Below are 60,948 nucleotides of genomic sequence, written 5' to 3' on the forward strand. Positions count from 1 at the left end.
AGTTTTTTGGCATAGACTCTTTGAGCATCTTCATCGGCTTTTGCCATGGTAAGTTCATCAGTCATTGTAAACTTAAACATTAATAGATTTCTACGTGAACATATGTCTTAAATATCTTGAATGACGTCACCGTCAAAGCAAAAATGACGACAACTAATTTCATGACGTCAGCCGACACAGAAACATGACGTCACCTGATCCACAGACAGACAGACAACTTATTTTTATATATATAGAAGATAGATAGATAAGATATAATCTGGCGTAACAGACATAGTGTAACAGACATAAAAGACAGACAACTTATTTATATATATATAGATTTTTATGTATATGGATACAGTTTCTTCTTTAGTTTTTTTTCCTTTTTAGTTTTTCTTTTTTTTTAGTTTCTTCTTTTTATTGATTTGTTTTCTTCAATTTGTCAATGTTCATTCTAACATTGACACTTGGAAAAATCTTTACGTGCCAAGTATGCTAAAGCTCCAACAATTTATATTAATTTCAAAATTGGGGTATCTGTTTTAAGGTTTTCGAATTACTTTAATCTATTGTAAAAATATATTGAAATATTTGTGGAATTCCCAGTTTTTTTTAGTTTTTTCTTTTTTTTAGTTTTTTAGCTTTTTTTAGTTTTTTTTTAGTTTTATATCTTTTTATTTATTTACATTTTTTCTTTTTAGGTTTTGACTTTTTTAATTTTTTTAATTTTTAATTTATTTTTAGTTTTTTTTTTATTTTTTTTTAGTTTTTTACCATTTTTCTTTTTTCGAATTACTTTAATCTATTGTCAAAATATTTCGAAATATTTATGCAATTTCCAGTTTTTACATTCTAGTTTGTTTTCTTTTATATATATAGAAGATATAATCTGGCGTAACGGACAGACAACTTATTTTTATATATATAGATATATATATATATATATATATATATATATATATATATATATATATATACATATATATATATATATATATATATATATATATATATATATATATATATATATATATATATATATATATATATATATATATATATATATATACTAGCTGTTGGGGTGGCGCTTCGCGCCACCCCGACACCTAGTTGGTGGGGCGCTTCGCGCCCCCCCAAGCCCCCCCGCGCGCGTAATTCGTTACGCGCCATATTAGTTATGCGCCATTGTGATTTTGTCCCTGTGTCCCACCTGTGAATATAGATAGATTTATATATGTGTTTCAAACTACGTAAAAATTGCGAATAAACAACATTCTTGGCTTTCCCATTGTCTGTGCATATACAAAGCCGTATGTACTAATAATGACGTCATATGCAAACGCTCTTTTTACAAACAAACAAACATGCATCCACACAACTCGTTTTTATATAGATAGATAGATAGGTAGATACAATACAAATTAACTGCGTAAAACTTGCGAATATACAACATTCTTCGCTGTCCAATTGTCGCTGCATATAAATACATTGTCAGGTTTACCGACCCTCGAACATGCAACGTACAATTGTCCATGGGAAAAACAATCAGTATTAAGATCTATACCACATTTTTCTAATGATTGACCTTGAGCTTTGTTAATGGTGATTGCAAATACTAATCGAATTGGGAATTGCAATCTTTTAAATTGAAAAAGCAGATCCGTTGGAATCATAGGAATGCGAGGAATAAGAACAGCCTCACCCTCATAAGGCCCTGTCAAGATTGTGGCCTCTATTAGGTTTTCCATTGTTTTTTTTACGGCAAGTCGCGTGCCATTGCAAAGCTTTGGTGGGTTGATATTTCTTAAAAGTATTATTGGTACGCCTATTTTTCGTTGTAGCACGTGTGGTGGAAACCCTGAAGGATCTATGGAATTTAAAAATTCAGATGGATAATTAACAGCTTCATTTGGTTCCAAAACTGTGTCGACTGACTTGTAAAGGACTGCCTGGTCTCGAATCTTGGTCAAAACAATATTGTTGATTTCGTGGACGTCTATATTTTTGGGTGCGAGAATCGCTCTTTCACTTAGCCATTTATTATTTTTATAATTTTTTAGAATATTCGGAAATACTTTTTCAATCAATTCATTTTTGGACGTCACTAAATTACAGAAATCAGCAGGTAGTTGTATACGTCCTGAAATTGAGTCTACTGTTTGACCAGAGTCATCGTTTTGCAATCGGACACGCATATTTTTAGTTAATTTTAATATTTTTACGTGTGCCCATAAATTAGAATTTTTTAGGCAAGCATTCATTTCGTCTGCAGGAGTTAAACTACGTAAAAATTGCGAATATACAACATTCTTATTTTTCCCATTGTCTCTGCATATACAAAGCCGTATTTACTAATAATGACATCATATGCAAACGCTCTTTTTACAAACAAACAAACATGCATACACACAACTCGTTTTTATATAGATAGATAGATAGATAGATACAATACAAATTAACTGCGTAAAACTTGCGAATATACAACATTCTTCGCTGTCCAATTGTCGCTGCATATAAATAGATTGTCAGGTTTACCGACCCTCGAACATGCAACGTACAATTGTCCATGGGAAAAACAATCAGTATTAAGATCTATACCACATTTTTCTAATGATTGACCTTGAGCTTTGTTAATGGTGATTGCAAATGCTAATCGAATTGGGAATTGCAATCTTTTAAATTGAAAAGGCAGATCCGTTGGAATCATGGGAATGCGAGGAATAAGAACAGCCTCACCCTCAAAAGGCCCTGTCAAGATTGTGGCCTCTATTAGGTTTTCCATTGTTTTTTTTTACGGCAAGTCGAGTGCCAGTGCAAAGCTTTGGTGGGTTTATATTTCTTAAAAGTATTACCACATTTTTCTTATGATTGACCTTGAGCTTTGTTAATGGTGATTGCAAATGCTAATCGAATTGGGAATTGCAATCTTTTAAATTGAAAAGGCAGATCCGTTGGAATCATGGGAATGCGAGGAATAAGAACAGCCTCACCCTCAAAAGGCCCTGTCAAGATTGTGGCCTCTATTAGGTTTTCCATTGTTTTTTTTTACGGCAAGTCGAGTGCCAGTGCAAAACTTTGGTGGGTTTATATTTCTTAAAAGTATTATTGGTACGCCTATTTTTAGTTGTAGCACGTGTGGTGGAAACCCTGAAAGATCTATGGAATTTAAAAATTCAGATGGATAATTAACCGCTTCATTTGGTTCCAAAACTGTGTCGACTGACTTGTAAAGGACTGCCTGGTCTCGAATCTTGGTCAAAACAATATTGTTGATTTCGTGGACGTCTATATTTTTGGGTGCGAGAATCGCTCTTTCACTTAGCCATTTATTATTTTTATATTTTTTTAGAATATTCGGAAATACTTTTTCAATCAATTCATTTTTGGACGTCACTAAATTACAGAAATCAGCAGGTAGTTGTATACGTCCTGAAATTGAGTCTACTGGGAGCTTTCCATTTCCAATTGTCAGCAATTGATCTGAAAATGTTTGACCAGAGTCATCGTTTTGCAATCGGACACGCATATTTGTAGTTAATTTTAATATTTTTACGTGTGCCCATAAATTAGAATTTTTCAGGCAAGCATTCATTTCGTCTGCAGGAGTTGATCTAGGTATTATAGGTAATGTTTGCCTGAAATCTCCCGCAAGCAATATTAATGTGCTGCCAAAGGTTTTCGACTTCCCTCTCAAATCTTTCAAGCATTGATCCAGAGCCTCGAGCGATTTTTTGTGTGCCATTGTGCACTCATCCCAAATAATAAGTTTGCATTGCTGCAATAGTTTACCCATCCCAGATGATTTGGAAATATTGCACGTGGGAGTTTCTGTAGAATGCAAATTCAGAGGCAATTTCAAAGCGGAATGAGCAGTTCTTCCACCAGGCAGCAATGTTGCGCCTATTCCGGACGACGCAATTGCCAACGCTATATCATTTTTTGATCGAATTGATGCCAGAATCAGTTTTATCACAAATGTTTTACCAGTACCTCCTGGCGCATCCAAAAAGAAAATTTCTCCAACGTTGTTATCGACACAATGCATTATCGTATCATAAATGTCTTTTTGTTCCGACGTTAACTTGGAAATGTTATTTTGTACATACGACAATAGATCACTCGTACTGTAACTTTGTTCACGATCCAATTCTACACATGTCGAAACAGCAGCGATACGGTTAGGTGAAGGCATTCCCAAATCCTGAAGAGGTTTGTTTGCCATACGTACGCACAAATCTTCTATAATAACTAAAGTGTAGTTATAAATTTCTGATGTAAAATCAAAAGTCATATCTGACGTCTCTAACTGTTTTCGATGGAGTATATCTTCGGACATTTTTGACTTATATTTTTCCCATAACTCTGTAGGAGCTGATGGAGAGCAAGTTGTTAAAATGATGCCAAACAATGCACGAATTTGACTTGGGGTTGACGTTTCGCACGCGTCATTGATGCAGTTATCCCAGTGTTGGTCATTCTCCAATAAATTCAGAGCTTGGCATGCACTACGGTAAGTGTCATGTATAGTACCGTTTACAGTTCTCAAATACTCAAAGGATGTCGGACCGGGTACATTCACCAAAAGCAGGCGTAGAAAGAAGCATTCATGTTGATTGGGGTGAACGGTGTAGAGTCTTCCTATCGTGGTATCTTTGAAGATGGTAGGTTGGCCGTCGACTGACTTATCCTGTTTTCGACGTTCAAATACTTTATTTTTAGCATTCCACGTGTAATACGAAGGCACTTCAGTATACAGCAGTTTTTTTGCAAAAGAATCATTTTTGCAAAGCGAAAAAAAAGCTGTTAATGTTGTATCCGGTGGATTCAGGACTCTTTGTTGCACGTTGGTTTCCGTGAAATAAACACGTTGACCATTCTGTAAATGTACCGCTAAGTGAACAACAGCTGGACTACGTTCATGTATCGGAAATGAAAGAATTCGCCAAACAGCTTCATTACTGCTTATGTATCTTCCAGCCTGATATTGTACGATTTCGTCGAAATCTTTGATTTCGGGCTCCAAGCCAAAAACTGCCATGTCACTGCCTTTGTTGACGTATTTACATATGTATTTGATTGCCTTTACGGAGTTACAGTATTCAACGTTTATGTGTGCATTAAATGTTTTTGATAATAATGGGGAATATGGAACAACCCACTGGTTATCTACTTCGATGGTGGTACCGTTACGCTTCTTTATTATTGCTGTTTTACCGCCATCTTCAGTAGATCTTCTCCTATATTGTGGGTAACCATCATTGCCAGTAATTGTGTTTGATACTAAAAGTCGAGGATATTGCTTTGTGCACCTTCCTTTGGCCATGCATGGTGAATTTTCGTTCAGTGCACCGCAAGGTCCATGTATCATATTTTTTACAATAATATCATGTAACCCCTTATCGACATTTTTATCAGGTATTTCAGCGGAAATCACATCATCGATTTCGTTCGAAGTAATTTTTTTATGTAGCCAGATTAGTATATGTGCGTGTGGCAAACCTCGTTCTTGCCATTCCACTGAGTACATCCAGCATCGCACTGACCCAAACACTTCAAGTTTTACTATGTAGTTTATCAGTGATTTCAACTTTTGCCGGAAGACACGGGCCGTAATGTCATGCCTATGAACCGCCGACTGTCCTTAAGTAAAAGCTGCAGTATCTCGTCCCAAGATTGATTACATGTAAATGTAATGAATAAATCTGGACGACCATAGAGACGAACATACGCAATAGCATCTTGAGCATATTCATGCATATGACGGGGACTGCCAGCATATGACGAAAGTAAAATTGTTAATCTTCCAACGTTTGTGGTATTACCGTCATTTATAACTGCATCTCGCAAATGAATGTATTGTTCAGAGCGGAGCTTGGTCTGATTCAGGCGGATATATAGCAAACGTTCTGATTCAATTTTAGCATACATATCAACGACAAATTGGTGAAACAATTCACGGCATTTTAAAATATAATTTTCTTCATCCTGCCGAATCATTAGTCTATAGGAATAATAATGCATTGCACTGCATTTCTTATTCATTTCTTTGTTAGTGGCTGGATTCATCAATTTAATATTAAAGTGATAGCCGTCGGCTCCATCCCAAAAAATGATAGGATATTGTAGGGCATCGTAGCATCGATGAGTTTCAGCAATTCTTAACAACTGAGCGTTTCGCTTATGAAGAATAATATCTCGAGGTAAAAACTGATCACCGACCAGAGAAAGTCAGAAAAGAAAGCGTGCCGAGGAATCAAAAGAACAGCAAGGAAACAGGCTTGAGGCTAAAGAACGCAAAACCGCGCAGTTAGATGAAGATCCACCTGGACAGCGAGAGTCAAAACATATCAAAACTGAAAATGATAGCGATGATGATTGGGTTTGGGATTTTGACTTGGATAAGGTCATCAATGCCTACCAGATAAACAAAGGTTCGGCGATATGTATTTCATAGTGAAGCTGAAAAATAAAGAAGAAAAAGAAAACTGAAAAAAGGAAAAATGTAAAAAACTAAAAAATACTAAAAAGAAAAAACACTCAAAGAGAAATTACAGACCGGGACACAAATGACGACCGGCACAGAGGGAATATAAATAACGACCGGGACACTCAAAGAGAAATTACAGACTGGGATACCGGGACACAAATGACGACCGGGACACAGGGAATATAAATGACGACCAGGACACAGGTATTTAAGAATATCGTTCAAAGACAAATTTTTAATTGTAAGAAGACCGTTGAAAGAGAAATTTCTAATTGTAAAATGACTGAAGAACCTACAATGGCAACACACGAGGAAGCTGCTCAAAACGAATGTATTCAAGCCGAAGTAGCTGTGCTGGTAAAGCGTTATGTTTCAGGTTCTAGGTCCGAGAGGCTCCAGGTTTGAACCTTGGCTTTAGCATTAATACAAAAGAAGAAAAAAACTAAAAAAGGTAAAAACTACAAAAAAACTAAAAAGAAAATATATATATATATATTTATATATGCTGGCAATTGGAAACGGAAAGCTCCCAGTAGTGGGAAAGCCAAGAATGTTGTATATTCGCAATTTTTACGTAGTTTGACACATATATAAATCTATCTATATTCACAGGTGGGACACAGGGACACAACTACAATGGCGCGTAACTAATATGGCGCGTAACGACTTACGCGCGCGGGAAAGCTTGGGGGGGCGCGAAGCGCCCCACCAACTAGGTGTTGGGGTGGCGCGAAGCGCCACCCCAACAGCTAGTATATATATATATATATATATATATATATATATATATATATATATATATATATATATATATATATATATATATATATATATATATATATATATATATATATATATATATATATATATATATATATATATATATATATATATATATATATATATATGCTAGCTGTTGGGGTGGCGCCACCCCAACACCTAGTTGGTGGGGCGCTTCGCGCAGCCCCCCCGCGCGCGTAAGTCGTTATGTGCCATATTAGTTACGCGCCATTGTAGTTGTGCCCCTGTGTCCCATATAAATAGATTGTCAGGTTTACCGACTCTTGAACATGCAACATAAAATTGTCCATGGGAAAAACAATCTGTATTCAGATCTATACCTGATTATTCTAATGATTGCCCTTGAGCTTTGTTGATGGTGATTGCTAATCGAACATTCCCTGTGTCCCCGTCGTCATTTATATATCCCCCTCTGCCCCCGGCATCCCCTTTGTAGTTGTGTCCCTTTGTCCCGGTCGTCATTTATATTCCAAGCATCCCGGTCGTCATTTGTGTCCCAGTGTCCCAGTCTGTAATTTCTCTTTGAGCGTCCCGGTCGTCATTTATATTCCCTGTGTCCCGGTGTCCCGGTCGTCATTTGTGTCCCGGTGTCCCGGTCTGTAATTTATCCTTGAGTGTCCCGGTCGTCATTTATATCTCCCGGTCGTTATTTGTGTCCCAGTGTCCCAGTCTGTAATTTCTCTTTGAGTGTCCCGGTCGTCATTTATATTGCCTGTGTCCCGGTTTTTAGTTTTCTTTTTCTCCTTTATTTTTCAGTTTTTTTCCTTTTTTTTTGTTTTTTTTTTCTTTTTCAGTTTTTATTTTTTTTAGTTTTTTTTATTAGTTTTTAGTTTTAATTCTTTTTAGTTTTTTTGTAGTTTTTACCTTTTTTAGTTTTTTTTTAGTTTTTTTTTCTTTTTTAGTTTTTAGTTTTTTACCTTTTTTATTTTTTTTTATTTTTTAGCTTTTTTAGTTTTTTTAGTATATTCTTTTAGTTTTTTTGTTGTTTTTACCTTTTTTAGTTTTTTTTCTTCTTTTGTATTAATGCTAAAGCCAAGATTCGAACCTGGAACCTCTCGGACCTTGAACCTGGAACATATCGCTTTACCAACTCTACTTCGGCTTGATTATACATATAAATTTTTAGTTTTTTACCTTTCTTTAGTTTTTTTAGTTTTTTAGCTTTTTTAGTTTTTTTAGTATGTTCTTTTTAGTTTTTTTTTTGTAGTTTTTACCTTTTTTATTTTTTTTTCTTCTTTTGTATTAATGCTAAAGCCAAGGTTCGAACCTGGAACCCGGAACATAACGTTTTACCGACTCAGCTACTTCGGCTTGAATACATTCGTTTTTGAATTGGTATATGATGAAATAATTCAGACGTCATATAATGACGTCACTCGACAGACAGACAGACAGACAGACAACTTATTTCTATATATATAGATATATCTATTCACAGGTGGGACACAGGGACACAACTACAATGGCGCGTAACTAATATGGCGCGTAACGACTTACGTGCGTGGGGGGATTGGGGGGCTTGAAGTGCCCCCATCAACTAGGTATTCGTATGGCGCGGAGCGCCACACCAACAGCTAGTTACCTTTAATACATAGATCAACCCCTGCGGACGAAAGGAATGCTTGCCTGAAAAATTCTAATTTATGGGCACACGTAAAGACATTAAAATTAACTATAAATATGCGTGTCCGATTGCAAAACGATGACTTTGGTGAAATATTTTCAGATCAATTGCTGGCAATTGGAAACGGAAAGCTCCCAGTAGACTCAATTTCAGGACGTATACAACTGCCTGCTGAATTCTGTAATTTAGTGACGTCCAAAAATGAATTGGTTGAAAAGGTAGTTCCGAATATTCTAACCAATTATAAAATCATAAATGGCTCAGTGAACGAGCGATATTGGCAGCCAAGAATAAAGACGTCCACGAAATCAACAATATTATTTTGACCAAGATTCGGTTAAGATCTGATCGCCCTTTCGTAAGTTAAAAATACCTCATTCTTTGTCATTTTTCCGAATAAACCCCCCTCCCAACTCTCCTAAAGAGAGCCAATTATTTCATTCTCATATCTAGGACTTGTGATTATTGTTCCCACCAAGTATCATTACGATCTCTCCAATCTAAGCGTTTTCTAAGATTTCCGGTTTCTTTCTCCAACTCCCCCCCCCAATGTCACTGGATCCGGTCAAGATTTAAAATAAGACCTCTGAGACATAAGGCCCTCCCAAAACTAAAATTTCATTAGGATCCAGTCACCCGTTCGTAAGGTAAAAATACCTCATATTTTCTAATTTTTCCGAATGACCGAGTTAGATCCCCCCCCCCCGCCCAACTACCCCAAAGAGTGCGGATCCAGTACAGTTATATCAATCACATATCTAGGGCTTTTGCCACTTCCTTCCACCTAGTTTCATCCGGATCTCTCCACTCTAAACGTTTTCCAAATTTCCAGTCCCCCCCAACTCCCCTCAATGACACTGGATCCCCTCGGAATTTAAAATAAGAGGTCTGAGTTACGAGTTCCTCCTAAATATCCAATCTACTTAAGATTCAATCACCCGTTCGTAAGTTAAAAATACCTCATTTTTCTAATTTTTCCGAATCAACCCTCCCCCAACTCCCAAATCCCCCAAAGAGAGTAAAACCGTTCTGGTTATGTCAATCACGTATCAAGGGACTAGTTTCATCCCGATCCCTCCACTTTAAGTCCACTTTAGTCCGTTTAGGTCCACTTTAAGATTTCAGGTTCCCCCTCCAACTCCCCCAATGCCACCAGATCCTGTCGGAATTTGAAATAAATTTCTGAGACACGAATCTCTGTAAATATTAAATTTCATTAAGATCTGATCATCCGCTCGTAAGTTAAAAATACCTCATTTTCTCTGTTTTTGCGAATTAACCGTCCCCGCACTCCTCTCCCCCCCCCCCCCAGATGGTCGAATCTGGGAAATGACTATTTAAATTTAAACTGGTCTAGTCCCTGTTACGACTGCCAAATTTCATCATTTTAGCCTATCTTAAAGTGCCCAAACTAGCAAAACGGTGGCAGACAGACAGACCGACAGAAAATGTGATCGCTATATGTCACTTCGTAAATATCAAGTGCCATAAAAATCAGAACACTGCCCATTCATGTTTCTGCCCAAGAAGACGCATTAGCAATGCTTTAGGAGCAGTTTATGGTATTAAGTTGAAACTTTCTACGTGTATTGAAGGGGATGTTGAAGAAAACCAAAGGTGGTGTGTGCATCCTGCTACGAATGCTTCTTCTTTTCCTACAATTATTGCTACTACACAAGTTAAAGGCATTAATGTGAAGCTTCCAATGAATATTTAGGTGAATGCAGAACTAAATCAAAAGAAACTATAATCAGGTAGATTGTCCAAAGGGTAACAGAGTAACATATCATGAACGGCATATATTATTAAATTAAGCCTTTAAGAGTAAGTTTTGACAGATTTTGTACTAGTCAGAAGGCACTATGGTGTTTTTGCCGGGATTGAATTGTCTTGAGGATAGTGAGAGGCCTCTCTATGGAGGTGAAGTAAGATTTTCCTGCATCTTTTAAAAAATGATCAGAAATCAAATATAAAAATAATTCAGTTGTTTCAACTGAAAATAAGGAGCGAAATTAAAACGAACGGAAATTATTCCGTATATGAAAGGGGGTGTCCCCTCCTAAACCCCTCACGCATTAAGCTAAATTTTGACTCTTTCTCACAGCTCTATTTTTTTAAGGAATAAAAAATTCCGTTTTTGAGACGCCAGTTATCGAGCAAGTTCAAAATTGAACGTTCAAACTGAAAGTAAAATTGACAAGGAGCTTACCATAGTTTATGCATCCCAAAACGAAACAAATGTTCTTTCTATTGTCCACAATGCATGAGAGACTTTCTTCGGCCTACCGAAGTGGAAAACCGAACGTCATCGAGCGCTGTTCATACCTCTAATGTTCATACTGTTCATACCTCTAACAAAATGTGTAGTGATATGTCCTATTCGAGGAAAACTAAAAGGTGGCTTTTGTGTGTGTTTTATGACTTCACAAATATCATTTCCATTAACTCATATGTGGTGTATGAGTTATGCTTCAACAGCTGAAAAATTGGGTAGAAGCCTCCTACAAGGAAATGCTACAGGAAGGAAGTCTACTGATAGGTAGTACAGCCTCACGTAAAGTAAAGGACTTGTGTATAAATTAGAGACACTCACTCAGAGAACACATTGAAGATGTCACAGGTATTTCTGATGCTTCTGGAAGCCCAGCATCCCAGGACCGAAAAAGAAAAATGTACTCACTCTGCCCCTCAAAATTTTGTAGGATGACGATCACCTTGACAGGGCCTTTTGAGGGTTAGGCTGTTCTTATTCCTCGCATTCCCATGATTCCAATGGATCTGTCTTTTCAATTTAAAAGATTGCAATTCCCAATTCGATTAGCATTTGCAATCACCATCAACAAAGCTCAAGGTTAATCATTAGAAAAATGCGGTATAGATCTTAATACAGATTGTTTTTCCCATGGACAATTGTACGTTGCATGTTCGAGGGTCGGTAACCTGACAATCTATTTATATGCACCGACAATGGGATAGCGAAGAATGTTGTATATTCGCAAGTTTTACGTAGTTAATTACGCGCGCGGGGGGGCTTGGAGGGGGGGGGGGCGCGAAGCGCCCCCACTAACTAGGTGTTGGGGTGGCGCGAAGTGCCACCCCAACAGCTAGTTTTTTATAGAAATGTACTACGATAACTGTTAATACAGATTGTATTATTGAATGCTTGATTAATATAATGGTAGAGAAAATGAAAAAGAACTGAAACCTGCTTTTTTTTTAGTTTTTTTAATGATTGCCATTGTTTTGTGTTTTTTATAATTTTTTTCTCCTTTTTATTTTTTCCTTTTTTCATTTTTTCTTTTTTTAGTTTTTCCTTTTTTTCTTGTTTAGTTTTTTCTTAGTTTTTTTTTAATTTTTTTTGTTTTTCGTTTTTTTTTTCTTAGTTTTATTCTTTTTAAATTAATTTTTTAGTCTTTTCTTTTTTAGTTTTTACTTTTTATCTTTTTTTCTTTTTTAGTTTTTTTCTTTTTTAGTTTTTTCTTTTTCGTTTTTTCTTTTTTTTTAGTTTCTTCAATTTTATTAATTTTTTTCTTTTTAGTTTTTTCTTTTTTAGTTTTTTCTTTCTTTCTATTTTTTTTCTTTTTTTCTTTTTTTCAGTTTTTCATTTGTTCATTAGTTTTTCCTTTTTTAGTTTTTCTTTCTTTTTTAGTTATCTTTTACATTTCTTTTCTTTTTTTCTTTTCTTCTGTTTTTAATTTTTTTCTTTTTTAGTTTTAATTTTTTTAGGTTTTTAGCTCTTTTTAGTTTTTTTCTATTTTCTTTAGTTTTCTTTTAGTTCTTCTTTTTCTTCAGTTTTTTCTTTTTTGTAGAAGATAGTTTTATTGTTTTTTCCTTTATTTAGTTTTCTTTTAGTTTTTTTCCTCTTTTTAAAGAAGATAGTGTAACAGACGCACAGACAACATTTTTACATATCTATATATATTTTGAGAGTATTGAAGTAATATTTTCCATGGTCCAAAATTTTCGTAGGTAAAGGGCAACATAATATTTGAGAAACATTTACTTAACTGCGCTATAATGTCATTTTCTTTCACATTTTCTATCATATATACTTTGAATATTCTTTTACAGTACCCTGTGACAGCATAGTGGATAGAGCTGTGTCTAGAGAGTCTCGGGACCTAGGTTCAATTCCAGCTGTTGCAAGGGCTTTAGCTCTATTAAGTTTCCCATTGTTTTTTTTTACGACAAGTCGCGTGCCATTGCAAAGCTTTGGTGGGTTGATATTTTCGTAACAATATTATTGGTGCGCCTATTTTTAGCTCTAGAACGTGTGGTGGAAACCCTGGGAGATCCAGGGAATTTAAACATTCAGATGGATAATTAACCGCTTCATTTGGTTCCAGAACTGTGTCGATGGTGATTAGCAATCACCATCAACAAAGCTCAAGGGCAATCATTAGAATAATGAGGTATAGATCTGAATACGGATTGTTTTTCTCAATTACAACCGGGACACAACTGACGATCGGGACACAGGGAATATAAATGACGACCGGGACACTCAACGAGAAATTACAGACTGGGACACCGGAACACAATGACGAACGGGACACAGGGAATATAAATGACGACCGTGACACAAGGACACAACTACAACGGGGACGCCGGAGGGCACAGGGGGGAAATATAAATGACGATGGAGACACAGGGAATATTCGATTAGCAATCATCATCAACAAAGCTCAGGGGCAATCATAAGAATAATGAGGTATAGATCTGAATACGAATTCTTTTTCCCATGGACAAATGACGACCGGGACACAGGGAATATAAATGACGACCGGGACACAGGGACACAACTACAACGGGGATGCCAGGGGGCACAGGGGGGAAATATAAATGACGACCGGGACACAGGGAATGTTCGATTAGCAATCACCATCAGCAAAGCTCAAGGGCAATCGTTAGAATAATGAGAGAAATTACAGACGGGACACCGGGACACAGGGAATATAAATGACGACCGGGACGCTCAGAGAGAAATTACAAACGGGGACACCAAGACGCAAATGACGACCGGGACACAGGGTATATAACTGACGACTGGGACACAGGGACACAACTACAACGGGGACGCCGGGGGGCACATGGGGGATATACAAATGACGACGGGGACACAGGGAATGTTTGATTAGCAATCACCATCAACAAAGCTCAAGGGCAATCATTAGAATAATGAGATATAGATATGAATTCGGATTGTTTTCCCCATGGACAATTATATGTTGCATGATCAAGAGTCGGTAAGCCTGACAATCTATTTGTGTGCACAGACAATGGGACAGCGAAGAATGTTGTATATTCGCAAGTTTTACGTAGTATATATATATATATATATATATATATATATATATATATATATATATATATATATATATATATATATATATATGTCTGTATTCACAGGTGGGACACAGGGACACAACTACAATGACGCGTAACTAATATGGTGCGTAACGACTTACGCGAGGGGGGGGCTTGGGGGGGGGGGGTGAAGCGCCCCCACCAACTAGGTGTTGGGGTGGCGCGAAGCGCCACCCCAACTGCTAGTTCTTTATAATAAAATCTATAATTAACTTGAGACATACGTCATATTAGTCCAATGCTGTGCTTTGTAGTTCAACTACTTTAAGGTATAGTTCGTTCTTTAATATAAAATTTTGTAGAATTAAACAGGTAAGTAAGTAAAATATTACGCTATCCCCAGAAATGTTTACACCATCTAGTAACTGAATAAAACTAAATGAGTAAAAGTTTGCAATTGAAGCTTATTTTCTAAAACTTTAACATTAACAGAGAAAGTTGCCCCGGTTGAGGCTTTCATAGTCATAGTAAGCCTCTCTCTTCTCGTCAGATTCAAACAGGCTTCATTTTCTCTGCTGTATGATATACCGTTTAAACAGCCTTTTTTCTGAAGTAAAAAGACCCGTCACTTAGCATCATAGCATCATCCTAACCTGTACGCTCTCGTTCGTACCAAGACAATGACTGAAAAAGACTCATGTTTTCCATATGTTCTAGGCTTTTAAGGCTTTTATGTCAATAAACCATTGGGCAATGTACAAATCACCACTCTTTGGATCTTTTTTAGCAAGCTCTTCAAGTTCATCATACTTTCTCAGTGTTCTCTTCACCTCGTAATTTTTGCAAGATCATTATATCTAAATTGCCTGGAAATTACTACACAATGTGGCACCAAGAAGTCTATCAGCAGCTTCAACTACTCCAACTTGACGGGTTATCTACGGATATTCCACAAATGGGACATAGTTGGTTAACTTAAACTCTTGCATGCATTATTCACTTCTTCCCACATTGCTTCTAGTTCGACACTTTCTGCCTTAGTCCATGTAATAAGTAATTTAACACTGCAATTTAGAGTCCAAACTTTCAATATATTGAACATCAATTTTTGCTTGATTAGCAATTAGTAACGCAGGAGAAAAGTCATTTACGTACCAATCGTCATCTTTTCGAAGCAGATGATGTATTCTTTTTCGTGGCTTTTTATGTTTGTTGACCATGGTACTGTTTTTCTTTATTGCTTCTTTATGTTACTAGAACACGATTTTGACGGCAATATATCATTAATAATGCGTCATAACAATATGAGACATTCCTAAAAAAAAAAGGTTTTCGCTGTTTAAAGGGTTGTAAATATTGTCAGAAATAGCCTATTTTCATGAAAATCTTAGCAAATTACCTTGCTATTGGAAACTCTGCAATAATTCGAAGATCCTTGTAAAACTTTACTTTGCGTAATCTATATTGAAAATGATGAAATTTCTATCTTGAGGAAAAGACTATCTGCAGAAAAAGGTAATACAAGCCTCGGTTTTTGTTCTATCAGTCTGTCACTTTATGTTAATCAAATGTCTAAAATAAATTTATTGTTAGTAGTTACTGCATTCCAGTGCCTGTTTTACCATCTTTTGGATACGAAAGTTTTTTCTTCAAGCCACTTTGCGGTAACGAATTTCTCTTCTTTCAGTGAGTCAGACAAACGCAATCGCTGAATGAGTTTGGTGTTTAGATACCATTTAGTTGCTTAATTAACTTCGTTATTGAAAATTTCTATCTTATAAGATAGAGTTGCTGTTATCTTCACGATTTTGCAAATACTAAATAGGAAAACCAATTTCCTCTTCAGGCGGAACATTTCCCTCTCTACAGGTTATAGCTGTACATCTTTTCAAAACGAAAGGTATTGGTTGGAGGTATTGGTGCTCGTGGTGCATGCAGCGCTGACTTCAAGTTCCTCTGGATATCCGACTATCCACCGGAGAACTAGAGAACTAAATGCACCTAGGGACGGTTGGGTTAGCGGCCCTCCTTCTGAAATTCATTGCTACGAATGGAACTGGAAATGCAGCCTCGGATGCCCCACCTACTTTCCCAAATGGACCTGGGCCTTTCCAAGGACGTACCCCTTTGAGCATCGCTGACCAAGGCGGCATTAATGTTGCCACCGGTAATTTCCTTACGCTGAACCGCTAAGCTTCTAACTAAGGTTCTTTTAGCAAATGAATTCAAAAGATATATAGTGACGATAACTGGAAAATATTAGAGAAGGGCGGACACTGCTTTGGTCGAGCGGAACCCAATGAAGAGGAGGAGTTGGCCTTTTTCTCAACAGCTTCGCCCGGAAAGCCCTACTGTCACTCACACCTATCTCATCACGTCTGCTGAGAACGAGAATTGACGCCAAGCACGGAAAGATAGCTGTTCTTACCTGCTATGCACCGACAAACGAGGCCAATGAAGAAGATAAGGACGACCTCTATGCGGTGTTGTCCTCTCAGCTCTCCTCCGTGCCACTGCCTCATAGTCCTAGGAGATTTTGACACTGGTGTTGCTAAAAGCTCTGTCCTGTATGTTGGGGCTGTTGGACCTGTGACGGTTGACGCTCTGAATGGTAATGGTGAGTGGCTGCTCATTTGCTGCATCACCCACGCCCTATCAGTCACAAATACATGGTTCGTGAGAAGACACATTGCAAAGTGCACATGGTACAGCAATAACGGTAAGACAAACAAGATGCTTGACTCCATCATTGTACGACGACGCTGACTTTCGTCTTACCATAACTGCCGCTCATGCAGAGGTGCCGAGCTTGGCAATATCAATCATCGTCTCGTTTCTGCAAGGATCAAACTCTGGATTCGGGCCAAAAAGGGTAACTCCTCTTTCTCCAAGAAGATAGACAGACACCTCTCGACTGGGGGAAAATCCCTCGGCTTGTGAGCAGTATACGGTTGAGGTCTCTAGCCGCCTTGAAGCCCTCCAGCAGTGTTCAGAAAGTGAGTCAGCGTGGAACACTTTCAAGGTTAATGTTCTCACTGCAGCTAGAGAAATTGTGGGCTTGAAGCAGCGAAAGAAGAAAGAGTGTATCAGCAACCACACGTCTGAAGTGATTGAGCAGAGACGGCGAGTGAGACTACGAGGAGATATGACACTATACAGACAGCTCAATCAACAGCGCAACTCTATGCTTCACAAGGACAAGAAAGAATTCATCGGGGGCAAAGCCGCTGAAATAGAGCAAGCTGCCCAAAAGAAAGACATAGGTGCAACGTTTAAGATCTTGCGTGAGCTGACTGGCCAATACACCATGGCGTCCACAAGCCTGAAAGCAGCAAAAGGAGAAACCATATACGATCTGTCCCAATGTCTTGGTCTATGGAAGAAACACTACGACATACTGCTCAACTCAGATCCACTCGATTGCATTGAACCTGGGCTTGTTCCTATTGCTGCAGAAGCTATTGCTGCCCCTGAAAGCGGCGAATTCTCTCATGAGGAAATCAGATCGGCCGTAAGGAAACTTAAGAACAATAAAGTAGTCGGGACTTGTGGTGTCGCTTCTGAGCTACTCACAACAAGTGGTCCTGCAATGATACTCTGGCTGCAGATGGTGTTCAGCATAGTCTGGCGCATTGAAATTATACCATCAGACTGGAAGAGAGGAATCCTTATGCCAGTTTTTAAGCGCAAGGGAAGCACGACACACTGAAGCAACTACCGCGGTATCGCTCTACTGTCTGTTCCTGGGAAGCTGTTTGCGATTCTGATGCTGGAACGTGCAACAAGTTTCCTACATGCTTTGCCCCACCTTTACCAAGCCGGATTCATGCCAGGAAGATCGACAACTGAACAGATTCACACGGTTAGACAGGTCGTTGAAAAGACGGTAGAATTTAACGAAAAAGCCTACATAGTTTTATGGGGGGGATCCAGGATTTTCCCTAGGGGAGGGGGGGATAATACGTTGCTTCAATAGACTTGGGAACTAAGAAATACCTGCAATTAAAATGGAGCCTTGACAGTTATATTTTGTGAGTAGGTAGTGGATATGGTCGTAAATTTAATCTAAAATCTGGTTTTCATGTTTGAAAAAAAGTCAATTCCATTCCACTGATTCGAACTCGGAAACCAATCTATACCAGATTTCGAGAATTAAGAGATCGGTCTATACCAGATAGATGAAAAACAAATAAACACATAATTATTTGCTTTCTGTTATGAACAATTTTTTGAAAATCTATTCTTCTTAAATGATTACTGAAACCTTTGAAGGAGTATTTTGCCTCATATACTTGGTTTCAAGTATATACTTACACGAACCTTTATTAAAGCTTAAAGAACATGGCCTTTATTTAAATGTTTTATGATGAACAGAGGGGATTTGTCATACAATGTAGAGCTTTAATTAAATCAAAATAGGTATTAGTCACCATTTGCTGACCAAAATCCAAAATTTAAATTAATAAATTTTGCATTTTTCATACATTTACTTTCTATGATACAAATCCCCTACAAAAACAACAATATCGTAAAAATCACCCTGCTTCCCAAAAAAGGCAAACCCAAAAAACAGACAGCCAAAAAAAGTAATGATAGCAATTGTTGACAGTAAAAAGAATTAAATAATTTGCTTATCAGTCCCTTTGTGACAGCACAATCCTGAAATGTCATTTCGACAGCCTAAAGAAGCTAGGATTTTAAATTTCTCTTCCCTGTTATCACGAAATGAAGATTTTTGCCTCTCAGTTAGCTTTTGCGGTAAGATGGACACATTCCCTTGGTAAACCTAAGTTTAATTATATACTTTTCGGTAATAAATACTTGTGTGGCAAACCGCAAAAAGTAACTAAAACCTTGTTTCGAGCTTGTTTGCAAAAAGAAACAGTCTTAATAATTAAAAACTTATTGAAAACTGAACTAATAAAAACCAGTTACAAAAAATAAGTTTCGTCCCAACCCAGACCAAAGCAAGCAGACCCAACCACAAATCTACCACTAATTTAAGAAAGGTACCCCCCATCCCCCTGTATCTGCCACTGGCTTTCATTGACTTTCTTTCTGCCTTTCACACCGTTGACAGACCTTCCCTTTGGCTAACCCTGAAAGCTGCTGAACTACCCACAAAGATATTCAGCCTCTTGAAAGAACTCTACAGCAACACAGAAAGTGCCATCCTGGTTGACGGGGAGCTTTCTTCTTCCTTCCCCATACAAAATGGAGTACGGCAAGGATGCGCTGCTGCGCCTGAGCTGTTTAGATACGTCATCCACCACGTCCTGAACGAGACGCACCATGCCCACCCTTTCGGCATCAGTTATGCCGGGAGGACTCTATCTGATGTTGACTTCGCAGACGATGTAGCTGTCATTAGTGACAATCTCGACCAACTTAAGTCTGGAGTCGAGATGCTCTCCTCCACAGCCTCTGGAGCTGGGCTGCAGCTGAACCATTCAAAATTTTATCCTTATGATTGGGGGAACAGTGGACCCATGAAACCTCGAACATCACTCCCACCAGTAGTATATATATACTGCAATTTTTGAAACGGCATGGATCAAGTTTGTGTTTGGGCTAATATAACGTTAGCTTATTCACATCGTTGACTTAAAATTGACATATTAATTGGGTAAAGTTCGTTTCAAGAAAAAACAATGTGTTTTTAGACCGCATTTAACATATCTTTTTACCAAAAAAAAATCTTGGAATCTACTCTGAGTTACTGGCAACTGCAGTTTCCAATCAATGAAAAAAAAATCGAAGCCTCGCCAACACAACATTGTCAATAAGGCCCATCAAAGGCTGCCCTAATGTTTTATGTTGCTCAAGCAACATAAATTTAGTTAAATTTCACTTTGTGCATATATTCTTGTCTAAAAATTAAACTGATATCCACATTCTGAAACATTTTCCATTTTAGGGTCTTTCAGAAAAGCGGTTTCACAGAAATGTTCCGAGAGAGACAAGTTTGTCTGGCCTACAAAATAATTTCCCTCGGGCAGGGGAACAGATACGGCCGAAAAACTAATTTTTGGGAAAGGTAAAAGATGCGACACCAGACTCAAAGTCAAAACTGGCGGTACTGATCTTTGTTTAATTGCCCTTCAGCCGGGAAGTGTGATTTTCCAGAAAGCATAATTTTTTCTAGTTTTTTTTCACGTTTTGTATGTCTTCCCCACTGAAATTCCACGCCCTAAGAAAACGAAAATTCTCAAGTTACAAAAGGTTTCAATATAAAATGATTAATAACAGAGGTATAGACTCGAAAAAGACCAATGGGGTAGGTAATGTTACAATAATATTAAATTACTATTTTGCGTTTGAAGATTTTTTTTTGTTTTGTGTGTTTCTTTTTCTTCATCTCTAAATTTTTTCGATAACAAACATTGGTTGCTTTAGAAGATAGACCAAAAACTAGGAATTTAAAAAGAAGGAGAATTGGATCTTGGGTCATTAACATGACTATTAATCTCAAGTCACAGTATATTGCGTCTGTTCATAAAAGAAGTATATTTATGAATGATAAATATTCTCTGTTGATTTCAAGGTTTAGCATGTAATGTATCGAAGAACTTAAATTTTGAAGCAAATGGTAAGAGCCATATTTGAAAAGTCTATATCGGCACTAATTTTTTTCTAATAATTATTTGCTAAGTCTACACCTTTTCGTCTTTTGCTAGGTTCCCACAGAGATGACAAATGTCCTTTTCTTCAAATCCAAGCAATTGTGCTTTAAATCTTAACTCTGATTGGTCAATTACGTTTGGAAGCTTAGCTTTTATAAACCAAGCATTGCACAAATACTCTTGCCAATGCAATCATATGCAATGTTTTTTCCCATAAATAAATTGAGTGACTGGGGCATTATAAGAATTAAAAATACTAGCATGAAAGACAGTATAGCACTGTCCAAAGGAATTTAAAATATCTGTAATTAATGTCCACAAGCAGTTGTGGCACTACAGCAGTTAAGAGTAAAAAGCAAATATAATTTACACCTTTTTGGTAATTTTAGATGGCTTACAATATTTTTTTCTAGGAGTTCAACTTTTTACTTCATCTTTTGTCCTATAATATAGTTTTGCACTTCATAACAAAAATTTGAGCACAAATAAGACTTAACCTTAATAAACATTTTTTGGAAAATTACGACTGTAAGGGAATGGGACTTAAAGTCGAAAAAAATTTCATCTCTTAAAGTGGCTTGCTCTCTTTTTATCTCTTCTTCAACAGGTTTGTAGTTACTTGTGGCTTATGAGAATCTTTGGGGATCATCAAGATGGGAAACATATCTGGTAATAGTTCGCAGTATCCATCATATACTACTACTACTACTACTACTAATAAATCACTGCAGCACCAAGCCGCCTGAGGCCAACACAGCTACGCACGCTCCTCCTCCAACCTAATCTATTTAAAGCCTCCCTCTTTACACCCTCCCAGGAAGTTCCCATTTCCTTTAAATCCTTATTTATGACATCCTCCCAACCCAGACAAGGACGACCTGCTTTCCGTGTAGCCCCAGACGGTTGGCCAAAAAGGACAATCTTCGGTAGTCTGTCATCCTTCATCCGTAGAACGTGGCCTAGCCATCTCAACCTTTCTTTCATTATAGCCCCAGAAAGCGGGATTGAACCACACTTTTCGTACAACCTACTGTTTGAAATACGGTCAGTCAGCCGGGTACCCAGAACAATCCGTAGGCAATTTCTCTGGAAAACATCTAGTAAATTTTCATCTGATTTTCGGAGTGTCCATGCTTCAGAGCCATATTTGACCACTGTCATCACTGTAGCTTCCAATATTCTAATCTTGGTTTGTAGGCTTATCTTTTTATTCTTCCAAACTTTTTTTAACTGTGAAAAAACACCCTGAGCTTTAGCTATTCTACTTTTAACATCTTCACTGCTCCCACCATCTTTACTAATAATTCTACCAAGGTAACTGAAGCTCCCAACCTGATCAATCTTTTCGTTACCTAAGGTCACCTGTTCATCTTCACTTATTCCTAGCCTTAGTGACTTAGTCTTCTTAACATTAATTTTCAAGCCTATTTTAGCACCCTGAACTCGTAAAACCTCTAAAAATTCATTCATTTTGCTCACACTTTCATCTAATATGCTTAAATCATCAGCATAATCTAAGTCCAGGAGCGTTCTTCCTCCCCATTTGATTCCATGGTCTCCGATTGCCTTTCCTGTGCTCCTTAAGACGAAGTCCATCAAAATGATCCATATAAAGGGGGATAGAACACAACCCTGCTTAACTCCTGATTTAATACAAAACCAGTTGCTAACCTCATTTCCTACCTTAACCGCAGCAGTATTATTCTCGTACATAGCGCAAATCACTTTAATGTATTTTTCTGGTATACCATATAACGATAAGACCTTTGTTAACGCTGTTCTATCAACAGAATCGAAAGCTTGCTCATAATCGATAAAACTAAGGACCAAAGGTGTTTGACAACGAAGGGACTTCTCAATTATTAACCTAAGAGTGAAAACATGGTCGACACATCCTCTACCTTGTCTAAAACCGCATTGTTCTTCCCTTAAAACTTTGTCTACAGCATGTCTCAGTCTAAAAAGTATCATATTACTCAGTAATTTGCTACCTACAGAGACTAGACTAATGCCTCGATAATTACGACATTCACTCTTGTCACCTTTCTTATACAGTGGTTTAATTAAGGTTTTCCTAAAATTATTGGGTACTTCCCCTTTTTCAAAAATCATGTTCATAATCTTCAGTAGCTTATTCCTAACCTCAGAGCCACCATATTTAAGGAACTCATTAATCATACTATCAGCACCTGGGGCCTTATTATTTTTTAATCCTTCTAGTACTGTCGCTAATTCTTCCTCACTAAACAAATCTTCCTTCACATCCAAGGTATCACAAAATTTTTCATTTTCATCTATATCTTTTCCTGCAACTGTATCTCGGTTTAGCACATTCTCAAAATGTTCCACCCATCTTTCTTTAACTTTTTCCTTATCACTAATTGTGGCCCCATTTCTATCTTTAACTGGGACTAGTCCGGATCGGCTACTCCCTTTCAATTTATTAACATGCCAGTATAATATTTTACTATTATGCCGTCTAGCCGCATCTTCCAAATCCTCAGCAATTTTATCCATCGCCTCCATTTCACATCTCCTTAGTTCATATTTTAATGCTTTCTCCACTTTCTTTACATTCCTTTTGTTTTCATACGACCTATCGCTCAGATAATTCTTATACAAACCCCTTCTACTCTCTATTAAACCTAAAGCTTTTTCACTAATATTCCTAGTTGCTGTCTTAGCACTCTTCCCTGGGACGCCATCAGCAACTTCACAAATTATTTTTCTGAAATTATTCCATCCATCTTCCACATTGTCAAATTTTAAACCCTCAAGTTTAGTACTCAACTGTTCCTGGAATTTTTTTCTCAAATTTTCATCCTGAAGTCTACCAACATCATAACTTTCCGGGAGGGAGTTACTCTTCCAAAATTTCAGTTTTAAATTAACCTTAGACACTACTAGATGATGATCTTTACTTTTAACATCAATAACGGCACTCCTATACACCCTAGTATCTTGTATTGATCCTGCTAGTCTTCTGTTTACAATAACATAATCAATAAGGTTTGCTGTCTTACCATCACGTGAATACCATGTCAACTTATGGGCCATTTTGTGACCAAACACCGTGTTGGTTATAACTAGGTTGTTATTCCTACAAAATTGCAAAAGCCTATAGCCATTACTGTTTTCTTTTCCTACACCAAATTTACCTAGGCTAGGATACCATCTATCCCTATTTCTACCAACCTGGGCATTAAAATTTCCTAGCAAAAACACCATATTTCTACCTGGTACCCTGTCTATTTGCTCCTGTAACTGTAAGTAAAATTCATCTGAGTCACTAGTATCTCCATCAGTTGGTTCAATGGGGGCATATACTACTATAACTGATACCCTAAACTTTTTAGTCATAAAATGAGCAATTAGTATTCTATTATTAATACCTTCCCAGCCTAAAAAAGACTTAGCAGCTTCCTTATTCATCATGAGCCCTACTCCCTGTCTATGTACCCCATCCTTCCTTCCTGAGTAAACAAATTCTATGTCACCTAATTTCATGCTTCCTACCCCTGGGATATGAGTTTCTGAAACTCTTAATAAATCCAGTTCAAACCGTCTGAATTCGTCAGTCAAAATGTCGATGCGATAGTCATTTTTTAACGTCGTAACATTCCAAGTTCCAATTTTCATGTTCTTTAAATCTTTGAAATTATTTTGGCCTCAAGAAAAGCAGTGATCCCGGATACCAGTGCAGGATGGGGACCAACATATCTTCTCAAGTCTACACCGAAGCGCTTAAGCCGGCTTAGAACCGGACAGCAAGAAGTCCCTGGGACCTCCAGTAAGTTGGAGGCTTTGTGCAATCCTCGGCCCATCTTGGTCACAACATGGTTTTCAGCACTTGGCGATGCTCTTCTATCAACAAGAGTCGATATCCTGCACAGACAGTCCCAAGCCTATTACCTCCGACTCATTATATACTCATGCCTACAAATATTATGCTACTACGGGGAGGCAGCTCATAGTAGATAAATTAGCTAGGAAGAGGTTTTTCAGCCCGAAAACGCCCATCAAAACAAATCAAGCCCAGAAAATTATCCAATAATCAGAATCCCGTACGAGTGCTGTGTTGTTTACTAGGCTATAATTTCCTCGAGGGGCGCCACTCCTCAAGTGGGAAAAATTGACCGCAAGTTTCCCAGTCTTGCAGGTACCCCGAAAGGGTTGAGGCAGCCCTTTACAGAGGCCGTTGTCCATAATTCTGGATCTTACGCCCTGCCGCAGTTGCCCTCCTATAGAGGATCCTCCCACGATGGTGTTCTGCTTCACCATGCAATTTAACCCATTACTGGGAGAAGGTTTGTAACTCATCTGACGCGTGAACACGGCAGTTGGCCCTGCTGAGTGTACATTTGAGGGGCCTTCTTCCTCCTCCACCTGAAATTATGACCCCCAGGGGAGGGTTTCCCAGTTTCTATTATGGGCCCCACTGGGACAAGGTCCTACTTGGTCTGAGCCTCCTATGGAGCTACTCTACCTATCTATAGGGCTTTCCCCTATCTGTTGTCCTCCACAAAAATCTAGCATGATTATATAATAATTTTACTAACTAATGCAACTAATTAATAGTTGCAGTAAATTGCATATATATATATATATATATATATATATATATATATATATATATATACGTATATACGCATACATAGTTGCAGTACACATATATATACACACACATACACATATATACATACATATACATATATATATACATATACACACACACATATACATATATACATTAGCAGTATTTATTGTAAATTTTTTTCCCTGCAATTTGTCATAATCGTTTCATTTCTCTCCAGCCCCCTATGAAGTAAATTCAAATGAAACCAATAGATAAAGACACGTTAGAGTACTGTTAAGAGCGCAGTCGTTCTTTATGGAAAATCCCTCCGTTTCCTGACATCTATTTTTTCATTACTGCCATCTTATAATAAATAAATATGTTTTGTCCTCTTCAACCTTCAAATTTTTTCTTAATTTTTACTTGAATCCTTCAGATTCAGAATAAAAACTTACCTCTACTTGGACTATTAATGATCACTGGTATATCTGATATTTAGAAACATGGTATACAAAATTGTTATGGTCAGGCATGGTGAAAGTGCATGGAACCAAGAAAACAGATTTTGTGGCTGGTTTGATGCTGATCTAAGTGAAAAGGGTGAGTAGGCTAAGCTAGTCTGATTATTAAGGTAAAAGTAGGCTAGTCTATGTCTGTATTTGAAGAAAGAATATCTGGTAAAATTCTAGTTAATTGACTTCTTGCTATCTTAGAAAGGATTTAGGTTAGGAAGATGAAACTTTCAGGGATGAATCTACAGACTAAAATATGTCCTGGGAAGGTATTTTGGTAAAATTGATGCAAACAGTATTACTGGATTTCATATAAAGTGAATAAAAAATTTTATACCTAAATTTTAAGTTTTCAATAGCCTTTCTTTCTTATTGGTTTTAGTTTTTTTTTTTTTTTTTTTAATATGGCTAATGCAATTTTCATAGAATTTTAAGCACATCAATTTTTCCCCCCAAGTTTAATAAGTAGACTTATAAATCTCTAAAGTCTTCAAAATGGAATTAAGTAAAGGCATGAGACTTAAAATAATTTTCTTTTCAACCATTTTGCAGAAGATCTATTTTGCAAGATTTTGCTTTTATAGCAAAGATTATTAAAGGTCATCAAAAGTTAGTGACCTCTGGAGAGAGAAGGTGTAGATATAGGTTGTTGAAAATATCTTCCCAAGAGGTTGTTAAGACTATCCTCCTGAGAAGTTTATTTTTTTTTGGAGTTATGTATATATATATATATATATATATTATATATATATATATATATATATATGGATCTGAAAATCCTCCATTTAAAATGACCCTGGAGTGCTGAATAAATTTGTTTCAACAAGAACATGCATCCTGGTATATTGTTTTTTAGGGAGATGTAGAATAAAGAAAAATGATCCTGATAGATGTGCATTATATTTTGATAATATTATGAGATTTGTTGTTTTATGTTCTTCATTTTGTGGGGAAGAGGGTCTATTCCTTGCATTCCCATATTGGGGACCTTGAATGCTGCTCCCCTTAAACTATTTCTAGTTTGTATGAGTTTAAGAAAGGAATTATGCATTTTATACAAAGATAAATTTTGAAAAGGTTATAATGATCTTTGAAACATCAGAAGTATTTTTTCCAGTCTGAATAGTTGTTGTTCAACCATAAATAAAATTGAAATGCAAACAATTTCATGGAAGACCTTATATTTTAATTCAATGTTTTAGGTATTCAGGAGGCCCATGCAGCTGGTAAGGCATTGAAGCAAAATGGCTACAAGTTTGATGTTGCTCATACATCAGTTCTGACTAGAGCCCAACATACCTTGAAAGTAAGAAACTTCTCCAAATTATCTTCTATTTTCCTTATCTTTGAATAAGGGTACACTTTTGGGAGGGAGGGGGTTGAAACTATCTGTCCTTGTTTAAGTCTCATGTCATTAAACACCCTAATTACTGCAGATGAACTTGTGCTTGCTGAATTTGAAAATAAATTTTCCTTTAATGACAAAAAACCTCAAAAACTATAATTTTCTACTTTAAAAATCTAGTTTATATGGGTAAACTATTGGAGAATATATGGGGGAAGGTATTGTAAAGTTGACAAAGTATATTTTTGGTAAAAAAAAAAATTTTCTGGATTGCATTGTGCTCAGATTTTTTTTTCTTGCCTTGGTAAAATGAATTGCAATTAGTTGGTTTCATTTTTATTGAAATGAGCAAAGGTTTGACAACTTCTTTACTGGTACCTTAGATAGAAACCTTTATCTAGAACAATAATTTGCCTTACTATATTTTAAGCAATTACCTCAACAGCAAAGTTTGCATCACCTAAAATATGTTGTTTTGCAGAATTTTCTCAGGGTAGTGGCACATGTACTGTAACTTGTTTTAGCACATGTCTTTAAAGATATGATATCTTGCATATATAGAGGATGTTACTGAGCCTTTTCAAAGTAATTCTGGTCACTCATGTGATCTGGGTTAAAATAATTGATGATTGTTTTTGTAGGTTCAAGTTTGTTGAGCATTCCCAATTCAGATTGTTATTATGATTTAATTGAGTCAAGCTTTTGTTTTTGAGTTTTATATTTTCACAATTTGCAAATAATTCATTGCAAATTTGTAATTCCTACCACCAACAGGCCAAATGAGGGGGGGCAAAACTGAACAATTAATTATTAGGATTTTGAATTTGAAAGTGCCATAAAGAATGTGTTTTAAATCTGATGAATTTAAGAAAAACAACATTGTTATTGTTTCAGATGTATTTTCAAGTTTTGATGATTGATATAAAAAATTTCCAAGTTTTCTTACTGCCCAATTTTGTAGTACCTGTAATTGTTTTTAATGTGTCCAAAAGGTATTAAGATAAACAATTGAGCAATAATTCAAATACAAAGCAATTAAAGAGAGATAAATTATTTTTAATATGGAAAAAAAAATACATTTCACACAGTACATCAACCCAATATTTTGAGCAAGTTTAACCCCTTAATTGACCAATGTGGTTACAGAAAGACAACAATGGATCAAGAAAAACTCCTAAATAACAATATGTGTGAACCCTACAAATTTTATTCTCACCAACCTGATGCTCCTGACTAGAAATCAATTGAGTGATGTGTTTTGAATGACCAAAGTTTTAGTAAAGTTTGGTAATAGATTATTAGAAACAAACCATGGATTAACTGAAGTTTCAGTTATAGTCAAATTATCAATTAATGTAGATGAATCCCTTGTTCTAACAGATATAGCTCTGTCCAGGTGTGCAAAAAGTTCCAAAGCTGCCAGTAGCAGAATTCCAAATGCTGCAAACACTTTAGCAGCACAACTTGTGTTTTGACAGTTTTGCTTTGAGAAGTGGAGTAAGTAAAAACTTGTTCACAAGGACAAAGGATAACAACAACTTAAAAGTAAATTTTCACCATAACAACATTGAAACTCTATGAGCTTTTAGTTTGAACAAATTTTAAAAAGCAGGAGCATGAGAAGAGATACATACATCTGGCGAGAAGAAATATTTCAGAAGAGATACATTGCCTGGTAAAAAAAATAATAATATCAAAACAAAAACAGCTCTTTTTTGTTTTGTAGTTGCTCTTTTCTAGAGTTTTGGCTCCTGTTGGGCCGAATTCCTTACAATTCATTACCACAAAATATTTGATCAATCTTCAAATACACATATCAGGTAGCAGAGTAAGAAATGAAAACTAGCTTCTTTTTTTTTAGTTGGAAAATGATATAAAATTCTACAAGACAATGATCTGGAAATAAAAACTGAATTTTTTCATTTCGGCTATAATATACAATTTTTGATGAATCATGTTTTTGGGTAGTTTCCGTTTTAATCAACTTTTCTCTCAATTCGAAACTCTCTACATAGGTACCCTCTAAGCAATTCCGTCTCTGCATAGGTACCATGATTTCCCCTTTTTCATTTTAGAATCATCTTTCAATGTAGCTCTCTTATATTTTCACACCTTTGAAAATCAAACACTATAGTAAAAGAAAACATAATTTAAACTCACGGTCCAGCTTTCTAGAATAACCCTTTTAGCTTCGATTCTCAGAATTACACTGAAAATAAACATATTCCAATGAAATTCTTTACCACGAGTCACAGGAGAATCTTTGGTGAAATGGTATAGTCTTATAAACTTTATGCTTTTACTAGCATGGGATGAAAGGTCAGTAATTCAATAATCTATGTCTGGTTTTTGGTGTATTGTAAATAATTGAGACAAAGACTTTGGAAATTGAAAAACTATGTCAAGTTAACTGAAAGTGATGGTTACTAGGGGTTGATTGTTTCTTGTGATAAATCACTAGAGGTGTCAACCCTGAACGAAGGGGGATTTTTGGGGAACTGATTTTTTTTCGAGAAGACGGATTTTTTGGGAAATCTCCGGAAATTCGGGGATAGTGGAAGCTCTGGTATTTTTAGACAAAATCTACCAACAATTTTTACTAGGCCATGAAAACTGCCAAGTAGCCTTGCTACTTTGCTACCCCATTTTTTGCACGGCTGGCTGTGCCATCTGCAAATAGAATTGTAAGACTAATATTCACCTGCAAACTTTGCAAAAGATAATTAATATAAATCAGAAATAAAAGCGGGCCTAATGACCTTGAGGGACAACAGTATCATTAAGGTCTTTTAAATTAGACAGTTTTCCATTGACATTTTCAGCAATTTTACGTCCACACAGGTATGTTTTCACTAATTTCTAATCCTATCCCTCTTATGCGTGCATTTTCCATTTTGTCAAAAAGAATTTCATGGTTTGTTCGTGACGCATAGCAAAAATATCTTGACAATTGGCACTGAAGGTAATTTTTTTCACTTCAAGAGATGAAGAAAACAATGGGATTACTTCTTGCTTCTGCTTGTACCATTACTTTACTTTCTCTTGAAAACAAACGAAAAAAGAAAAAACTGTGGGTGAGACCTATTTTTCGGCCGCGATCGGTAATTTGCTTATCATAGAACTTGAGAAAGAATACCCTGTTTTTTTTTATTTTGATTACTTCAGGATGTATCCTGATCAGTTTAGAATGATCCATAATCTCATCAAACCTCATACAAAAATAAAAGAAAACAAACTGGAGACAGCCAATTTTAACAGAAAAACGTTTGGAAGTAACTTTGAAATATCTAGCTACAGGATAAAGCAAAAGGTCTCTTTCATTTCATTACAGAATTGACAGATCTTTATTTACTTCGATTATTTCAGACTTTTGCAAAGCAATATATTATGCCATCAAGCCTTATTACTTTCCCAGTCCTACTCTGGATCTTTTGAAGCAATCTTCCAAAGGGTTCTGTGAAAAATAGAACTTTCCAAGCTGTATTGGTGCTTTGGATGGAAAGCATGTAAAAATTCAGTGCCCACCAAACACTGGATCAGAATACTGTTGCCATAAGAAACACTTCAGTTTGAATTTAATGGTTATGTGCGATCCTGACTATAAGTTTATTGTGGTTGATGTTGGGTCCAAAGGAAGAAATAGAGTTGGTGGTGTATTTGGACGCTCTTTATTTGGAAGAGCTGTGCAGAAAGGATATTTCCCATTCCCCCCGGATTCAAACTTACTTCAAATCAGTATTAAATTTCCTCATGTTATTTTAGCAGATGAGGCTTTCCCTTTTCAAACTAATATAATGAGAAATTTTCCTGGACAGCAATTGATGACCAAAAAAAAAGATTTTTAAGTACAGGCTAAGAAGAGCGAGAAGAACCATTGAAAATGTCCTTGGAATTTCTTTTGTGCCAAGAAGGAGGATTTTTAGAACTGAAATTTATTGCAAGGTTGAAACAGCTAAGAGAATTATTAAGAGTACAGTATGTCTCTCTAATTTTTCAATGTCGTCTGCACCATATGATGGTCAGAATCGGCACTGCCCGAAAGCATTTGCAGATACAGAGGATGGAAATGGAACATTTCAGCTAGGGGATTGGCGACATATTGTTAGTACAGAAAATCTCAACCCCTTTAATAGACAAAATGGCAACATATCTTCAGATGCTTCTGTCAAAGCTAGGGAGCTGTTAAAATGCTATTTAAATAGTTCAAAGGGCTCTGTTCCCTGGCAGAATGATCACGTGACAAATACAGGAAGAAAGAATTAGTTGTATACAATCAGTCTGATAAATGTACTTGTTTATTAAAAATAAACTTATGTTTCTCCAAATTCTTTGTTATACATAAGTTCTTGCATCTTTATCTTCACCAGATCTTTTTTCTGGTCACTCAACCTTTTCATTGGCTCATGCATACTTTTTGAAAAATGTCTGGTGCATTCACAATTTGAAGCACATTGTCCAGTCTTTCCATAATTTCACTTTCAAATGCACTAGTCTTTTTTTTTCTCTCTTAAGAGTATTGTCACTTTCACTTGGCTCGTGGGCTGCTTCTTCATCCTCAATGACAAATAAGTTGTCTTGTTATTTCATCTTCTTTGATCTCTGATGAAGACTTGTGCTTTGCTTGGGAAAAACTTTCTAAAGTTGTGGAAGGGTCTCCACAGTCTACATATGGCAGTATAGAGGTCTTGATGTGGAACCAAGCCCAGGAATTTTCTATCCGCCTTTGACTATACTTTTTGACAGTTTTTGAAGCTTGGCATCCCTCATTGTCCCTCAGACCCTTCTATTTTTGTTTGCAGTTTGAAACTGAAAAAAAAACAAGCATTACAGTATTATTGTTTTTACTGATTTTGATTTATTTGTAAGATCTTTAACAGCTTTAGACAAAAAAAAATTGAAAGAAGTAGGCTTGCTAAATATAAACACTGGGATAAAAAGGATAAAGATCCTCCAGAGCCATTGCTGGCGCATGGGGCGTCGAATCGACGGTTCAGTTGCTGGGTGTTTTTTTACAGGGACAAGTAGTAAGCTTGTCGCCCAACCTTGCTGCGGCGGGGATCGAACCCTGGGCCCCATATTCCCAAGGAAGAACATCGATCCACTGTGCTACAACAGGTTAATATAAACACTGGATATAACACTTGATCAATATAAACACTGGAGTTAGAATAAATGCCATGATTTGGAACCACCTTTGAATTCACTTTTGATAGCTTTTGAAGCTTGACTTTAGTTACCGCGTCCTGTGGTGGCGCAGTGGATTTGACCTTAGCTTGGTAATACGGACCCAGAGATCGAATCACGCTGCAGGAATGCTCTGCAGGGCCGACGCAGGGACCATAGTAGTCAAGAACCGTCGTTAATTCTTAAAAAAAAAAAGAAGCTTGACTTCTCTTATGAAAGTGTCCCTAAGTCCCTTCCATTTCTGTGTGTAGTTTGAAACCGAATATAAAAAAAAAATAAAAGTATTATTGATTTTACTAATTTTGATTTCTTGGTAAGCTCTTTAAACAGCTTTATGACAAAAAAAAAAAAAAACACACAGAAGTAGAAACACACTACTCACAGAAGTAGGCTAATTCAACCAATCAATTTGATATCTTTTATTAGGTTAGCTTTTAATAAGATGACTAAACATAAACATTATAATAATAACAATACGGAGGAATTGAACTTTGGAAAAAGGGCTTGGGAGCTAGGCTATTAATTTCAAAAGTAAAGATTGTAGAAACTGACCTAAACATAAACATTAGAGCAAAATATTATAATAAGGACAAGATTGGGGGGGGCTTGTCTACTTCAAAACAGTAGGCTAATTCAAGCAATCAATTTGAAATTATTTATTAGGTAAACTTTGAATAAGGTGACTCAACATAAACATTATAATGAAAACGATGAAGGAATTGATCTTGGAAACAGGGCTTGCAAGCTAGGCTGTTCATTTCAAAAGTAAAGTAACTTTTCCGCGTCCATATTTTCTCTATTTTCTCTCTTAATAATATCGCCTAGCTACGCAATTTTTTTTCAACTTAAAGTTAAAGCGATTTTTTTTCGCCTTGGAAGGCCTATTTGTGGCTCGGCGACGCAATTTTTGCTTTGCGAAGCAATATTCGCGCTCTGTGTGAATTAGGCATTAATGTGTCAAATACAAAGCAATAAATTGATAAGAGCAATAAAGTCGAAAATTAGCTTGAAATTCTAGCTCTTTTTTATTCCAGATTTTTTTTTACCAGTCATCAAGTTCGTCAGCTTTTCAAAAATTTACAATTTTGTAGTTAATTATTTGTTATCCTTTGTTTTGATGTGAAGTGTTTTTATACCCTCCTTTGCCCATTATCTGCAGGCCTTTCCGAGTCCTGACTAGGCTGAAATTCGCAACGTTTGTCTACAGCTGTCGTATATCTTTTCTTTGGCAAACTTGCCAAAGAAGAGAGTAAGCAATTATTAGCGAAATCTTGACTTTTTTTTTCAACATAAAAAAGGTATTCCTTGATAGATCTTGGGAGTTGTTACTGACGTGAGTTTGTATTTTTTGAGCTTGCCAAATAACTCTTCCTTAATTCTCTGCGAAATTAATTGAACACATATTTGCCGGTGATTGTTAGTGATGCGAGTGGCAAATTTTTTACATAACGTTCAGATGGTGGAAACTAGTCCCTTATGCTACAATTTTCCTCGGAAAGCTGGTACAGTTTATCTCAAAACATTTTTAACGCTGCATAACATAGGGAAATGTACAGTATATTGGAATTAGGGACATTAACATTAAAGGATTAAGATTTGATCTTGCACATGTTGAAATTTTGTGAAAAGTGAAGCCAAGACTTTTGGACTAATGGGCCACAGTTGCAGTGCAGCACATATGATTATTATTCACAGGCACAAGCATGTAGATTGTGTTTTCTATTTCATGTTTTCTATAGAGTTAGACAACTCCAAAAGTAGGTCTTGTGTGTACAAATGATGAAATTTATTCACCCAAAACTGGTTTTTATGGATTTCTATTTTTAAAAACTTTGACCTTTTGTGCAATGTTTGGCAAGATTATACAATTGTCCATTTGTATATGATGTAATATCATCCCAGTGTACATTGTTTGAATTTTAATTTGTGTAATACTTGCAGACAGCTTTTTGAAAATCTTCCCTTAAAAAAAAGAACTGTTTCTTCTTTTTCATAAAACTATTATTTATGGGGTCTCCCAAGATTTGGATGAAAAAAAAACTTCAGTTTTTTTTTAACAGAATTTAAATTTATTGTTGTTTTTTTCAAGTCTATACATCTTTGATAAGCTTAGGTAAAACAACAAATCATGAATAGATCCTGTCTTTGTTATTAGTTTTCATAGTTCTTGTATTGAATTAATAATAAAATTTGTGCTTATGGATTAAATACACAATCTGCAATTGGTCATGCCGCTGAACGCTGATATGCTATTTTATGGTTTTGGTATTTTGCCGAGCTGCTTATTTTGTGCACATCCGCTTTGAAGTTTATATTTGGAACACCTTACTAGAGTTTTCGCAGAAATGCTGTTCTCTTGGCACAGATACATGCCAAGGCATTTATATCTGTGAGATGTGAAATCCTCAGAAGAGAGGAATTACACGTCAACTACAGGGAACTCATTAGATTTTAGGAGACACTTGGTCCCGAAATCCTGTTCTTGTCTACGTGGCTACTGTGGCTACTTTTTGTCCGCTGTTTTGGGTTGGGCAGACCAAGAAGAAACGGGTGTTTTCCATTAAATGTATAGCACTGCATATGTAGTCTGGATAGGGTAACCGGTTTTACAACTATTAAAACAATGGAAAGAATAACCAACTAATATATTATTAGGGTAAAAGTATTTCTATCGGGGGGGGGCATATTTTCATGGTAAAAGTTGTTATGGGGGTAAATTATCACAAACGCAACTTTAACCGTAAACAAATAGCATAAAATTAGAAATTTAAAAATGCCTCTGTTTTTGGTCCTGCTACAAGTAAACGGCTAAAAATACATTCAAAATAGTGCTATACATGTAACAGTAAAGATCCGAAGAAACTTCGGCAAAATTTTATTTCGTCTTGTTTTTTTTCAACAATTTACCCTGTTTTATGCAGTGTTCTACCATTAAGATGTTCGCAGATGACATGAAAATATGCTTAACAGTCCCAGCCGTTGGTGATGGATGTCTTCTAAGAAATAGTCAGTGGTTTCATATGTCAACGGTGTGATCTGAACTCTTTATTCATAAATTCATTCAACTGTGGTGTTCTCTATTGCCGTCGATGTTATGAGTTTGATTTTCTTCTTTGTTTCTAGTGCTGCCCTTTTATGGAGTGAGTCTGTGCATCACATGATTTGCTGTGATGTTGCAAGGGTTACTAATTATCGCTTTTTAACTTTGAAAAGGGGTCCGAAAAAATTCAACTCTCAGATCTATCATTAGAATTTTAATGATATTAATTCAAGGTTTTTATTTAGTGTTAGTTATATTTGTTCAACTCACTTGTACTTTTTTGAAATTTCGACCTGAAACAGCATCCCCCCCCAAAAAAAAAAAGAAAATGGAAAAGTATTCAATTGTTTATAGACACAGCATTTGCGCTGGATTCTGATTAATGGATAATTTTTCTGGTTTGATCTAGTGGGTGTTTTTATAATGAAAAACTGCTTCCTAGCTAATTTATCTACTTATGGGTTGCCTCCCGTAGTAGCTTAACTTCTAGGCAGATTTATGCTTGAGATTGTTTTTGAAAGATTTTGACTCTTATTGATAGAAGAGCATCGCCATTTGCTAAGACCGTGTTTTGACCAAGATGGGCAATAGATTATACAAAGCCTCTATTCAGCTGAAGGTCCGATGGACTTCTTGCTGTCTGGTTCCAAGGCAGCTTAATTGCTTCTGTGTAGACTTGAGAAGATGTGTTAGTCCCGTTCTGCACTGGTTCTGGGACCATTGCTTTTCGAGAGGCCAAAATATCTTCAATGGTTTAAAGAATATGAATGTTACAACGTTAAAACCAGTGTGGGGAAATACTTTAGTAAAACCAGAAATACTTAAGGGTACTTAAGTACTCAAGTACTTTCTTCATGGCAGAGAAAAATTATACCGGCATAACGCAGGGCCGACGCGTTATGTTAAGGGAGATTTCTTTGCTGCAAGACCGTTGAAACTGATACAGTCAAAAGTAAATTCTTTGGTACTGGACTATACTGTGGGTGAAATGCGACCCCTGTGCACTGTTGAGAAGCCGTCGTTCAAAAATCTGATAATTGGTCTTGCACCTTATGCCAAAACAAAAACTACTTGGGAATGACTGCACACTTGCTCAACAAGGATTTGAAATAGAAAGTCTTATCCCCTTGCTTGTTCCCGATTCAAGGGCTCACACACTTATGACAGAATTGCTGAACAACTACCCAAGTACCCAAGGGTAATGAAAGTTGTCAGGAAGTACAACTGTATCATTCCTTCGTTCGTACCTGCAGAACGACTTTTTTCGGTAGATGGTGGAATTTTTTACTCCAAAAAGAAACATGCTCGGAGATGGTATGTTTGAAAAGCTTCTGCTGTTGTAAGGAGCAAGTAAGAAATTACGTTAAGTTATGATGAAGCTGTGAATGTTCTTTGTAAATTCTTTTCTTTTTATATCTTAACTGAAGAAAAATTCGATTTTTCGTGAAGCCAGTTGATTTTTTTTAAGAAAGCTGTCGGTTTTTATGGCACTTGGTATTAACCAAGTGACATATAACAATCGAAAATTCTGTCGGTCTGTCTGTCGGTCCCGGTTTTGCTACTTTAGGGACTTCCACGTAAGCTAGGACGATGAAATTTGGCAAGCGTATCAGGGACCGGACCAGATTAAATTAGAAATAGTCGTTTTCCCGATTTGACCATCTGGGGGGAGTGGGGGGCCGGTTAATTCGGAAAAAATAGAAAAAATGAAGTATTTTTTAACTTATGAGCGGGTGATGGGATCTTAATGAAATTTGATGTTTGGAATTATATTGTGTCTCAGAGCTCTTATTTTAAATCCTGACCGGATCTGATGACATTGGGGGGAGTTGGAGGGGGAAACCTAAAATCTTGGAAAACACTTAGAGTGGAGGGATCGGGATGAAAGTTGATGGGAAAAATAAGCACAAGTCCCAGATACATGATTGACATAATCGGAACAGATCCGCTCTCTTTGGGGTAGTTTTGTAATTCTGAAAAATTAGAAAAAATGAGGTATTTTTAACTTACGAACGGGTGATCGGATCTCAATGAAATTTGATATTTAGAAGGATATCGTGTCTCAAAGCTCTTATTTTAAACCCGACCGGATCTGGTAACATTGAGGGGGAGTTGGGAGGGGGAAACCTAAAACTTGGAAAACACTTAGAGTGGAGGGATCGGGATGAAACTTGGTGGGAAAAATAAGCACAAGTCCTAGATACATGATTGACATAACCGGAACGGATCCGCTCTCTTTGGGGTAGTTGGGGGAGGGGTTAATTCTGAAAAAATTTGAAAAAATGAGGTATTTTTAACTTACGAACGGGTTATCGGATCTCAATGAAATTTGATATTAGGAAGGATATCATGTCTCAAAGCACTTATTTTAAATCCTGACCGGATCTGGTGACATTGGGGGAAGTTTGGGGTGGGGGAATCTAAAATCATGGAAAACGCTTAGATTGGAGGGATCGGGATGAAACTTGGTGGGAAAAATAAGCAGAAGTCTTACATACGTGATTTACATAATTGGAACGGATCCGCTCTATTGGGGGGGGGGGTAATTCTGAAAAATAAGAAAAAATGACGTATTTTTAACTTACGAAGGAGTGATCGGATCTTCATGAAACTTCATATTTAGAAGGACCGCGTAACTCAGATCTCTTATGTTAAATCTCAACCGGTTCAAGCGTAATTGGGGGGGGCTGTTGGGGGACCGGAAATCTTAGAAAATACTTAAAGCGGTGAGATCAGGATGAAACTGGATTGGAAGAATAGAAACCTGTCTAAGATACGTGACTGGCATAACCGGACCGGATCTGCTCTCTTTGGTGGAATTGGGGGGGGGGGGGTAATTTTGAAAATTGAGGTATTTGTAACTTACGAAAGGGTGACCAGATCTTAATGAAATTTGATATTTAGAAGGATCTTTTGCTTTAAAGTTCTAATTTTAAATTCCGACCAGATCCAGTGACATTTGGGGGAGTTGGAGGGGAAACCGGAATTCTTGGAAAACGTGAAAATTGGGGTATTTTTATCTTACGAATAGATGATCGGATCTTAATGAAATTTAATTTTTAGAAGGAATTCATGTCTCAGAGCTCTTATTTCAAATCCCGACCAGATCTTTTGACATTGGGGGGGGGTGGAGGGTTAATCTTGGAAAAACACTTGGAGTGGAGGAATTGGGATGAAGCTTGGTGGATAGAATAAACAAATGTCCTTGATACGTGATTGACAGAATCGTACTGGATTCGTTCTCTTTGGGGGAGTTGGGGGGAGGGGTTCAGTGATTTGCGAGTTTGGTGCTTCTGGACGTGCTAGGACGATTAAAATTGGTAGGCGTGTCAGGGAGCTGCACAATTTGACTTGATAAAGTCGTTTTCCCAGATTCGACCATCTGGGGGCTAAAGGGAGAGGAAAAATTAGAAAAAATTAGATATTTATAACTTACAAGTGGGTGATTGGATCTTAATGAATTTTGATGTTTAGAAGGACATCGTGATTCAGAGCTCTTATTTTAAATCCTGACCGGCATTAAGCCTCTTATTTTCCTTTTTAAATCAATCTATTGATTCATAGAATTTTGTTAGAGCTCGTACCATATGATCTCTTGGCTCTTAGCTCTTCTCGCCTCGTCACAAGTGCCATATGAGCTCTTAGCTCTTGTTCTGAAAAGTGGTCGATTTCTCGTCAGAATCCTGCTTATCTTGTCAACTTGGAAATGAAATGGATATTAAAGAAGTGTTTTGCGTGTTATTTACTGTAAACAAAACATGAGTACTTGAGTACTTAAATACTGAAGTAAAATCGAAAGACTTGAGTACTTAAGTACTGAATTACTTTTTCAAAAGTACTTATTACTTAAGTAGATTTTTAAAGAAGTACTTAATACTTGTACTTAAGTTAATATTTCTCTGAGTACTTGGTACTTGTAGTTAAATAAAAAAAAGTGTTTTTTTTTAAAAATACAATGCTAGTTGCTCATTTTGTGACTAAAAATTGCTGGGTATCAGTCATAGTAGTATATGCCCTTGTAGAATCGACTGACGGAGATAGTAGTGACTCGGATGGATTTTACTTGCAGCTACAAGAACAAATAGATATGTTCCATGAAGAAATATGGTGTTTTATTTGGATGTTTTAACGCCCAGATCGGTAGAAAGAGGGATAGACGGTATCGTAGCCTAGGTAAATTTGGTGTAGGAAAAGAAAACAGTAATGGCTACAGACTGCTGCAATTTTGTAGGTATAACAATTTGGTCATAACCAATGCAGTATTTGGTCATAAAATGGCCCATAAGTTAACATAGTATTCAAGTGATTGTAAGACAGCTATCCCTATTGATTATGTTAGTGTAAACCGATGTCCGGCAGGATCAATACAAGATACTAGGGTGTTTAGGAGTGCTGTTTTTGATGTTAAAAGTAAACATCACCGTCTAGTAGTGTCTAGGGTTAATTTAAAGCTGAAATTTAGGAAGGGTAACTACATTCTGGAAATATATGACGTTGGTGGAATCCAGGATGAGAAATATGAGAAACACTTTTCAGGAACAGCTCGAAACTTTCAGAAACTCGAGAGTTTAAAATTTAACAACGTAGAAGATGGATAGAATAATTTTAGGAAAATAATTTGTGAATTTGCTGAGGGTTTCTTTGCGAATAAAGTTAGGAACGCAGCTAGGAATATTAATGAAAATACTTTATGTTTAATAGAGAAGGGGAGGGGCTTGCACTAAAACTATCTGAGTGATGGATCATATGGAAATAGAAGGAATGTAAAGAAAGTGGAGAAAGTGTTAAAATATGAACTTATAGCATTAAAGCGTTAAAATATTGTACTGGCATGTTAATAAATAGAGAGGAAATTGGCAATCTGCACTTGTCCCAGTTAAAGATATGAACTGGTTCACAGTTAGTAATAAGGAAAGGGTTAAAGAGAGATGGACATAGCCTTTTGAGAATGTGCTAAACTGGGATAGATTTACATTAAAAGACATAGAGGAGAATGAAAAGTTTGTGGCACTTTGGATGGGAAGGAAGATTTGTTTTGCAAGAAAGAATTAGTGACCGTACTCAAATGTTTAATTTTATTAAGGCCTGAGGTGCTGATAGTGTGGGAAATGAGTTTCTTAAATCGGGTGCTTATAAGGTTAGAAATAAGTTCTGAAGATTATGAATATGATTTTTAAAATAGGGAAATACCTAGAAATCAAACAGTTCGTGGTAACGAACTGTAGTAAGGAGCTACCCGGCTCAATTGTAACCAAAACTCTAAAAAATGGAATTTTTATACCAATAGCTACATCAAAAGAATCACATTTTAATGCTGATTTTAAATATATAAGTTTCATCAAATTTAGTCTTGTCCATCATAAGTTACGAGCCTGAGAAAATTTGCCTTATTTTAGAAAATAGGGGAAAACAACCCCCTAAAAGTCATAGAATCTTAACGAAAATCACACCATTAGATTCAGCGTATCAGATAACCCTATTGTAGGAGTTTCAAACTCCTATCTACAAAAATGTGGAATTTTGTATTTTTTGCCAGAAGGTAGATCACGGATGCGTTTTTATTGGTTTGGGTTGTTTTTTGTTGTTGTTTTTTTCAAGAGGTGATCGTATCGACCCTGTGGTCCTAGAATGTTGCGAGAGGCTCATTCTAACCGAAATGAAAAGTTCTAGTTCCCTTTTTAAGTGACCAAAAAAATCGGAAGGCACCTAGGCCCCCTCCCACGCTAATTATTTTCTCAAAGTAAACGGATCAAAATTCTGAGATAGCTATTTTATTCAGTGTAGTCGAAAAACCTTATAACTCTGTATTTGGGGACGACTTATTCCCCCACAGTCCCCGTGGGAGGGGCTACAAGTTACAAACTTTGACCAGTGCTTACATATAGTAATGGTTATTGGGAAGTGTAAAGACGTTTTCAGGGGGATTTTTTGGTTGGGGGGGGGGGGGGGTGAGAAGAGGGGGATACGTTGGGGGAACTTTCCGTCGAGGAATTTGTCATGAGGGAAGAAAATTTACATGAAGGGAGCGCAGGATTTTCTAGCATTATTTAAAAAAAAAATGAAAAAATAAATATGAAAAAGTTTTTTTCAGTTGGAGGTAAGGAGCAGCATTAAAACTTAAAACGAACAGAAATTATTACGCATATGAGGGGCTCATTTGCTCCTAATACCTCGCTCTTTATGTTAAAGTATTTTTTAGTAATTTCAACTATTTACTCTACGGGTTTTGTGATTCAGGGGTCATTCTTAATGAATTGGGACAAAATTTAAGCTTTAGTGGTAAGAGCGAGGTACTAACTAGGGGTGAACCCCCTCATATATGTAATAAAAACATGAGAATACAAAAGTTCGTTACGTAGGCTAAGTTATAAGTTACGTATATCTTTTACTAATAAAAACATTCGTAAAAAATTAAAAGTTCTAGTTGCCTTTTTAAGTAACCAAAAAATCGGAGGGCAACTAGGCTTCCTCCCCGTTTTTTTTCTCAAAACTATGAGAAAGCCATTTAGCCAAAAAAAAAAAATATGCAAATTTTGTTTTAATTATTCCTCTGCGGAGAGCCAAAATTAAAACATGCATTGATTCAAAAACGTTCAGAAATTAAATAATAAAAAACAAGTTTTTTTAACTGAAAGTAAGGAGCGACATTAAACCTTAAAACGAACAGAAATTACTTCGTATATGAAAGGGGGTGCTCCCTCATCAACGCCCCGCTCTTTACGCCAAAGTTTTTACTGTTTTAAAAAGAAGAGTTGAGAGAAAGAGTCAAACTTTAGCGCAAAGAGCGAGGCCATGATGAGGAAGCAGCCCATTTCATATACGAAGTAATTTCTGTTCGTTTTAAGTTTTAATGTCACTCCTTACTTTCAGTTAAAAAGAAAACTTATTTTTATTTAATTTCAGAGAAAACTGAATTCAACTTGTGTATAAGAAACGGTGAAAAGAGTGAGTGTGGTAATTATAGAGGCATTAACCTGGCTTATGTGGGTAGCAAATTACTTAGTATGATGATGTGTGCTGTAGACAAAGTTTTAAGAGAAGAAGGGTGCAGTTTTAGGAAGGGTAGAAGATGTGTCGACCAAATTTTTGGCTCTGAGATTAATAATTAAGAATTTCAGAGTCTTCAAACACTTTTAGTCCTCAGTTTTATAGATAATGAGCAAGTGTTTTATTTACCTGATGAGCTTTAGCGAACGTCTTATCCTTGAATGGTATACCAGACAAATACATTTTAAAGTGATGTGTACAAAATAACATTGCTGTGGTTACGTTAGGAAATGAGGCTAGTTGATGGTTGTGTATCAAACAGTTCGTGGTAACGAACTGTAGTAAGGAGCGACCCGGCTCAATAGTAAACGAAACTCTAAAAAACGGAATTTCGATGCTAAAAGATATATCAAAAGAATCGGATTTTTATGCTGATTTCAAATATATAAGTTTCATCAAGTTTAGTTATTGTCATCAAAAGTTACGAGCCTGAGAAAATTTGCCTTATTTTGGAAAATAGGGGGTAACACCCCCTAAAAGTCATAGGATCTTAACGAAAATTACACCATCGCATTCAGCGTATCAGAGAACCCTATAGAAAAAATTTCAAGGTCCAATCTACAAAAATGTGGAATTTTGTACTTTTTGCCAGAAGATAAATCACGGGTGCGTGTTTATTTGTTTGTTTTTTTTTGTTTTTTTCCCCAGGGGCCATCGTATCGATCAAGAGGTCATAGAGTATTGCAAGAGGGCTCATTCTAACGGAAATGAAAAGTTCTAGTGCCCCTTATAAGTGACCAAAAAAATTGTAGGGCACCTAGGCCCCCTCCCACGCTCATTTTTTTCCAAAGTCAACGGATCAAAATTTTGATATAGCCATTTTGTTCCGCATAGTCGAAAACCATAATAACTATGTCTTTGGGGATGACTTACCCCCCACAGTCCCTGGGGGAGGGGCTGCAAGTTACAAACTTTGACCAATGTTTACATGCAGTAATGGTTACTGGGAAGTGTACCGACGTTATCAGGGGGATTTTTTTGGTTTGGGTGTGGGGTTCAGGGGATGGGGCTATATGGGAGGATCTTTCCTTGGAGGAATATTTCATGGGGGAAGAGAAATTCAATGAAAAGGGCGCAGGACTTTCTAGCATTACTATAAAAAAACAATGAAAATATAAACATGAAAAAGTTTTTTCAATTGAAAGTAAGGAGAAGCACTAAAACTTAAAAAGGAACAGAGATTATTACGCATATGAGGGGTTCTAAAAATACTTTAGCATAAAAAGCGAGGTATTTAGGAGGAGATAAACACTTCACTCTTTATGCTAAAATTTTTTAAAATAATTTCAACTATTTATTCTACGGCCTTTCTGATTCAGGGGTCATTCTTAAAGAATTAGGATAAAACAAGATTTAGTGTGAAGAGCGAGGTATTAACGAGGGGACCAACCCCCTCATATATATAATCAAAAATATAAGAATATAAAAGTTTGTCACGTAAGTTAATTCTTAAGTTACGTATTTTTTTTTTACTAATAAAAACGTTCGTTAAAAATAAAAGATCTAGTTGCCTTTTTAAGTAACCGAAGAATTGGAGGGCAACAAGACCTCCTTCCCCGCCCCTTATTTCTCAAAATCGTCTGATCAAAACTAAGAGAAAGCCATTTAGCCAAAAAAAGAATTAATATGCAAATTTCTTTTTAATAATTTATGTACAGAGAGCCAAAATCAGTCATGCATTAATTAAAAAACTTTCAGAAATTAAATAAAAAAACAAGTTTTTTTAAATGAAAAACGCCCTTTTCATTACTCCGTATATGAAATGGGTTGTCCCCTCCGCAGTCCCTCGCTCTTTACGCTAAAGTTTGACTCTTTGCCACAATTCTACTTTTTAAAACAATTAAAAACTTTAGCGTAAAGAGCGAGGGACTGCGGAGGGGACAACCCATTTCATATACGGAGTAATTTCTGTTCGTTTTAAGTTTTAATGTCGCTCCTTACTTTCAGTTAAAAAAACTAGTTTTTTTTATTTAATTTCTATAAGTGCAGATACCACTCTGTTATTTTATTTATAAGGCAAATACATAATTCGATTACAGCTCTTGGAAAAGGAGTTAGAAAACTTACATAGAGAAAGAAAGAGAGAGAGAGAGAGAGAGGGGGAAAGAGAGGAAGGATGAGGAGATGAATCTTTTAGCCACTGAAGAAAACCCAAGCTAAGTAATATACACTGCTTAACCAGATGCCACCTCTAACATTACACAAACTCAACTGGGAATTCCTTGTCCATAAAAAAGATTGCAATTATCGATTTAATGCAGAATTTGAAGTTATTCTTACACTGTTTATTTTATTTATTTATTTATTTAGCGTTAAGCAAGCTGCTTGTTCCAATAAAATATAAAACAAGTGAACTACTAAAAAAGGAAAAAAAAGAAGCACAAATGACGTAAATTTCATAATTGAAAACCAATCATAGTACTCAGTAATGACTACCTAGAAAAATGCTATAAAGCACTCAATTGATCTAACTAAAAAAAAAACATCGACTAGACAGTTATCTGTAAGTTACTACTACTACTACTGCTAACAACAGCTCACCACAGCACCAAGGCACCTGAGCCCAACACAGATACGCACACTCCTCCTCCATCACAATCTATTCAAAGCCTCCCTGTTAAACCCTCCCGGGAAGTTCCCATTTCTCTTAAATTTTTCTTTACGACATCCTTTCACCCAAACGGAGATGACCTGTTTTTCGTTTAGCCCTAGAAATCTGGCCGAAAAGGACAATCTTTGACAACCTGTCATCTTTCATCCGTAGAACATGCACTAGCCACCTCAACATTTCTCTCATTATAGCCCTAGAAAGTGGGAGAGAACCACACTTTTCGTAAGGCCTACTGTTTGAAATACAGTCAGACGGTCGGGTACCCAAAACAATCCATAGGCAATTAATCTGGAAAACATCTAGAAAATCTTCCTCCGTTTTTTTTGGGAGCGCCCATACTTCAGAGCCATGCTTGACCACCGTCATTACTATAGCTTCAAATATTTCAATCTTGGTTCGCAGACTTATCTTCCTGTTCTTCAAATTTTTTTTCCAGCTGTGCAAAAACGCCCTGGGCCATGGCTATTCTTTTAACATCTTCACCCCCCCCCCCCAACGTCTTTACTAATAGTACTACCCAGGTAAGTGAAGCTGTCCACTTGATCAATCTTTTCGTTACCCAACGTCACTTTTTCATCTTCACTTATTCCTAGCCTTAGTGATTTAGTCTTCTTAATATTAATTTTCTAACCTTTTCTAGCACCTTTAACTTGCAAACCTCTAAGGTACATTTTGCTCACACTTTCATGTAGGATGCTTAAACCATCAGCATAATCTAAGTCCAAGAAAGTCCAAGAAAGTTTTACTTCCTCATTTGATTCCGTGTCCTCGCAATGCCTTTGCTGTGCTCAGATAAAGTCCATCAAAATGATCAACAAAAATACGGATACAACACAACCATGCTCAACTCCTGATATGATTAAATAAAAAACAAGTTTTTTTTAAATGAAAGTAAGGAGCGACATTAAAACTTAAAACGAACAGAAATTACTCCGTATATGAAAGGGGCTTTTCCTCCTCGACACCCCGCTCCTTGCGCTAAAGTTTGATTCTTTCTCGCAACTCTACTTTTTAAAACAATAAAAAACTTTAGCGTAAGGAACGGGGTGTCGAGGAGGAAAAGCCCCTTTCATATACGGAGTAATTTCTGTTCGTTTTAAGTTTTAATGTCGCTCCTTACTTTCATTTAAAAAAACTTGTTTTTTATTTAATCATATCAGGAGTTGAGCATGGTTGTGTTGTATCCGTATTTTTGTTGATCATTTTGATGGACTTTATCTGAGCACAGCAAAGGCATTGCGAGGACACGGAATCAAATGAGGAAGTAAAACTTTCTTGGACTTAGATTATGCTGATGGTTTAAGCATCCTACATGAAAGTGTGAGCAAAATGTACCTTAGAGGTTTGCAAGTTAAAGGTGCTAGAAAAGGTTAGAAAATTAATATTAAGAAGACTAAATCACTAAGGCTAGGAATAAGTGAAGATGAAAAAGTGACGTTGGGTAACGAAAAGATTGATCAAGTGGACAGCTTCACTTACCTGGGTAGTACTATTAGTAAAGACGTTGGGGGGGGGTGAAGATGTTAAAAGAATAGCCATGGCCCAGGGCGTTTTTGCACAGCTGGAAAAAAAATTTGAAGAACAGGAAGATAAGTCTGCGAACCAAGATTGAAATATTGGAAGCTATAGTAATGATGGTGGTCAAGCATGGCTCTGAAGTATGGGCGCTCCCAAAAAAAACGGAGGAAGATTTTCTAGATGTTTTCCAGATTAATTGCCTATGGATTGTTTTGGGTACCCGACCGTCTGACTGTATTTCAAACAGTAGGCCTTACGAAAAGTGTGGTTCTCTCCCACTTTCTAGGGCTATAATGAGAGAAATGTTGAGGTGGCTAGTGCATGTTCTACGGATGAAAGATGACAGGTTGTCAAAGATTGTCGTTTTCGGCCAGATTTCTAGGGCTAAACGAAAAACAGGTCATCTCCGTTTGGGTGAAAGGATGTCGTAAAGAAAAATTTAAGAGAAATGGGAACTTCCCGGGAGGGTTTAACAGGGAGGCTTTGAATAGATTGTGATGGAGGAGGAGTGTGCGTATCTGTGTTGGGCTCAGGTGCCTTGGTGCTGTGGTGAGCTGTTGTTAGCAGTAGTAGTAGTAGTAACTTACAGATAACTGTCTAGTCGATGTTTTTTTTTTTAGTTAGATCAATTGAGTGCTTTATAGCATTTTTCTAGGGAGTCATTACTGAGTACTATGATTGGTTTTCAATTTACGTCATTTGTGCTTCTTTTTTTTTCCTTTTTTAGTAGTTCACTTGTTTTATATTTTATTGGAACAAGCAGCTTGCTTAACGCTAAATAAATAAATAAATAAAATAAACAGTGTAAGAATAACTTCAAATTCTGCATTAAATCGATAATAGCAATCTTTTTTATGGACAAGGAATTCCCAGTTGAGTTTGTGTAATGTTAGAGGTGGCATCTGGTTAAGCAGTGTATATTACTTAGCTTGGGTTTTCTTCAGTGGCTAAAAGATTCATCTCCTCATCCTTCCTCTCTTTCCCCCTCTCTCTCTCTCTCTCTCTATCTCTCTCTTTCTTTCTCTATGTAAGTTTTCTAACTCCTTTTCCAAGAGCTGTAATCGAATTATGTATTTGCCTTATAAATAAAATAACAGAGTGGTATCTGCACTTATAGAAATTAAATAAAAAAAACTAGTTTTTTTAACTGAAAGTAAGGAGCGACATTAAAACTTAAAACGAACAGAAATTACTCCGTATATGAAATGGGTTGTCCCCTCCGCAGTCCCTCGCTCTTTACGCTAAAGTTTTTAATTGTTTTAAAAAGTAGAATTGTGGCAAAGAGTCAAACTTTAGCGTAAAGAGCGAGGGACTGCGGAGGGGACAACCCATTTCATATACGGAGTAATTTCTGTTCGTTTTAAGTTTTAATGTCGCTCCTTACTTTCAGTTAAAAAAACTAGTTTTTTTTTTTTAATTTCTGAACGTTTTTGAATTAATGCATGTTTGATTTTGGCTCTCCGCACATAAATTATTGAAATGAAATTAGTATATTAATTTTTTTTTTTGGCTAAAACGTCTGTACACTTCCCAATAACCATTACTATATGTAAACACTGGTCAAAGTTTGTAACTTGCAGCCCCTCCCCCAGGAATTGTGGGGGAGTAAGTCATTCCCAAAGACATAGTTATTATGGTTTTCGACTATGCGGAACAAAATGGCTATCTTAAAATTTTAATCTGTTGACTTTTGGAAAAAAATTAGCGTGGGAGGGGGCCTATTTACCCTCCAATTTTTTCATCACTTAAAAGGGCACTAGAACTTTTCATTTCCGTAAGAATGAGCCCTCTTGCGACACTCTAAGACCACCTGGTCGATACGATGACCCCTGGGGAAAAGAAAAAAAACAACAAACAAACAAATAAACACGCACCCGTGATTTGTCTTCTGGCAAAAAATATGAAATTCCACATTTTTTTAGATAGGAGCTTGAAATTTTTGCTATAGAGTTCTCTGATATGCCGAATGCGATAGTGTGATTTTCGTTAAGATTCTATGACTTTTAGGGGATGTTTCCCCCTTTTTTCCAAAATAGGGCAAATTTTCTCAGGCTCGTAACTTTTGATGACAAAGACTAAATTAATTGGAACTTATATATTTAGAATCAGCGTGAAAATTCGATTCTTTTGATGTATCTTTTAGCATCAAAATTCCGTTTTTTAGAGTTCCGTTTACTATTGAGCCGGGTCGCCCCTTACTACAGTTCTTTACCACGAACTGTTTGAAAAGAAAATAATTCGGTATTTCGGGGCTTCTGATATTATTACTCCTTTGCGGAAGTTAGGCTCAAAATTGAAAAATGATTATGTTTTTTCTCTGGGCCCCTTCCACCTCTTAGTTCGTTTATTTTCCCGTTAGTTTTCACCTGTTTTCGCTTTATAGTTGTGTTATCTCTTAGCAGTTCTTTCGTTAGTTGAGTTATGGTTGTGGTATATATGTTTTATCGCTCGTATAGTTGTGTTATTTTCAAATTATACTCCATAATAGAGAGGCTCCGAACACCCAGCATTGTATATTAAGCTCTGAATTTGACGTTTTTTTCTAACGTGACCAGATTCGTCCTGCGCCCTTTTCATTGAATTTTTTCCCCCATGGCATATTTCTCCAAGGAAAGATCCTCCCACATAGCCCCCTCCCTCAATCCTACCCCCAAAAACCAAAAAAATCCCCCTGAAAACGTCTGTACACTTCCCAATAACCATTATTATATGTAAACACTGGTTGAAGTTTGTAACTTGCAGCCCCTCCCCCAGAAGCTGTGGGGGAGCAAGTCACCCCCAAATACATAGTTATTATGATTTTCGACTATGCTGAACAAAATGGCTATCTCAAAATTTTGATCCGTTGACTTTGGGAAAAAAATGAGCGTGGGAGGGGGCCTAGATGCCCTCCAATTTTTTTGGTCACTTAAAAAGGGCACTAGAACTTTTCATTTCCGTTAGAATGAGCCCTCTTGCGACATTCTAGGACCACTTGGTCGATACGATGACCCCTGGGAAAAAAAAAAACAAAAAAAAAACAAACAAACAAATAAACACGCACCCGTTATTTGTCTTCTGGCAAAAAATGCAAAATTCCGCATTTTTGTAGACAGGAGCTTGAAACTTCTACAGTAGGGTTCTCTGATACGCTGAATCTGATGGTGTCATTTTCGTTAAGATCCTACGACTTTTAGGGGGTGTTTCCCCCTATTTTCCTAAATAAGGCAAATTTTCCCAGGCTCGTAACTTTTGATGGGTAAGACTAAACTTGATGAAACTTATATATTTAAAATCAGCATTAAAATGCGATTCTTTTGATGTAGCTATTGATATCAAAATTCAATTTTTTAGAGTTTTGGTTTCTATTGAGCCGGATCAATCCTTACTACAGTTCGTTACCACGAACTGTTTGACAATTGATTTAGCCAAATGTTTTTTTTTATTATCAATTAAATAATTTATTAAATGTGAAATTATTTGTGTAAAGTTTTTAGTTTTGCCTTTGTGGATTAAAAAATAGCGGTTTTTGTGGTTAAAAGTACAGTTGAATTTGCCAAATATTTCTGTTTTAACACCTGAAGGTATAACACCGGTTCTTTTTATATAAGTAATACGTATCTCTTCCTCTGTTAAGGTGATTCTTGAGGAAATTGGGCAACCCGACCTCCCTGTTGAAAAGACTTGGCGACTAAATGAAAGGCACTATGGGGGCCTGACTGGTCTTAATAAAGCTGAAACTGCTAGAATCCATGGTGAGAAACAGGTGCAAATATGGAGACGCAGTTTTGACATTCCCCCGCCACCACTTGAAGAATCAAGCGAATTCTACAAAATCATAAATGATGATCCAAGATACAAGGATGGACCTAGTAAAGAAGAATTTCCAAAATTTGAATCTTTGAAACTGACCATTGAACGGTAATGTCTTGGACTTTCACATTTAATTTAACAGCATTTGTTTTTTCTTTTAAGTGAACTGAAAAAATAAAATAATATAAAACTTAACATAAAAGTTTTCGGATGCTGATCAATGGTCTGCGCTGCGCAAATACCGATCTCCTGATTTATTGCCTTCGGGCGGGAGTGTAATGCGTGTTTGGGGGGCAAATCATCCGATGATTCCCATGTTTTTCTCCCATATTTCTTCAGGTACACATTTAGAGCTGGGTCTACTCTGGCTGAGCTTATAGAGTCACACCATTGGCCCCCGTTTCAAACCAAATAACCAGCAACACCGGGGTTCAAACCACTTACCGTAGGATTTCAAGTCCGGAGCGCTAACCACTCGGCTAGGACGGCTCATATAAGGGTAGTATCAAAAGTAATTATCTATTTTTTTGTAGAATGTATTAACACCATATTTTTTTTTGAATCCGAAGACAAAAAAGCAGGCATTATTATTGTGTTGGCTGAGACGTTTTACGAACGAATCTTTAAGTTTAATTTTGTTCTATTATGATATGCGTTAAAAATTCAGAAGAACAAAATGAAAGAAACTTGTTCTTTTTTTTCTTTTTTTTTTGTGCACTAAAAAACGGCTAAACTATTCATGCTAGAAGCGATAGAAGTTTTGAGGTTCATAGATGGAACGATGGAAATGCTGTAAAATACAGAAATTTAAAAAAATCTCAGAAAGTCGACTGAGAATAACTGATACGCAAGGGCTGACTGTAGTGAGCAAAGAAGAGAGAGTAGACGAAACCACGGTAGTAGTGTTTTTGCTAGGAAAAGATTTCTTTCGAAATTTTAAATACATGTATGTACAATTGTGCTAGGCTGTGGTATGTGGTATTTGAGGGTTCTGTCATTTGCGTATTGAGTGTGCAGTGTAATTTTAATTTCCTTTGAATGTGAGTGAAATCCAATCTGGAGGGATAATCAATACAGTTTTCTAATTTAAGGGACAAATAGAACGCAGTGACTGTCGTATCAATCAATCCGTCAATATCAATAGTCAACTCAGAGCATATTATTTAGGAATAAAAATCAGAGCATAATTAATGGTTTCATTGGTTATGAAAATGGCTTATCTGAATTCTATGACTGATTATGAAAATCTCTGATTTGATTGTAATGTCACAATTAAGGCGGGGCTGTTACCATGTAATATTCTTTTGATGTAAATTTTTTTGGTCTAAAGACGCCTTTTTATTATCAATGTAGGCTAAGGAGATATTAACTGTTTTACCTTTTTTGAACTCTTTATAAAATGGAAAGTATGTTCTAATTCGGGTTAGTCCTATGGAATGCACAAAGTGCTGTATTATAGTGTTTTTTTCTCTCTATTTTAGGACACTGCCATATTGGAACGAAGTCATTGTTCCTCAATTGAAAAATGGAAAACAAATCCTTATTGCTGCCCACGGAAATAGCCTAAGAGGTGTTGTCAAACACTTAGACCGTAAGTGTTACTTTTTATGGTTCCAATTCTTTTAAGTATGTATAAATTTGATTCTGACAGTAATCAGCACTATTGCTGTTTATCTGCTACCGTTGATGTCCGATATTGGTGAATGTTGACATTCACCTGTGAATGTCCGAAATACTTTTTTTTCTCTTTGGATTTAGTCAGCGTTGCCAGTCAACAGGTTAGGTTTTTAATCCATTTCTGAGATTTGTAAGCTTATTTAATCTAACCTCACCTACTTCAACTTTTACCATCAAAGCTTGCATAAGACTGAACAAGCTGATCTGCAAATCTAATTGAATCGGAAGCAGAGAAAAATGGATTTCGGACATTCACCGACGACTGTCGAAATTAACCGGTGAACGTCGACATTAACCAGATTTTGGACATTCACAGTAACATATCCACTAATTATTGTAGCGAAGTTTCCATAAAATTATGCTTTTTGAGTAAAGAGCTTACATGAAAAGATTTAAAGGAATTAGGAAATTCATAAGGGCCCGAAAGAGTGGATCTTTGAATAGAGTTAGAGGGAGGAGCGTGTGAATCCGTGATGTCACGTGGTTTGGTCACGTGTGATTAATTTTTCAGCAGTGATGTGGTACGTTTTCATATTTTTATATGAAAATAAAAATAAGGTTTAGGAGATCTTCATGGATCTTTTTCATCTTCCGTGATTTGACTCTACAAAAATCCGTTGCAAAATAGGGTTGCGTCAACTTGATATGCAATTCCTCAAGTCATGGGAGGTAGTCATAAGCTTGGAGGCACTGGAACTTCTTCGTATAAATCATAGCTGGTTTTCCCTATATTGTGTGAGCGAATGGATGGTTAATGGATAAAGACACACTGTGAGATAGCGATTTCCTTTTATAGACGATTAAATTACCTTGGTCAAGAATCAGTACCAATTATTCCTCCAAGCTTATACATACTAGGAATATAGCAAGAAAAAAGAACATATTTACGTATACAGGGTCTTGACTGTCAACTATGTCAAGTCAATATTTTAGAAACGTTGCATTGGTAACGAAAACGTCATTTCTGTGTTTATCTGTTGTATTGGAAAATGTTATGTTGTAAGTTTTAAGGGACTTTTATGTGACATCCGGAGTCAATTCCAGGATCTATAATGACGACCCCCTCCCCCTAATGCCACATATTTGAAGATTGTACGAAAAAAGAAGTCTGTCTTGTATAAAACTTTTTTTTTTGGAAACTCCTTTTTTCTTTTTCTTTCTTGTTAAAACTTATAGGCATTCCAGCTGTTTAGTAAATTAGTTAACAAAGGTACATTTTAAATGGCAGGAAGTGGATAAAATGACTTACATGCACAATATCTCTGACACATTATTTAATATGGTCGAAATTTCTCTCTGATTATTCAGGCTTTAGGTGCTGTCATTTCTCGCTCAGGTGGGGATTTGGGTAGCTTCAAAATTTCAGACAACACTGCTGATTAGTAGTTATAAATTTGTAATATAGATTTTGGGGTAAAAGTTGATCTTGTTTGAAAAAGGCTTTCAGTTAGCTACTTGACTTTTGCACTGAGCCCCATGTTCTCACTTTGACTCTTTTAAGTGCTTATTATTTCTCATTGGTATAAAAAAAGAAACAGATAAATTTTTCTTCTCGTTCCATGAAGATCGGAAAAAGAACATTTAGGGAATTGCCAGGAACCAGTCCCTGGTGCGCCCCATGAAAGACATGTTATTATATTTGCATTTTTTTTCTATGATAGGTAAACACGATTTTTTTTCCCTTTGCATCTGTGCTAAGTAATTGACTTGTAGACATTAGGCAGTAACGAAAGTGGATTCCCTGTATATAATATACTTATCTCTTGGTAAATGGTCCCATAGAAATCTTACAAAAAATTCCCAAAATAAAGATCATAGCTTAAAACCTGGAAATTCTAGAATGAAAATGGAAATTAAGAATCGAGCTAGGGTTAATGGTAATGGGTGCTTGACATTGTTATTAACAACGGAAAGAAACAATCTTAAACATTTGAGCAAGTCCAGCTCAAGTACAAGGGGTTTTCAAAAAAGGGAGAGGGTGAATTTGGTTTGAATTGATTACCTATAAATCTAGATATTTCCGTTCAAAATGAAGTCATATTTGCTCCCCTCCCCCTAGATATTGAAACTAGATTTCACCTCTTCCTCCTAGATTTTCACCATTGATCCCACTAAACTTACAACGAAATTTTTTGAAAGAGATCCAGTTTTAAGTGAACAGTGCTATTACAGTCAGATCCTTCAAGTGTCAAGAAAAAAAAAACAACTATCCTATACCACAAAATCTGCAGCAAATATTGTAGTCAAGACCTACCAAAATACATATATCACCCAAATTGCTTAAGAATACCTTGCTTTACTCTAATTTTAAGTCTTCACATCAAATCATAATATTTCGTTGCTTTCATAATTAAAAACCTTTCACGATTCCGTCATAATTTCCTATATACTGTTCCAGTTACGTCAAAGACAAGGGTGACCTGGTGTACATATATGAACGTCATTTATGCCGCGAAGTTCGGCCACGCTTGGCACAGTCCCGCCTCGCGTGGCACGTGCCACATAGTGTACATGATTTCTAAGAGAGAGAGTGACCTCATTTAGGTTGTATTGCACAACATAATTAGTACTCAGAGTGCTGAAGACTTGCTAGATCGGAATCGTTCTGTCGATATTGAAGTTGCCATTCATCATTTCATCTGCTGAAACTGTAACCGTCAGTCTTTTCTTTCTTTATTGTCTTAAATACATAAAAAAAAGTGTTTAAATTTAGAATATTCGAATGGGGCTCTTGAAATTTTGCTCCTAAATATGTTTTCCATGTTCTTTGGAGAATAAAGCTCAAAATATCACGTGACACCTGAAAACAAAAGATATATATTGCAATCGTACAGGAAAAATAGGGAGACCCCAAAACTCTCCAATGGGATTGGCCCTAATGCCCCTCCAAGCTGAATTTAGAAAATGATCAACTAATATGTGCTATGTGGTGCTATAAATCCCACCAGATAAAACACTTTTTGTTATCCATGCGAGGGGGGGGGGGGGAATCCCCTCCCCAATGCAAAAAGTCGTTGTAGTGGATTCTTATGATTATTAAGTAAATAAAAAACAAGTTTTTTTAACTGCAAGTAAGGAGCGACAATAAAACTTAAAACGAACAGGAATTATTCCGTATATGAAAGGGATTCTCCCCTCCTTAACGCCTCGCTCTTTACGCTAAAGTTTGACTCTTTCTAACAACTCTACTTTTTAAAACAATAAAAAACTTCAGCGTAAAGAGCGAGGCGTTGAGGAGGGGAGAACCCCTTTCATATACGGAATAATTTTTGTATGTTTTAAGTTTTACTGTCGCTCCTTACTTGCAGCTAAAAACTTTTTTATTTAATTTCTGGACGTTTTTGAATTAATACATGTTTTGATTTTGGCTCACCGCACACGAATAATTAAAATGAAATTTGCATTTTTTTTTTTTATTTATTTTTTTTTTTTTTTTTTTTTTTTTTTTTGGCTAAATGGCTTTCTTATAGTTTTGATCGGACAATTTTGATAAAACAAGGGGTGGGGAAGGAGGCCTGGTTGCACTCCTATTTTTGGTTAATTAAAAAGGCAACCAGAATTTTTTACCAACCTTTTTATTTTTAATAAATATACGTAACTTATGAATTAACTTACGTAACGAAATTCTATATTTGTATATTTTTATTACGTATATGAGAGGGTTCTCCCCCTCGTCAATACCTCGCTCTTTACACTAAAGCTTCAATTTGGTTTCAATTCTTTAAGAATGACCCCTGAATCACAAAGGCCGTTGAATAAATAGTTGAAATTACTAAGAAATACTTTAGCGTAAAGAGTGAGGTATTGTTGAGGAGACGAACCCCCTTATATACGTAATAATTTCTGTTTTTTCTTTTTAGGTAGCAATGCTGCTCCTTACTTCCACCTGAAAAAACTTTTTTATTAATTTATTTTCTCATTGTTTTTTTTTTAAATAATGCTAAAAAATCTTGTGGCCCCTTCATAGAAATTTTCTTCCCTTATGATAAATTCGCCCATGGAAAGATCCCCCTACGTAACCTCCTCCCCGAACCCCCTTTAACGTGAAAAAGTCACCCTGAAAACATCTGTACACGTCGTTGTGTACAAAAAGTGTACAAAAATGTACAAGTACAAAAATGCAAAAAGTCGTTGTAGTGGATTCTTATGATTATTAAGTAAATAAAAAACAAGTTTTTTTTAACTGCAAGTAAGGAGCGACAATAAAACTTAAAACGAACAGGAATTATTCCGTATATGAAAGGGATTCTCCCCTCCTTAACGCCTCGCTCTTTACGCTAAAGTTTGACTCTTTCTAACAACTCTACTTTTTAAAACAATAAAAAACTTCAGCGTAAAGAGCGAGGCGTTGAGGAGGGGAGAACCCCTTTCATATACGGAATAATTTTTGTATGTTTTAAGTTTTACTGTCGCTCCTTACTTGCAGCTAAAAACTTTTTTATTTAATTTCTGGACGTTTTTGAATTAATACATGTTTTGATTTTGGCTCACCGCACACGAATAATTAAAATGAAATTTGCATTTTTTTTTTATTTATTTATTTTTTTTTTGTTTTTTTTTTTTTTTGGCTAAATGGCTTTCTTATAGTTTTGATCGGACAATTTTGATAAAACAAGGGGTGGGGAAGGAGGCCTGGCTGCACTCCTATTTTTGGTTAATTAAAAAGGCAACCAGAATTTTTTACCAACCTTTTTATTTTTAATAAATATACGTAACTTATGAATTAACTTACGTAACGAAATTCTATATTTGTATATTTTTATTTCGTATATGAGAGGGTTCTCCCCCTCGTCAATACCTCGCTCTTTACACTAAAGCTTCAATTTGGTTTCAATTCTTTAAGAATGACCCCTGAATCACAAAGGCCGTTGAATAAATAGTTGAAATTACTAAGAAATACTTTAGCGTAAAGAGTGAGGTATTGTTGAGGAGACGAACCCCCTTATATACGTAATAATTTCTGTTTTTTCTTTTTAGGTAGCAATGCTGCTCCTTACTTCCACCTGAAAAAACTTTTTTATTAATTTATTTTCTCATTGTTTTTTTTTTAAATAATGCTAAAAAATCTTGTGGCCCCTTCATAGAAATTTTCTTCCCTTATGATAAATTCGCCCATGGAAAGATCCCCCTACGTAACCTCCTCCCCGAACCCCCTTTAACGTGAAAAAGTCACCCTGAAAACATCTGTACACGTCCCAATAATCATTACTATATGTAAACAATGGTCAAAGTTTGTAACTTGCAGCCCCTCCCCTGGGGACTGTTGGGGATTAAGCCGTCCCGAAAGATATAATTATTAGGTTTTTCGACTATGCTGAACAAAATGGCTATCTCAAAATTTTGATCCAATGACTTTGAGGGGAAAATGAGCGTTGGAGGGGACCTAGGTGCCCTCCAATTTTTTGTCACTTAAAAAGGGCACTAGAACTTTTAATTTCCGTTAGAATGAGCTCTCTTGTGACATTCTAGGACCACTGGGTCGATACGATCTCCATTGGGAAAAAAAAACAAATAAACACGCATCCTTGATCTGTCTTCTGGGAAAAAATACAAAATTCCACATTTTTGTAGGTAGGAGCTTGAAACTTCTACAGTATGGTTCTCTGATACACTGAATCTGATGGTGAGATTTTCGTCAAGATACTTCGACTTTTAGGGTGTGTTTACCTCTATTTTCTAAAATAAGACAAATTTTCTCAGGCTCGTAACTTTTGATGGGTAGAACTAAACTTGATGAAACTTGTATATTTAGAATCAACGTAAAAATGCGATTCTTTTGATGTAACTATTGGTATCAAAATTCCATTTTAGAGTTTCGGTTACTATTGAGCCGGGTCGCTCCTTACTACAGTTCGTTACCACGAACTGTTGTTAGTTTGAAGTTCTTGAAGGGGAATCCAAGTAAAAATAAATCAAGAATCATAATTGTTTAAAGCATATTCATTTTAACCCAAGACTTTATATTACTGGGCTCGAAATTTCAGTAAAATTACTTTGAACTGTGAAATGAATTAGGATTCCTTTGGGTAGAATGTATCATAATGTTTTCGAGTGTTACCGGAAGTGATCAAATGCATAGTGTTAACTATGGTTTAGTATTAGTGGAAGTATTCGTTAACCCTGCTCCCTCTTCCACAAATAAAGGTCATTTGGCGGTTGAATAAAACAATGTTATGTAGTGTCTTCTTATGTAAGGTCCTTTTTTTTAACTGGCAGTGTGTTTATAATTAACAACAGAAATGATTTTACCATGTCGATAAGCTGACATGGATCTCTTACAGCTAGAAACGTATTTACTAATAATGCTTTTTTCAAATAGTTCGTGGGGACGGACTATACTTAAGAAGTGAATCGGCCCAGTAGCAACCGAAACTTTAAAAAAGGAATTTATTTATTTTATTTTTTTAGAAATGTCTGAAGAAGCCATTATGGGACTGAACCTGCCAACTGGAATACCTTTTGTTTATGAACTGGATGAAGAGCTGAAACCGATTAAGTCAATGCAATTTCTTGGTGATGAAGAAACTGTGCGTAAAGCTATGGAAGCTGTCGCCAATCAAGGAAAAGCGAAATGAACCCTGCTTTTTTGGTCGATTTAGATCGATTTGTCAAATCTCTTTTCTGGTCTGAACGTGATAATGATGTTTTCATTATTTATTTGTTTGAGTAAATGTTGTCCTCAACTTATCGTGTTTACTTTGCTGGGTTTTTTTTTTTTTTTTTTTTTTTTTTTTTTTTTTTTTTTTTTTTTTTTTTTTTTTTTTTTTTTTTTTTTTTTTATCAGAGCCGTATTGAAAAAAAACTATCACGCTGTATGCATCTCGAATTTCAAATGACTACCTGGACAGGAATTTTTTTCAGGAACATGAAAAATAAACATAGAATCTGCTTGATTTTGGATAGTCTTAGGACAACCTTAAAAAACTAAGCATACTCAATTAAAAATAGTGTTTCTTTTTTTTTATTGTAAAAAAGGTAGCCAGCCGGTGCCAAGGCCCTGTAGAGTGTTGCAGCAACTGTAACCCATTAGTCGCAGTTGCGGAGCAACATCTGCAACTATATTTCACGGGTGATAAATGTGTATGATGCCATGCCACGTTTGCAGGTGTATTATGCAATGTCAACGGATAGAGGACTTCTATAGTAAGTTCTATGTGCACTAAGTAGTTGCCATAAGTCTGTATTCGCACTGTTTTTGTTTTTACTTTTACTAAGACTGTGCACTAGTTACTGCATCTAAGAAACATCCGTGAAACGGTTTGTTATGAAAACTTCGATTTCTAAGATTAACATCGAACACTTGTAAAAATAAGAAAAATCAGAACTTCCGTTTTGAAATCCTAATATCCGGTATTATTTCCCAAAAAATTAAGAGAGATACGGAAATTTTGCTTAGATTCTTGAATTTCAAAAGAGCTGTTTATTCTAATTAAACGGCCTTTGTGATTCAGGAATCATTCTTAAAGAATTGGAACAAAATTCAAACTTTAGCGTAAATAGTGAGATATTGACGAGGGGACGAATCCCCTCATATTACGTATATGAGGAAGTTCGCCCCCTCGTCAAAACCTTGCTCTTTAGGCTAAAGTTTGAATTTTGTTAAATTATGGCCGATATAAGCAATGATTTGTTTGTATTATTTTCCAGCCAATCTTAGCATTTAATTCTAGCTTAAGCAGCTTCATAACTATGATTTTTATTTGATAATAAACCAAAGGTATTGTATGTCTTCGGCTTGTGATTGTTATCATATAAAATAAAATAAGTTTTTCCACCTTGAAGTAAGGAATAACATTCAAACTTGAAACAAACATAAATTATTACGTATATCTTTTAAAGATCTTTTCTATCATTCATTTCAATCATTTGAGAATTGCTCAATTTGTGACTTTAAGTTTAATAGAAATAGTTTCGACCTCTTTAGCCCTTCTGTTACTATGCCTTACAAAAATAGTTCCGCAAACATCGCTGATTTAAGTTACGTGGGAGAATCCTTCCCAGGAGAAATTTCTCGGGCGGGAAAGGAATTTTCAATGGAGGGCGAATTGCATTTCCTAACATTATTTAAAAAATGATTAGCAATTAAAAAAACAAGTTTTTTCAACTTAAAGTAAGAAGCAACATTGAAATTTAAAACGAACAGAAAATATTACGCATCTGAGATGGGTTGCCTCTCCTCAATAGCTCGCTCTTACGCTATAGTTTATTTCTCAGCTTTTAAAAGAAGTTATTATTCTAATTAAGCAGCCTTTGTGACCCAGGAGTCGTTCTTAAAGAACAGGAACAAAACTCAAACTTCGGTTATTATAGGGCTATTGTTATTCAAAGAAAGTAAATTAATATGCAAATTTCGTTTTAAGTATTCATGTTCGGTGACCCAAATTCAAAACCTGAAAAAATTCAAAAACGTTCACAAATTAATAAGAAAAAGACTAGTTTTTCAACTGAAAGTAAGGAGCGACGTTAAAACTTAAAACGAAAAGAAATTGTTCCGTACATGAAAGGGGCTGTCACGTACTCAACGCCCCGCCTTTTATGCTAAAGTTTCTTTTATGTTTTATGAAATATACGTCCTCAACGCCCCGCTTATTATGCTAAAGTTTTTTTTTATATGTTGTAGAATAGAGTATTGAGAAAGAGTCAACATTTAGCGTAAAGAGCGGGGTGTTGAGGAGGGGACCTTTCACATACGGAATAATTTCTATTCGTTTTAATGTCGCTCCTTACTTTCAGTTAAAACAACTGTTTTTTTATTTAATTATCCAATTGAAATGCCCCGATCCCATAGAAAGGATCGTATTCAGGATTTTTGTTCAGTGGTG

At 36.2% G+C, this 60,948-nt stretch overlaps 1 protein-coding gene across 1 annotated transcript; it reads left to right on the forward strand.

Moving 5' to 3' along the window:
* Positions 1 to 25,760: 25,760 nt before the first annotated feature.
* LOC136032254 (phosphoglycerate mutase 1-like) lies at positions 25,761 to 58,813 on the forward strand. Its single transcript, XM_065712492.1, has 5 exons — positions 25,761 to 26,000; positions 27,115 to 27,218; positions 50,274 to 50,557; positions 51,931 to 52,040; positions 58,535 to 58,813. Exons 1-5 carry the CDS (start codon positions 25,904 to 25,906, stop codon positions 58,699 to 58,701), a joined length of 762 nt encoding a protein of 253 aa, XP_065568564.1. The 5' UTR covers positions 25,761 to 25,903; the 3' UTR covers positions 58,702 to 58,813.
* Positions 58,814 to 60,948: the final 2,135 nt, after the last annotated feature.

The sequence above is a fragment of the Artemia franciscana genome, chromosome 10 (genome assembly GCF_032884065.1).
Source record: "Artemia franciscana chromosome 10, ASM3288406v1, whole genome shotgun sequence".
In the NCBI taxonomy this organism is placed as follows: domain Eukaryota; kingdom Metazoa; phylum Arthropoda; class Branchiopoda; order Anostraca; family Artemiidae; genus Artemia; species Artemia franciscana.

Excerpts from the sequence above, each read along its gene's own strand:
- LOC136032254 (XM_065712492.1), top strand. The coding sequence starts at position 25,904 with ATGGTATACAAAATTGTTATGGTCAGGCATGGTGAAAGTGCATGGAAC. Across the intron at positions 26,001-27,114 it reads TGCTGATCTAAGTGAAAAGG|GTATTCAGGAGGCCCATGCA; the intron begins GTGAGTAGGCTA and ends TCAATGTTTTAG. Across the intron at positions 27,219-50,273 it reads GAGCCCAACATACCTTGAAA|GTGATTCTTGAGGAAATTGG; the intron begins GTAAGAAACTTC and ends TCCTCTGTTAAG.